The sequence below is a fragment of the Dryobates pubescens genome, chromosome 7 (genome assembly GCF_014839835.1).
Source record: "Dryobates pubescens isolate bDryPub1 chromosome 7, bDryPub1.pri, whole genome shotgun sequence".
NCBI classification, from domain to species: domain Eukaryota; kingdom Metazoa; phylum Chordata; class Aves; order Piciformes; family Picidae; genus Dryobates; species Dryobates pubescens.
In genome coordinates, this window is record NC_071618.1 from 38,927,398 (window position 1) to 38,999,486 (window position 72,089).

The window sequence follows — 72,089 nt, forward strand, 5'->3', positions numbered from 1 at the left end:
ACACCTTGAGTCCTGCGTCCAGTTCTGGGCCCCTCAGTTTAAGAAGGACATCGAGACACTTGAACGTGTCCAGAGAAGGGCAACGAGGCTGGTAAGTAGCCTCGAGCACAGCCCTGTGAGGAGAGGCTGAGGGAGCTGGGATTGTTTAGCCTGGAGATGAGGAGGCTCAGGGGTGATCTCATTGCTCTCTACAACTCCCTGAAGGGAGGTTGTAGCCAGGTGAGGGTTGGTCTCTTCTCTCAGGCAACCAGCACCAGAACACGAGGACACAGTCTCAAGCTGCACCAGGGGAATACATACATAGAATACATAGAATAAACCAGGTTGGAAGAGACCTTCAAGATCATCATGTCCAACCCATCAACCAATCCAACACCACCCAAACAACTAACCCACAGCACCAAGCACCCAATCAAGTCTCCTCCTAAAAACCTCCAGTGATGGCGACTCCACCACCTCCCCAGGCAGCCCATTCCAATGGGCAATCACTCTCTCTGTAGAGAACTTTTTTCTAACATCCAGCCTGAACCTCCCCTGGCGCAGCCTGAGACTGTGTCCTCTTGTTCTGGTACTGCTTGCCTGGGAGAAGAGACCAACATCCGTCTGTCTACAACCTCCCTTCAGGTAGTTGTAGAGAGAAGTTTAGGCTTGAGGTGAGGAGAAAGTTCTTCACAGAGAATAGAATAGAATAGAATAGAATAGAATAGAATAGAATAGAATAGAATAGAATAGAATAGAATAGAATAGAATAGAATAGAATAGACCAGGTTGGAAGAGACCTTCAAGATCATCAAGTCCAACCTATCATCCAACACCACCTAATCAACTAAACCATGGAACCAAGCATCCTGTCAAGCCTCGCCCTGAACACCCCCAGCAATGGCGACCCCACCACCTCCTCGGGCAACCCATTCCAGTGGGCAATCACTCTCTCTGTGTAAAATGTCCTCCTAACCCCCAGCCTAAACCTTCCCTGATGCAGCCTGAGACTGTGTCCTCTTGTTCTGGTACTGGGAGAAGAGACCAACCTCCGCCTCACTACAACCCGCCATTTGAATGTGCTGCCTGTGGAGGTGGTGGAGTCACCATCCCTGGAGGTGTTCAAGAGGGGATTGGACGTGGCCCTTGGCGCCATGGTCTAGTCATGAGGTCTGTGGTGAACAGGTCGGACTCGATGATCCTTGAGGTCTCTTCCAAGCTGGGTGACCCTGCGGTACGGCGCTGCTAAGCTAACCTTTTCACTGACTCCACCAAGGCAGCCGACTGTTTTTCCACTTGATTTATTTTCGTAATAAACCAATTAAAAATACAAAAGCCAAGGGCCCGCGGGTCGGGGGGCTCTGTCATTTAAAAATTTGTCTTTAAATACAAATTCACTCTGTAATATGAATACAATATAACATTAGACCTCTAAACATAATGATCTTATTTGCATCTATCAAAAATTTGTATGGAAACAAATTATAGCTGAGGAAAAAAAAAAAAAACAACTTCCCTGTGACATTGAATGTACATTATTTACAATAAAAAAAGAAGAAGAAGAAGAAGAACTCTTAGCAGTATTAATCTCCAAATGCCTGCATAAATTGTATGTATTTAATTTGCCCTCCCCCCTGCCCCTTACAAAATAATCTGAAGTAGAAAGCAAGGCTGTTAAGCTCCATAGGCGCAAAATGGCATGAAACCTCTGCATCTGTAGTGATGCTGTTAGCTTCTGTAATTAAATATATCTGGTGTTTTCATATAAAAGATAGAAATGGCCTTGTCCATTACTGGAATAAATGCTTTGTGTACTCTCAACAGGAGTGTATATTCAACTTTGCACGCACAAGAAGCTTGTGCTGCAAAAGAACGAATCAACGCAGGAGGACACCTGCAGATCGAAGCCCGAAAGGCGGCGCAATTGGCCGCTGTGAAACAGATACTTGATCAGCAAAATTCATACACATGGAATGAGAATGTCCCACTAAAAGTAACTGTAGAACTCAAGTGATACACGTCTGGATTAAACAGGAAAGGCTACGACGACGTTACGGCCGTGTAAATCGGCAACAGGCTGAACACGTACGACGTAAAGCGAGTTCGACACCTTGGCCAGCAGCCTCCGGAGAAAGCCTTCAGAGCGTCGACAGCATGTTCCCTCATGCCTGTTATTGCTGACACCAGGAGTAATAGATCATTTTATCTGTAGGATAACATTTAGCAATGAAGAGAAAAAAATCAAACCCCCACTCTATAAAGTATGAATTCTAACAATTAACTGCGGCAATTAAGTAGCTTTGCAACAACTTGCTTGGGCGTCGAATCGTATGTACAGAACTGAAAAGGTCCCATCACATTTATGAAAACAATCATCCACAGGGTCATCTTCTTTTGGTTTTGGGGTTTTTTGGTTTGGGTTTTTTTTTCCTTTTCAAATTTATTAATATGAACTGGGTTCCAAGGGCTCGTTTTCTTGCTTCACTTGCACGTTGGATGGGAAACCATTTGAATTGGACACCACCATCACAAACGGCTGCTGCTGGAATCTCTGCTCCGGCTGCTCCGTATCGTCTAAGTCGTCGCTGTCGTCTTCTTTGACCTCTCCCTGCACGCCAATTTGTTTCGTTTCTGGTGCTTTAATAACTGAAGTGATCACCGTGCCCGGTGGGTGAGCTACCACCTGGGAGCTGCTGGGCGAAAACGTTACCACAGGGGTTGTGGCACTGAAGGATGGAGATGAAGACGCGTTGACTGTTCCATTGCAAACTGTCTGCACGCTGCTGGTGAGCACCTGCTGAACTTGGGCTGGGCTCAGCACAATTGAGGAAGGAGGGGAGACTGGCTTCTGAGACTGTAGCATGACGTTCTCTTTAAGAACCGTCATGGGTTGTGAAGTAGGAATGGCTTGCAAGATGAATTTTTGGGGTGTTGTTGATGAGGCTGGATCTGTGCTGGCTATCACTGTAGTAAGAGGCACTGTCTGGAGTGTTACAGTATGCAGCTGCTGATTTCCAGGAGAAACAACCACTGGAACTTGAGTTGGAGTCTGTAAAGTCCTGTTAAGATTAGAGAAGATTACAGGGTCAGAACACTTCCACACTGAGTTTTGAACAATGATTACAGATTTACTTTTGAAAAATCCCTTGGCAACACAAACTTTTCATTTACCCAGAGGTAGCAGTTGATCTCCTAATAAAATGAGGACTAGGCCTGACCTGAATTCAGCAACACAGTTCCCTAACCATGGCCAGGACCTTCCCTGGTCCTAGCAAGACCGCTAGGACAAATAGTTCTCTGTTTGCTAGGCTTGTAAACTACTTCTGGTAAAGCAAATAAACAGAATTTATTCCCAAAACATCATTTCAGTTGGGAATGATTCCATCAGTTACAGGCTCACAGACCTGGGTACCACATTATCTTCTGTGTACATACAGATGAGAGAACAAAGAGGGTTAACAGCTGGAGTGCTGAAGTACACTGCTACAGTGGACAACGGTGACTTAGAGATGTGGCTGAAATGCATAGAGTCCAGTCATGCAAATAAACCCCCAAACAAAAGACTCAAACCACAACAGAATCCTGGTAAGGCAAATAATTTCCACAGGGGTGGGAAAGAGGAAGGGAAGGGCAACTGCTTTGACACCCTCCCACAGCTTGCTCCACCATGCCACACCATTCTTTCCTTCTGCATGTTCTGCAAAGTTTTCTCCAACCTTCCTGCTTCTCTTCAGTGTTTTCTCCTGACTGCCCTCCTTCTCTTTTACAGTCTTAAGCTCCCTTTTGTGTTTTCTTGAATGTACATGACACTGGCCAAAAAAACCCAACACCAACTGTCTTGTCTTCTTCCTAGCTTATTAATGCCCCTGCTGAAAATCACTGTAGAGGGAAAGCAATTTACTGTCAGCATTTGTACTTTCAAGCCCATGCACAACACTGCACGTTCTTCCTTCTGAAGACAGATCCTCAGCTATGCTGTAAGGGTTACCTATATTTATGTATCTACCTTGGAATGTCCTTCTGCCCACATAGTACTTACTTTTCACAGCTCTGTGAAATCCTGCTTGCCAGCATTTAGCTACTGATCATTCAGATCAGACTCAACATGTTCCAAATTTCAATTTAAAACCATGCCTTGGTTATCCCAGCTACAACAGAAAAGGCTTACCAAAGCAGGACTTACGTGATCCTGAGGCTATGGGGCAATGTGGATGCAGATGCTGCTGCTGGCAGTAGTCCAACTGCACAGGGAGCTGCATTTCCCTGTTTTAATGCAGCAGCAGACAAGCAAAGGAAAATTCGTAGAGGATTTCCCAGGTCTCTCTCAGCTGAGACCTCTGGGAAGGGCTTCTAGCTGAGCTCCACAAGATTGCTCTAGCAAGAGCAGCTCCAGTAACCCAGCTGGTATCAGGCTCAAAGCACAACAGTAGAGTAGAACATTATTAACCAGGCTGGAAAATGCCTTTGAGATCCTCAAGCCCAACCTATCACCCAACACCACCTAATCAACTAAAGCATTGCACCATGCACCCCATCCAGTCTCTTCCTAAACACCTCCAGGGATGGTGACTCCACCACCTCCCTGGGCAGCACATTCCAATGGCCAATCACTCTTTCTGGGAAGAATTTCTTCCTAACATCCAGCCTAAACTTCCCCTGGTGCAGCTTGAGACTGTGTCCTCTTGTTCTGATGCTGGTTGCCTGGGAGAAGAGACCAATTCCCACCTGTCTACAAGCTCCCTTCAGGTAGTTGTAGAGAGCAAGAAGGTCTCCCCTGAGCCTCCTCTTCTCCAGGCTCAGCAACCCCAGCTCCCTCAGCCTCTCCTCATAGGGTTTATGCTCCAAACCCCTCCCCAGCTTTGTTGCCCTTCTCTGGACACGTTCCAGCAAGTCAACATCTATATGCATATAGATACAAGCTCAACCCAGGGAAGTCTACAGAGATCAGCAATGGAAGTAGAAAAGATAAGAAGGAAAAGAAAGCTGACACTTGCCATGAGAAAAGATTAAAAATATTAGAGCAGATATCAGGCAAGCTTCTTAATCCATGAAGAAACCTTCTGGAGCTGGAAGGATTAAGATCAACCCAATAGTTGCAGTTTTGAAAGCAGCAGCTAAGGCTGCTACCCTGTGCTGGTATGCCATCCAAGTGTTACTTGGAAGCTACTTTCTGGTTCTTTAGCTGTTTGTTTTGGTTGGTTGGTTGGTTGGTTGTTGTTTGTTGTTGTTTTAAAGTGTCTAGCTACTCAGTGGCTGCAAAGGACAACCTCAGAAAGTGTGAACTAAATCTAATCAATGCAGAAGATACTCTGCAAAGCACTTTGAGCAACAGCTCTTGCAGAACCCAACCAGACCATCTGTCTCAGCACACTGTAATTAGCAGTTGCACATTGATGTCAAACCATTTTATTTCTCCTGAAAGCATGTCCCTTACCTGCACTGTGTCTAACAGTGTAATCCAGGGGCTCTACCTTCTCCATCAGTCAGGACACGTATATGATACACACATATCTACACATGTATGTATACACACACAGAGCTTGCTAACAGGGATGGCATGCAGCAGATGCCTGTACAAGCACAGATTTAAGTAGCACACAGCACCATAAATATATGTCCTTATTTATGTTAATGGTGGCCAAACAAGGTATTTGCCTTAGCTGGTAAGGCCACTGACAACTGTGTCTGCTTACAAACTAAAAACCTATCTGCTCAGTTAGCCTTGAACATCACTGAAGAAACCACTGTCTTGGTTAATAATGTTGCCTGGTTTACAATTAAAAACCCAACCGAAAAACCTCCACAAAACCCCACAAACAGCAAAACCTACATAAATGTACACACTACTTAAAGTGGTGTGTTTACACTGGGCTAGTATTGTTTTAGGTACTTTGAACTATGTATTTTTCTCTGCCTCTGAATTTCACTGCCCATTTGTTAACACTCCTCCTGCTCTGAGGTACAAATCTATTGGGCAAGTAACAGTTCTTGCTGAGGTTACAGAAAGAACATTGAGCAACAGTGCTGAAAAGGCAAATGCTGCCATAAAACAATCTGGTTACAATTGAGAAAAGAATGACAAGAATTCTGAAGTTCTTTTAGCTTGGCAGGAAATTATCATCTATTCCTTGATCCCTTTGGTACTGCTAAAAGCCTAGAAATTGTGCAGTATCACGTTAGCTCCTCAAGAGGTAACTAGTGCTAAAGCAAACAGTCAGTGGCAGGCAGGCAAATCAAGTTTATTCGTGGTGATTTATGTGAAACTTATGAAATGCAGAAAGGGAGAAGATACTGAAAAGACTATTTTTTGAAGCTGCAAGCCAAGGTAGACAAAGTAGTGCACAGCACAATGAGAAAAGGAAACAAAGCAACATTAAACAAAACAGAGAGAAAGGTAATGCAAACAAACTTCCTCTCCAACGTACACATTGTTCAGTCTACAGCTACACAGGAAACGATGGCCTTGAGATAAATGGGTGACTTTCCAGGGACTTTCACCATTTGAACAATTAACTGGTTACAAGCAATCCACTCAGTGAAGCCAGGAAGAGTGAGGGAGGTGAAGAGGTGGAATTTGCTTGTTAGAACCACTTCAGATGCCCGAGTCGAGGCAGCCTCTCACGTTACTATAGGAAGCAGCCCAGCACTGCAAACTGGTCCACAGCTCCACTCATGTATGTGATCCTGAATTGTCAATAATCCTGTCAATACTTCACCCTAACATTTTGCCTCACACTCACCAGCCCTTCTGGAGCACAAGCCATGCAGACACAATCTGCTAAGCAGTCTAGGGTGAGATGTCCGTGGCATGCACTTGATGCCTTCATACCCAGTCTGAACACAGTCTCCTCCAAAGGAGTGTGGAACTTGCCTGTTCTTGCCTAGCTCTTAGCATGGATAATCTCATGCATCATGAGGACAGACACAGAGCACTCAACTCTTCAGTCTGGTGTCTTACAGTCTTCTTTCCAGAATTTTTCAGAACTGCACACTCAGCTGAATTTAAACTCAGAAACTTTGCTACTAACTTTGCTGCTGCAGAAACCCCACCTCTTTCAACAGTGCCACAGACAACCTCCTGTGGATAGCTTCTTATTGTGCAGAAAGAAAATTCATCTGTCTAGGTGACACTGAAATCTCTTCCAGAAGCAGCCTTCTTCCTATCTATCACAGAACTTAAATCAGAAGTGGGCTTAAGAAAAGGTTATCTTAGCTGCAGGAAAATCACATCAAAATGTTTGGTTATACACAAAGACTTTGCTGTGATAGAAGTTGTCCCTGCTGTAAACATGTTCTGAGAAACACATCCTGTTGTAAGTTCAGTTTCTTGTAGAAGCCCACTGAGACTACATCAGCCTATTTCTGACCAACACCTCCATCAGGAAGGGCATTGTCCTCACTGCCCTGAAACTTGAAATGCAGTCAAGCCTTCACATAAGAGGTGACAGAGATAAGCTCTTTGAAATAATGATCTGCTCCCCCCCACTTCCTTTAGGGAAGGCTACAGCCAGTAGTGAGCCAGATCCAACAGCATCTGCTAGTCTCTGTGCTGTAGTGCTCCTACTGCAGGCCTTGCTTTGGAGCATGAAGACCTAATTTGTTGCCCTAACAGAAGACTACCATCTAACTACAAAGAGAAGCAAAGGATGTGCACCAGTGCTGGATGATCAAAGTAAGGCCTTCCAAACATTAACCAGAAGTTTCTGATTATCTAGAAGTCCTCAGCTGGCCTTGTATTCCTTTGCTCATGTTCTCCCATCAAGTCCCAGGAGACTGACACCTGTGACTGTTTATATTCACCATTCCTATAGGAACAGCAAGAATCTGGTGGGCTACAACATTAGCTGATGTTGGGCTGATTTAACTCTTATCTAAGGAAAAAGCCAAGAGCAGATGATCCATGCAACATCTCAGCAGGACAGTGCCAGACTGCCTCCATGTGTCTGTGTGGTTATGCAAGTTCAAGCAAAACCAATACAGACAGGATGCAAAGTACAACTACAGGACATCACAGTGACATTCACTGCACAACTTGCACAAGCTAACATTCCATACATGGAACAAGACAACAACAATTCATTTGAAATAGCAGCTGTAATCACCTTTTCAGAGTCTACAAACTCATGCCAGGCAAATCTGTCTATTTTTCAGCATCAGTGCAGTGAGACCACCAATACATCATGACTTTCAAAGGCTCCCTCTGCTTATTGGGACAATCCACTGTGTGGGCACATTATTGGCTTCATCACTACTCTTACACAGAATGCTCAGGCCCAGAAAAAACATTGTTCACCTTCAGCTACTTCATTCTCTTCTTGAATGAGAATCTTGCCACTGTGGTCCATGCTTGTGTCACCTTCAGGATGAATTAACTGCAACATTTAGTCCAACATGATGGCATTCAACAAGTCCAAGTGCTGGGTGCTGCGCTTTGGTCACAGTGACCCCATGCAGCACTACAGGCTGGGGTCAGAGTGGCTGGAGAGCAGCCAGGCAGAAAGGGACATGGAGGTGCTGGTTGACAGCTGGCTGAACATGAGCCAGCAGTGTGCCCTGGTGACTAAGAAGGCCAACGGCATCCTGGCCTGCATCAGAAATAGTGTGGCCACCAGGAGCAGGGAAGTCACTGTGCCCCTGGACTCAGCAGTGGTTAGGCCATACCTTGAGTCCTGTGTCCAGTTCTGGACCCCTCAATTGAAGAAGGACATTGAGACACTTGAACGTGTCCAGAGAAGGGCAACAAGGCTGGGGAGATGTCTTGCGCACAGCCCTGTGAGGAGAGGCTGAGGGAGCTGGGATTGTCTAGCCTGAAGGACGCTCAGGGGAGACCTACTTGCTGTCTACAACTACCTGAAGGGAGGTTGTAGCTTGGAGGGGGTTGGTCTCATGTCCCAGGCAACCAGCACCAGAACATGAAGACACAGTCTCCAGCTGCACCAGGGGAAGTTTAGGCTCAAAATCAGGAGAAAGTTCTTTCCAGAGAGAGTTTTTAGCCATTGGAATGTGCTGCCCAGGGAGGTGGTAGAGTCACCGTCCCCAGAGCTGTTCAAAAAGGGATTGGATGTGGCACTTGGTGCCATGGTTTAGTAGTCATGAGGTGTTGGGTGACAGCTTGGACTTGATGATCTTGGAAGTCTTTTCCAGCCTTGTTGATTCTATGATTCTTTGATTCTAAGAGGCATCTAACCTTGGTAAGAAACACACTTACTATCTCCTCTGCATACAGCAGTGCATCAAAAGCCAAGACCTTTCCACTTCAGAGTAAGGCACTACCCTCCACTCAAAATACACAAAACTCTGTATGAGGTTTGTGCAGCTATAAATGAAGCCACTGTCTCCTGTGAAGAACCAGCCCTTGCTGTTTGATGCACATTCCTTTGAGAAAGGCAGAAAGGCCCTGGGGAATGGCTCCCACACTCTCCCAGCAATGCTCTGACTTTACCAGTCAGTGCTGCCTCATGAAGGTGAGGGATGGTGACACGAGCCTTTCACAAGATTCATGAAGTGAGACTCTTTTGCCAACTTCCTCAGCAGACAATATGTGTGTTCAGAGTTCCCTGAAGGATATAGTTCAGTGTTAAGAAGCCAAGTGTTTTGACCCCTAATAATCCTGAATATTTTATGTATATAGTTTTTCTTCTCAGAATGCAAACAGCAGCAAACTGCTGCAGAGGGAAGATAATTTACTTCCATGAAGAAGAGAGAAAAAACCCTTATATGAATAAAATTCAGACACTCCATTGCACAAGGCAAATTTATGTGGGTCTAAGATGTTCACACTTTGAGACAGAGCCCCCAAATCCTGGGTTGTAGTTTCATTTTCACTCTTAACTGCTCACACACCTTAGTACATTCTTCCTTAACCAGCAACACTTCCACACCATTCAGCAATTATGTGCTGCACAGAACAGATGGGATGGGTCTCTTTTCTTTTCCCTGCATGCAAGACACTAAAGACATTGTAGAATAATGCTTTAAGTTGCAAACAATGGATTAGAACTGTCACAATACAGAAGTCTAAGGGTTTAAGGCTTTTGCCTCATCCTAACTTCACACATGTATCTACTACTTTTTTCCACTTAGTCATTTATTGCTCAAGGTCCAATTGTGAAATACTGTAATGCACTAATTGGATGTCATAATGTCATTGAGCAGCTTTCCAAACCTTAGACTGGACTTCCTGCCTGCTCACATTGCTAGGTTTATACTTCTTGTTACCATGGTTTTGATACCATCTATACTATTAATACTGGTTTCAGAATAGAATTAACCAGGTTGGAAGCGACCTTTGAGACCATTGAGTCCAACCTACCACCCAACACCATCTAATCAACTAAACCACGGCACCCCATCCAGTCTCCTCCTAAACACCTCCAGTGATGGGGACTCCACCACCTCCCTGGGCAGCCCATTCCAATGGCTGATATGTAATCCAGTCTAGGTCTAGCCTAGAGCTATACAGCCCTGCAAATTGCTGAACTTATGCCCCATTAATGTTCAATAGTACTATTCTACTGACTTAAATGATCCTGTAGAGCTTCAATTATGTCTGCACTTGCTCCCTTTCACTGTATTGACCTAGCCAGTTTTTACAAGCAATGAAATCCTTCACCAACCCTGAAATCATAAGACTGCATAATAGCTTCATTCCTAAGCTTTAAGAACTTACAGGACATCACTTGATTTTTAATTCCCTAAATCAATTCCAAAACTGGCTTGTAGGTTTTTTGGTTGTGTTGTTTGTTTGTGGGAGTTTGTTTATTTGTTGTTGTTTTGCAGTGTTTTTTGTTTGATTTGGGGGTTTTTTGGGGTTGTTTTCAAATTCTTTACCTTTCACATAAACTGATCAAATATAACCCCTCCCTCCCCTGTGCACACCCTGCACTAATTCTAGCTATTTAGAACAATAAGCAAAACACAATTTATTTTCAACTCATGCATTTTAGAATTGGAAGACAAATGAGAGTAGAGGTTGTCTACTTAAAAACAGTAACTCCTTCCAATCTATTTTACAGTGCCTCCCAATAGCTACAAAAAATACTTCAGCTTTCATGGCCCAAGGTATGGAGAGATAGGCAGAGTCCAAGGGCATGAGATTTAACACATCCAAGTGCCAGGCTCCACACATTGGCCACAGCAACCCCATGCAGTGCTACAGGCTGGGGTCAGAGTGGCTGGAGAGCAGCCAAACAGAAAGGGACCTGGGGACGCTGGTTGGTAGTAGGCTGAACATGAGCCAGCAGTGTGCCCAGGTGGACAACAAGGCCAATGGCATCCTGGCCTGCATCAGGAACAGCATGGCCAGCAGGAGCAGAGAAGTCATTGTGCCCCTGGACTCTGCACTGGTTAGGCCACACCTTGAGTCCTGTGTCCAGTTCTGGGCCCCTCAGTTTAGGAAAGATGTTGAGTTGCTGGAATGTGTCCAGAGAAGGGCAGCAAAGTTGGTCATGTCAAAGTATGCTACGGTAACTCCCAGTTCCTAGGGTCAGCCACATGGACACCAAGCTGGCAGATGAGCACATTTTTGAAGCACAAGAAAGAAACTAGTCCATCTAGCCATCACTTAGTGATTTATTTAGCATGGATTTAGCAAGGGCAGGTCCTGCCTGACCAACCTGATCTCCTTCTATGATCAGGTGACCCACCTGGTGGATGTGGGGCAGGCTGTGGATGTATTCTACCTGGACTTAAGCAAGGCCTTTAACACTGTCCCCTACAGCAAACTCCTGGCCAAGCTGTCAGCCCATGGCTTGGACAGGAACACACTGGTTTGGGTTAGGAACTGGCTGGAAGGCCGAGACCAGAGAGTGGTGGTGAATGGTGCCACATCCAGCTGGCAGCCAGTCACTAGTGGTGTGCCCCAGGGATCAGTACTGGGCCCCATGCTCTTTAACATCTTTATTGATGATCTGGATGAGGGCATCGAGTCCATCATCTGTAAATTTGCTGACGACACCAATCTGGGGGCAGGAGTTGATCTGCTGGAGGGTAGAGAGGCTCTGCAGAGGGACCTCAACAGGCTGGACAGATGGGCAGAGTCTAATGGCATGGCATTTAACAAGTCCAAGTGCCGGGTGCTGCACATTGGCCACAGCAACCCCATGCAGTGCTACAGGCTGGGGTCAGAGTGGCTGGAGAGCAGTCAGGCAGAGAGGGACTTGGGGGTACTGGTCGATGGTAGGCTGAACATGAGCCTGCAGTGTGCTCAGGCAGCCAAGAGGGCCAATGGCATCCTGGCCTGCATCAGGAACAGTGTGGCCAGCAGGAGCAGGGAAGTCATTGTACCCCTGTACATTGCGCTGGTTAGGCCACACCTTGAGTACTGTGTCCAGTTCTGGGCCCCTCAGTGTAGGAAGGATGTTGAGTTGCTGTAACATGTCCAGAGAAGGGCAACAAAGTTGGTGAGGGTTTTGGAACACAAGCCCTGTGAGGAGAGGCTGAGGGAGCTGGGGTTGCTTAGCCTGCAGAAGAGGAGGCTCAGGGGAGACCTTCTTGCTCTCTACAACTACCTGAAGGGAGGTTGTAGCCAGGAGGGGGTTGGTCTCTTCTCCCAGGCAACCAGCACCAGAACAAGAGGACACAAGAGGGTCTCAAGCTGCACCAGGGGAGGTTAAGGCTGCAGGTTAGGAGGAAGTTCTACACAGAGAGAGTGATTGCCCATTGGAATGGGCTGCCTGAGGAGGTGGTGGAGTCACCATCATTGGAGGTGTTTAGGAGAAGACTTGACAGGGTGCTTGGTTGCATGGTTTAGTTGATTAGGTGGTTTTGGATGATAGGTTGGATGCGATGATCTTGAAGGTCTCTTCCAACCTGGCTTATTCTATTCTATTCTATTCAACTGCTATTTATACATCTGCTTTCTGTACATTTTCTTACCTTATGTTCTGAACCGAGGGGTTTAAGCTTTCGTCTGGAACATTACTGGCTACAGCTGCATGTCCTTCTGGGAGGGGCTGCAAGGGCTGCATTACGTGAACTGTCCGATAAAGCTGAGTGGGATATACTGGCTGTGGAGACTGCATTGTCCTCAAAACTTCTGAAGTCAAGCCAGGCATTTGCTGCTGTACAACTTCTATGTGCTCCTTCAGCTTCGCAGGCTTGGCGTTTCCTGTTTTGAGCGCTGCGGTCGATCCTCCCTTTGCTCCCCCGTTCGCAGACGACCTAGATCTGCTCGACTGGTTTCTATTGGCCACAGGAGTCGAGAGCAGACTCGAATCTGATGATTCTGTGCTAGGGCTTGCTTCTTCATCATCTATGTAGATGAGATCTTTTGGCATTTCTTTAAATTGATACACTAGGCGCTGACCTTCTACTTTAGCCAGTATTCCTCTTTGGTAATAGTATCTGTTTAAAACACACGCACATCAAGTCACATAGGGTTTGTTACAAAGGAAACAGCCAAACACAAAGGTCACAACCCCCCCTCTAAACAAGGCCAGCAGTAACAAGCAAATAGCACTTTAAGTGCCTAGTTTCTTCAGTATAAAAAAGTGGCCAATTCAATAGCCTATTTTTCCCTCAGGCTTGAGGTGAGGAGAAAGTTCTTCACAGAAACAGTTACTGGCCACTGGAATGTGCTGCCCAGGGAGGTGGTGGAGTCACCGTCCCTGGAGGTGTTCAGAAAGGTACTGGACATGGCACTTGAAGCCACAGTTTCATTAGTCATGAAATGCGGGGTGACAGGTTGGACTTGATGATCTCTGAGGTCTTTGCCAACCTTAATGATTCTATGATTTTCAACCAGTACAAATGATTTCATTAATATACCTCAATTCATGACTGTCTTTTCAGAAAATAAATTAAAACATGGAGCATTTGGTCTCCTAATTGTTGCTGTCTGCGACTACCTGAAGGGAGGTTGTAGCCGGGGGGGGCTGGTCTCTTCTCCCAGGCAAGCAGCGCCATAACGGGAGGACACGGTCTCAAGCTGTGCCAGGGGAAGTTTAAGCTCAAGGTGAGGAGAAAGTCCTTCACTGAGAGAGTCGTTGGCCATTGGAATGTGCTGCCCAGGGAGGTGGTGGAGTCACCATCACTAGGAGTGTTTGAGAGGAGACTGGATGAGACACTTGGTGCCGTGGTTTGGTTGATTGGATGGTGTTGGGTGATGGGTTGGACTTGACGATCTCAAGGGTCTTTTCCAACCTGGTTGATTCTATTCTATTCTATTCTATTCTATTCTATTCTATTCTATTCTATTCTATTCTATTCTATTCTATTCTATTCTATTCTATTCTATTCTACTTTTGTCAGTGGCTGACAATGGAGATGCAGTTTTCCCAGTAGCACTGAAAATGTGTGAGCTGAGACCAAAGGTAAATGATTATGGGTTGATATTAGTAAGGGTTACTTTTAGTTAGCTTATTTATTTTGCTGAAATAACTTCTGCATTTCCCAAACTAACACCTTCCTCCTGTTGCATGGAGTGGGAAAGGCCATTTAATGCATGCAAACACTAAGGCAACAAAATCAGTCTATTATCAAAATGCACATACCTGAGAGCTCTACCCATTGTTTCATAATTCATGTCAGGTTTGTTTTTGTGCTTTCCCCACAACCTGGACACAGCCTTGGAATCCACCAGTTTGAAAATGCCCTTCTCTCTTTGAGTCCATTTGATGTATTTAGGGCAGGTAGCTTTGTCCTGGAGCAGGGCTAGTAAGAACTCCCAGAGATAAATGGTATTGCCTAAAATTAAAGTATATCAGGACACAGAGGGGAAAAAAAAACAAAGAAGAGAGAAACAAATATTAGTTGACTGTATTTTAATAATGATGTAAATAACCTAAACATTAATAAGCTGATATATTTACCAACACTCTACCATCCACAAGACTAGGAAATAGTGATGGAAAGGCATGAGATTCGTGTTAGTTAGAATCTGGGTGCCCAAACACCCTACCCACTGTTTTATAACTTAGAGAACCAGGTAATAATCAACCTACAGTCACTTTGTTCCAACCACCAATGTTAGACAGCATTAGTTACCTATGAACAGACTTCCCTTCTGCCTAATCCAGTAACAGAAGCAGTCACTGCTCTTTTATCTGGAACAGAAACGTTCAGATGTGTCCTCTGAAAGTGCTGGCAATGAAGTGCTGGCCTGCATTAGGAATAGTGTGGCCAGCAGGAGCAGGGAGGTCATTATGCCCCTGGACTCTGCATTGGTTAGGCCACACCTTGAGTCCTGTGTCCAGTTCTGGGCCCCTCAGTTTAAGAAGGACATTGAGACTCTTGAACGTGTCCAGAGAAGGACAACAAGGCTGGGGAGAGGCCTTGAGCACAAGCCCTGTGAGGAGAGGCTGAGGGAGCTGGGGTTGTTTAGCCTGGAGAAGAGGAGGCTCAGGGGAGACCTCATTGCCCTCTACAACTACCTGAAAGGTGGTTGCAGCCAGGAAGGGGTTGGTCTCTTCTCCCAGGCAACCAGCACCAGAACAAGAGGGCACAGTCCCAAGCTGCACCAGGGGAAGTTTAGGATCGAGGTGAGGAGAAAGTTCTTCACCGAGAGAGTCGTTCACCATTGGAATGGGCCACCCGGGGAGGTGGTGGAGTCACCATCCCCGGAGGTGTTCAAGAGGAGATTGGACATGGCACTTGGTGCCATGGTCTAGTCATGGGGTTTGTGGAGTCAGGTTGGACTTGATGATCCTCAAGGTCTCTTCCAGCCTTGGCGATACTGTGATACTGTGATAACTACTTTGCTGAATTAAGGTGAGTGTTCTAATCCTTTAAAAGGCTAGACAAATACTTGCTTCAAAAATCAGATCAATATGGGGCAATCAGTGGCACATGCAGAGGTGGGCAAGCCTTCAAGAATAAAGTTCAGGTTATTTTTTTCTCTAATCCAATGAGTGCTTGCACTTAATGGTAGACAACATCCAAATTTCATTGTACCATTGAGCGGGCAAAAGCACTTACACACGTGAATCTGTCACACCTGTTCAGTGTTTACTACGTATAAAGAAACATCATTAAACTCAAAGAGTGTGAACACTGAAATTTGCATATATTTTTTTTCCCTGAAAACCCATCTGAGGAGTCTAAACTCTTCTAACTAATGAGAGTCTTTTCCCTGCTTTTTTTAAAGGCTTTTGGTGTCTGATGTTCTTTTGGACACTTAAAGCTGCACAGAAGCTTCTTAGTGATAAGCTGTTAGCCTGAGAAAGGATGAGAAAACTTCTTATATGAAAGCATCATCTTCCACAAGCAGCTGCAGAAAACCACAAGCAAGGACAGCAGGCACAGGGTTTTTGAGCTTCACAAAAACTGATTCCCCGTGCATCAGGATCTCTTTTGTTAGCTTCAATTTAACCCAGCAGGTTTTTTCAACTTTAATTACCACCAGTCTGAACTCTTTTTTCAACAAGAGGAGGTGTCTTAGAGATTAAAACTCCTATACTACTGTATTATCCACTATGTCTTGCAAATATTCAGCAAAGCCATCAGTACTGGCAGTACAAAATGTTATCAGCAATTTCAGCAGGTGGAAACTAGATAGGTTGGACTCTATGATCTTGAAGGTCTGTTCCAACCTGGTCTATTCTATTCCATTCTATTCCATTCCATTCTATTCCATTCCATTCTATTCCATTCCATTCCATTCCATTCCATTCCATTCCATTCTAATTCTATTCTATTCTATTCTATTCTATTCTATTCTATTCTATTCTATTCTATTCTATTCCCTCCCATTCTATTCTATTCTGTTCCATTCCCTCCTATTCTATTCTATTCTATTCTATTCTATTCTATTCTATTCTATTCCATTCCCTCCCATTCTATTATATTCTGTTCCATTCCCTCCCATTCCATTCCATTCCATTCCATTCCATTCCATTCCATTCCATTCCATTCCATTCCATTCCATTCCATTCCCTCCTATTCCATTCTATTCTATTCTATTCTATTCTATTCTATTCTATTCTATTCTATTCTATTCTACTCTACTCTATTCTATTCTGTTCCACTCTATTCCATTCCATTCCGTTCCATTCCATTCCATTCCATCCCATCCCATCCCATCCCATCCCATCCCATTCTATTCCATTCCATTCCAGAGTGGAAAAAAAAACCCAAAATTAAGAGACCAAACCCAAAATTGCCTTTGTAATAAATGTCTACCAATTCACTTAAAACATTCAGCCTGCTTACTTTCAGACACCCTGAAGGCAAAGGTTAAAACTCCTCAGACAGCAGTGAGAGTTATTCCCAGCCACTCACCTTCCAATCTGTGAATGCTTCTGTTGTAATCTAGACTCAAAATGCATCAAGGCAATCTGAAAATTTGTCAGTGCTTAGCCACTGAAAATCACTGTGAAGAAAGGGCTGCCAGTGAAAATCAAGCCTGCCTGGCTCACAGGCAGAATCTCTGAACTTTCTCTGCATCACAGCAGAAGAAATACGTAGCAAACACTCTTTTCCCTGCGCATCACACCAGATAATTACATGGAGGGCTTGGTATTTTAGCATGCACGTTTCCCTTAGGGAATACTGAGAGACAGACAACCCTCCTGATGTTCTGTCTGCTTTCCTGCCGTGGCCAGTTTATAGCAATATCCCTTTTGCTTTAATTCTGTGCTCCTCAAAATGCAAACCAAATGCTTTGGCTGTAGCCTTTTGCGCAACAGGCAGCGGTTTCAGGCACCACGCTCCTCTTTTAATTCCTTCTGAATTAGCAATTTGGTAACAACAGAATGTGAAATACAGCATATCCATGCTATCATCAACACAAACCCCTCTGCCTTTTCATTCTGTGGCTAGCTGCTTTTAATCCTTTATATTATTTCAGTGGAGTGCTACTTGGATGTCCCTCTGACACTTTTGTTCCTAATTAAAAATCAGGTTTTCATTAAACAATAAATCATCGATGCATACTCAGAATTGCTGGCAAAATAGCCAATTGTTTGCTAACTAGTTTTTTTTCCAGTTGTTGCAGAAAATCCTCTAAAAAGAGGGGGAAAAAAACCCCAAACAATCAAAACCCCACACAAAACCAGAAATCAAACCAACCCAAATGATAACAATTTGTTAGCGTCGTGATTTGTTTGGGTTTCAGGAGTGTCTGATGTTCTTGGATGGATGTTAGGAAGAAATTCTTCATTGAAAGACTGATTGGCTATTGGAATGGGCTGCCCAGGGGGGTGGTGGAGTCACCATCACTGGAGGTGGTTAGGAAGAGACTGGATGGTGTGCTCAGTGCCATGGTTTAATTGATTAGACAGTGTTGGATGATAGGTTGGACTCGATGATCTCAAAGGTCTCTTCCAACCTGGTTAATTCTATTCTGTTATGCCACCACCTTCCACGTTTGGTTGGGCTTTTGCCCAGGGAAGTACTGCACTCATGCAAGCAGATCAGACCCTAGGCATGTGTGCAGGCTCTTGTGGTGACAAAGAGAAGGCTGATTTCCAGCTCCCTCTGAGCGCACCAGATCTCGGTGGGGCCTGGGACATCGGGTTCAAACACCAGCCTGGGCACGGGTGCAGATGCTGGACCCAACAGCACGGCAACTGAGCTGCTGACAAAACTGACAGGCTCTGTTGAACAGTTCAGGCAGGAGGAAATGATTTATTCTACCAGTTAATGTGGGATTTATTTTCTTTCTTTCCTCTTAAACACAGGAGGAATTAGAGAAATATCAAAACTCCAAGTTTTCTGCTCGTGTCTTCAAGCTGCGTTACGACTGCCCTCAAAACTCAGGGCTTGGTACTTCCTGCTGCCAACTGGCAGCTTTGATTAGCTCCCCATGCAGAATTAGACACACACAGATGGAAAATGTTTTCCAAGATCATCTGTCCAAATAACCACAGTCCAAGAAACACTAATACAATGCTCCCAAACACTTCACTACAAATGCAGCAGCCTCTGCAGGGGGGTTGAAGAGCTTCCAAGAAGCCATGCAATTAAAGTGACAAATATATTCTTCTCCCTCAGGGCTGGGGATTTCACCAAGAAGTCTCTCGTGCTCACTCTTAGCTTCCCTTAAGATGAGATATTAAGTGTCCCTGAGCAGCAGACCTGGTTAATGGAGCTAGTGAACTTTCTCAGTGGGTCACTCAAAACCAGTATTCAGTGACAACTCTCTGGCTTACCCTTCCCATCTTTGTTTTTCTTTTTCACAGATATGTTTGGCGTTGTAGTAGGGGACTCAGGACGCGACGGCTTCGGCTTCTTCCCTGAAATAAACCACCAGTAAGTCAACTGCAGCTTAAAAAAACAAAACAAAACAAAAAAGAACATGGACTAAAAAAGGGAAGAGATGTGTTTTCCCAATTCAGAGTTTTCAGTTTTCAGTAAGTTAGGAGCTAAGCTCTACACTGAACTACATCAGGACTGGACCCCCTGTGCTCTTAGTGTACTTCCATTCAGGTAGGATTCATGACCAAAGATGGGACAGAAAGTTTGGCCACCACTTTGGCCAGTAATCATAGTATCATAGGATCAGTCAGGGTTGGAAGGGACCACAAGGATCATCTAGTTCCAACCCCCCTGCCATGGGCAGGGACACCCCACACTAGATCAGCCTGGCCAGAGCCTCATCCAGCCTGCTCTTAAACACCTCCAGGGATGGGGCCTCAACCACCTCCCTGGACAACCCATTCCAGGGCTTCACCACTCTCATGGGGAAGAACTTCCTCCTCACCTCCAGCCTGAATCTCCCCACCTCCAGCTTCATTCCATTCCCCTAGTCCTATCACTACCTGATAGCCTGAGAAGTCCCTCCCCAGCATTCTTGGAGGCCCCCTTCAGATACTGGAAGGCCACAATGAGGTCACCTGGGAGCCTTCTTTTCTCCAGACTGAACAGCCCCAACTCCTTCAGTCTGTCCTCATAGGAGAGGTGCTCCAGCCCTTTGATCATCCTCATGGCCCTTCTCTGGACACCTTCCAGCACCTCCAGATCCCTCTTGGAATAGGGGCTCCAGAAATGGAGGCAGTACTCCAGGTGCGGTCTCCCCAGAGCTGAGCAGAGGGGGAGAATCACCTCCCTTGCCCTGCTGGCCACACTTCTCTTGCTGCAGCCCAGGATCTGATTGGCTTTCTGGGCTGCAAGTGCACAGTGAGAGCTCCTGTTGAGCTTCTCCTCCAGCAGCACCCCCAAGTCTCTCTCCTCAGGGCTGCTTTCCAGCCAGGCACTGCCCAGCCTGGATTTGTGCCTGGGATTGCCTCGACCCAGATGCAGGACCCTGCCCTTGGTCTTGTTGAACCTCCTGAGGTTGGCTTGTGCCCACCTCTCCAGCCTGTCAAGGTCCCTCTGGATGGCCTCCCTTCCCTCCAGCCTGTCTGCTGCACCACACAGCTTGGTGTCCTCAGCAAACTTGCTGAGGGTGCACTCAATGCCACTGTCCATGGCACCCACAAAGATGTTGACCAAGCCTGGTCCCAGGACTGATCCCTGAGGGACTGCACTTGTCCCTGGCCTCCACTGGGACATGGACCCACTGACAGCCACTCTTTGGGTGCAGCCATCAAGCCAGTTCTTTATCCATCTAGTGGTCCACCCATCAAACCCATGTTTGGAGACCAGGATGTGGTGTGGGTCAGTGTTGCCTTGATTTGAATGAAGATGAGAGGAAGTCCTTCAGCACTGTTGTGTTTTTTGGTTGGGTTTTTTTTTCTTTTTCTTTCTTTTTCTCATGTATCACCATATGTAAAGCTAACTACTGCAGTACATTTGTAGCAGCTTTGTTCCACTCACTGGTTGCATAATGTCTGGTTTCCCTAGAAATGTCTGGATGAAGTCAACTCTTGAATAAATCAGCCTCTCCTCCACATGAAGTATCTCAGGGTAACTAGCTAAGTGCTCTTCTCTGTAAGAGTTGTGTCATGGGAAGAATCTGCTGGGTGCTCATCTTGTTTCCCCTCCTGTACAGGTGTAAATGTAAGCCATTAAGGAGTGGGGTGTGTTATTCTGATGTCATTAATTATCTTGTGTCCAAATCAGATCAGGTTTTAAAAGCAAATGAAGTGGATGAGGGCTCAATTAGGTCATTGAGTGAGCTACTGCTGGTCAACTTCAGGAAATTCAAGTACCATAGAATTTATGCTCTTCAGATTAGAGATACCCTAGGCTACTAAATATGAAGACTACTACTACAGCAATTCTAGGCTCCCCTACTTCAGCCTAAACTACTTCAGGCCATTCTGTCTGGACAATTCTCTTTCAGAAACATCCAAAATGAGGATAAAAAATGTGAAACTTATTTACAGAGCAGTGTTGATGTTACTGGTCTCTACCTAGGCTAGAGATACTTAAAAGTGATGATTTAAGATGACACTGTGAGCTATTATCTGCAGGTGCTGACTGATACCATCAAAAACACAGTTAACAGACACACATACAGGATATGTCCCCTTTGGTTTAAGAGAAGGTAATGTCTGAAAGCATTAAGCATTAGCATGCTTCCTGCTTTGGTTCAACAGAGCATGAGTTTGTCACCTTTCAGAGCACATCACTAAATTCCTTTTTAGGAGAAAATCTTACAAAGAGGAAGGACAGAGAATCTGCATGAGGCTAAGCCTTATGCAGGGCTGCTGTAAGTTAATTTTCTATAGCTAACTGAATTTGCAATTGGTATTTCTACCTTCCTATTTCCATGGTTGCAGAAACACCTCAGGTTAGAAATTCATGCTAGAAATTCACGTGGTAATCGGACAGTGAGAAGCTTACTCTGATTACCCCATGCAGTGCTACAGGCTGGGGTCAGAGTGGCTGGAGAGCAGCCAGGCAGAGAGGGACTTGGGGGTACTGGTCGATGGCAGGCTGAACATGAGCCAGCAGTGTGCCCAGGCAGCCAAGAGGGCCAATGGCATCCTGGCCTGCATCAGGAGCAGTGTGGCCAGCAGGAGCAGGGAGGTCATTCTGCCCCTGGACACTGCACTGGTTAGGCCACACCTTGAGCACTATGTCCAGTTCTGGGCCCCTCAGTTTATAAAGGATGCTGACTTGCTGGAACGTGTTCAGAGAAGGGCAACAGAGTTGGTGAGGGGTTTGGAACACAAGCCCTGTGAGGAGAGACTGAGGGAGCTGGGGTTGCTTAGCCTGCAGAAGAGGAGGCTCAGGGGAGACCTTCTTGCTCTCTACAACTACCTGAAGGGAGGTTGTAGGCAGGTGGGGGTTGGTCTCTTCTGCCAGGCAACCAGCACCAGAACAAGAGGACACAGTCTCAAGCTGCACCAGGGGAGGTTTAGGCTGGATGTTAGGAAGAAGTTCTTCACAGAAAGAGTGATTGGCCATTGGAATGTGCTGCCCAGGGAGGTGGTGGAGTCACCATCACTGGAGGTGTTTAGGAGGAGACTTGATGGGGTGCCTGGTTGCATGGTTTAGTTGATTAGGTGGTGTTGGATGGTAGGTTGGACGCAATGATCTTGAAGTTCTTTTCCAACCTGGTCTATTCTATTCTATTCTATTCTATTCTATTCTATTCTAATTAAATATCTTATACCATACCAGAAAAACATCAATGCATTTTTCTTGCACTGTTTTCAGTGAGTTTTGTTTAAAACAATATCATATATGTAAAAATTACATTAAACAGTAGATATCTAATATAGAATATACCTAAATAAATGTGTGACCACCTACCAAGAGATACTTCCCACAGAAAAGAATTGGACTGAAGGTATTAGTACAGCAAACTTCCAAGTTTCTTTCTCTGACATCACTTTGTTTTTCTCATCTTTCTGATTTGTAGTTTGGCAGGTCAGTGCTCAGACATTCATCAGAACAGACATCATGCTGAATGTGGGTTTGGAGTTGAGCAGATGGGTGGATGCAGCTCTACTGCTGCAGCAGAAAGGCCCACAGGCAAAGGAAGTTAAATCACCCCATCACTTCCAGAGAACATTTTTTTGGATGAGTTCTACTTGGCAATGCCATTCTGGCTCAGTTAGCTGGCAGGGCTCTGCACAATGCAACCCTCTAAGTTTAACTGATGGCTTATGCATGCTGGAAGTCTATAAAATCACAGGGCAAGACGACCAGGGTCCTCTGTTATGCCACACAACTGGCCAAAGGAAGCAAAAGAGATTGCACTTTAAAAACAAACTCAACCAAAACACCCAAAGGAACCTCCCCTACACACTGCACATCATCCTAAAGTGTACTACAAGATAAGTAAGGTTTTGCAGCAGTTGTGCACCAATGCTTTACAAATCCCTGGATATTTTGAGTTAACACTTCAACATCACCCAGACACACTCCGCAGAGAGAGTGATTGCCCATTGGAATGGGCTGCCCAGGGAGGTGGTGGAGACACCATCACTGGAGGTGTTCAGGAGGAGACTTGATAGGGTGCTTGGTTCCATGGTTCAGTTGATTAGGTGGTGGATAATAGGTTGGATGTGATGATCTTGAAGGTCTGTTCCAACCTGGTTTACTCTATTCTATTCTATTCTACTCTATCCTATTCTATTCTATATTATATCTACTTCACAAGGTCTCAGCTTCATTGAAAGCTAGTAGTTAATGAAGCACTAAACTGATGCATCTTTTCTAGTATTTCTCCTCTCTCTGATCTAACTGCCAAAACCAAGCACACTTGCTAACTGGTTTTCTAACCTACAGCAAAGGAGGAGGAAGAAGTGGGAGTAAGCAGAAGCACAGTACAAAAGAGGGTGTGAAAGCATCGAGCCAAAGAGGCTCAGTATCTGGCAGACAATTGCTCCTTGTTTTGGCCCATTAAAAAGGAGAAAAAAACCTGAGCAAAACAACAAACACAAAATAAACCCCAACAGTTTGAAATCATCTTGCAGTTTGGTTATCTCACAACAGTGCACACAGCATGGTAATTTCCCCAGCAGCACTCTTGGGGCAGCTGCTGGTAAAGCCTTCCTCCACAGCAGTTTCAGTTCAGCTTTCTTACAGGAACTGGAGACTTCCCAACCCACATCAGTCCCTACCAGACCTCATGACACACACGGGACGCAGGAGGCCTCATCAAGATCTCCACAGGCCCATGTGCTCTCACTCACAGATAATGACTCCAAACATTTGGAAGCAACAGCAAAAATGCACTCTCATTTCAGCTGATGTACAGCTGGGTAGCAGGAGTCCTGTTCTGGAAAGGCTTTTATTTCACCAGGAAACCTGTCACAGTCCTAATGCTCTGATTCAGCCTTAGGATTAGCTCCAGCACCAGAACTCTTGTGGTTTATTTTTCTTGTTAAAAATATCTGTTGCAACCATGCCTCACATCTGACTGCACTGCATAACTTTGCCCCTGCAGACATCAGCTTTGTGACCTTGAATGGGGGCCACACTGAGGCAGGGTGGGAAAACAGAAGCAGAAGATCTGACTAACACCACAGCAACAAGTAACCATGTAAATGTTATCTGCCACAGATGGGACTTGATGATCTCTGAGGTCTTTTCCCAACCTTATTGATTCTGTGATTATAGCATAGAAAAACTGAAATAAAATGGTATTATTCTTATTTAAAAAAACCCACAAAAGATCCACCTCATTCTCATCCCATGTTCTGAACAGACCAAGCATCTTTAGTGGAAGCTAAGTAAGAGCTAATTAAAGTACTTGAGGACTCACAGTAACATAAGCTTTAAATATTTCAACTATGCTCTTAAGGAAGAAACTACAGATGGGAACAAGTACACATCCACACTATAGGATAGGATAGGATAGGATAGGATAGGATAGGATAGGATAGGATAGGATAGGATAGGATAGGATAGGATAGGATAGGATAGGGTAGGATAGACCAGGTTGGAAGAGACCTTCAAGATCATCGTGTCCAATCTATCATCCAACACCACCCAACCAACTAAACCATGGCACCAAGCACCCCATCAAGTCTCCTCCTAAACACCTCCAGTGATGGTGACTCCACCACCTCCTCAGGCAGCCCATTCCAACAGGCAATCACTCTCTCTGTGTAAAATTTCTGTGGGGCAAGCCATCATTGCTACCTCTACACCATTAGTATCGAAGCATCACTATCTGTGCTCACACTACCCAGTAAGAAAATGGTTTCTCTGTATTTCTAGCTCAGCCCACTCAGTCATTATCATTGTGCCCCTGTACTCAGCACTGGTTAGGCCACACCTTGAGTCCTGTGTCCAGTTCTGGACCCCTCAATTAAGGACATCGAGACACTTGAACATGTCCAGAGAAGGACAACGAGGCTGGGGAGAGGCCTCGAGCACAGCCCTGTGAGGAGAGGCTGAGGGAGCTGAGGTTGTTTAGCCTGGAGAAGAGGAGGCTCAGGGGAGACCTCATTGCTGTCTACAACTACCTGGAAGGGTGGTTGTAGCCAGGAGGGGGCTGGTCTCTTCTCCCAGGCAACCAGCACCAGAACAAGAGGACACAGTCTCAAGCTGTGCCAGGGGAAGTTTAGGTTCAAGGTGAGGAGAAAGTTCTTCCCAGAGAGAGTTGTTAGCCATTGGAATGTGCTGCCCAGGGAGGTGGTGGAGTCACCATCTCTGGAGGTGTTCAAGAGGGGATTGGACATGGCACTTGGTGGCATGAGGTGTTGGGTGACAGGTTGGACTTGATGATCTTTGAGGTCTTTCCCAGCCTCTATGATTTTGACCTGACACTCAGAAAGTTTCCAGACACCCCTGTCCCACAGGGGAGGCAAGCATGGCACCCACTGCTCTCCTACTCCAGCTGCATCTTACCTTTTTTCTTCTTTGGTTGCTCAAACTCTGGAGTCTCTGGTGATTCAGCATAAGGGTCTGAGGCTTGGTGAACTTCCACTACTTCAGGGATCCCATCAAGAGTGACTGACACGTGTGTAATAGGAGCCACTATATCATCATCTTCAGTTGTGCCAAACATAGTTGCTTAAGGTAAAGGGACAAGATGAATCATTTCATACAACCATGAGGACTTTTAAAAGCTATTGCTTTTACAGCAAAAATGAAGTATAGACTAGAATAATACTATGACACTTAAGGCCTTCATGGGAAAGAAGACTAGTTCAAAAGGGAATATATGTGCCAGGAACACTTTACACAAGCTGAGGCACTACTAAAATAGAACAATTCAGTGACAGAATCCACTCCCCCAAAAAGCACCAGTGCCTGGTGAGCCCACATTTTCATTTACAAATAAGGCAATCTGCAGATGTATGCTCTTCATCTTGGCAATGTCATCAGACCAGGTGTCTATCAACTAAAACCACTGCAACCTAAGCTACCTGATTCCATTCACTCCTTCCCCACGTCACTTTTTATTCTTCTCTTTACCTGTTCCACACTGGCATGGCAATGGCCAGACAAAGGATTTCTTCACTGCCTACACCACTTGGAATTTCTGACACCCAAACTAAATACATAAAGGCTACCTGGAAGCCAAATAATCTTAGCAATTCCATGCAGCTGTGCTGTGCTGCACTGCATCCCTCCCTTCTTTCACAAATGAACAAGGCAAATCCAGATTGGAGGTGTTCTCAGGAAAGAACTTACTGATTCTTTTTTCATCCAGCATAGGACCAGGGGAGTCCATGTTGAGAAGTGCTTCAGCAGCCTCAATTGTTTGCATTGTTTCATCTCCATTATGACAGGATGCTTCAACTAAAAGTAAGGGAGACAAATTGATTCTTAACCACCTACAAACTGAACTTACAGCTTCACATGAGATTTATTCCTATTTCATGTAGAGGGGAAAACAAAGGTGGTAAACAGGGTCTTGGACTAGATAAGTAGGAACCAGTTAGCTGAGCAAATGCACACTGCAGTAAGTTCATTTATTCAGTACACTGCATCTTTCAGATTGTGTAAAAAGAGAAATCCAACAAATCAACCCCAATACAAGCTCTATTTCTGTCTCATCTTTCTAAGCACTCTTTTTGCTGATCAAGTGCATGCAGTAAAACACAACACCCATGAGAAATAAGCAACAACACTACCACAAACAATATTCCAAACAGTATCCTTTTAAAACAGGCAAATATTGCTGATTCCTTCTTATTGTGGTCCAGCAGAAGTGAATTTAACAATTGAAAGATGCTCTATCATTTAATCTGCAGCACAGACAGGAAAATATTCTAGAACTTCTAATAGAGAGCATATGATCTAAAGGTGTAACTGAATACTAAACCATTCAAATCCATGGGGATTACAGGTAGGGCTATGGTGCAGGCTCCAAGAATACACTCCAGGAGCACAAAAAGCAATACAGATGGTAGAAATGGAATGGAATGGAATGGAATGGAATGGAATGGAATGGAATGGAATGGAATGGAATGGAATGGAATGGAATGGAATGGACCGGACCAGGAAAAGACCTTTGAGATCATCAAGTCCAACCCATCATCCATGCTATCTAATCAACTAAACCATGGCACCAAGCACCCCATCCAGTCTCTTCCTAAACACCTCCAGTGATGGTGACTCCACCACCTCCCTGGGCAGCACATTCCAATGGCCAATCACTCTGGGAAGAACTTCTTCCTAACATTCAGCCTAAACCTCCCCTGGCATAGCTTGAGACTGTGTCCTCTTGGTCTGGTGCTGGTTGCCTGGGAGAAGAGACCAACACCCACCTGCCTACAACCTCCCTTCAGGCAGCTGTGGACAGCAAGAAGGTCTCCCCTGAGCCTCCTCTTCTCCAGGTTACGCAACCCCAGCTCCCTCAGCCTCTCCCCACAGGGCTTGTGCTCCAAACCCCTCCCCAGCTTTGTTGCCCTTCTCTGGACATGTTCCATCAACTCAAAATCCTTCCTAAACTGAGGGGCCCAGAACTGGACACCGGACTCAAGGTGTGGCCTAACCAGTGCTGAGTACAGGGGCACAATGGCCATGGTCCTGCTGGCCATGCTATTCCTGATGCAGGCCAGGATACCATTGGCCCTCTTGGCCACCTGGGCACACTGCTGGCTCATCTTCAGCCTACTATCAATCAGTACCCCCAGGTCCCTTTCGGCCTGGCTGCTCTCCAGCCACTCTGACCCCATCCTGTAGCTCTGCATGGGGTTGTTGTGGTCAGCGTGTAGAACCCAGCACTTAGGTGTGTTAAATCTGACACCGTTGGACTCTGTCCATCTGTCCAGCCTGTCAAGTTCCCTCTTTAGAACTGTTCAATAGGTTCTTTTAAGAACTACTCTTCGCTGGATGGAAATGCACAGGCCAGGCTTCCCTATTCCTTATCCTATGAAGCTAACCTTGGGGAATTCACTTGCATCTGTCAAGGTGGTACAAAGGGCTGTAACACTGCTCCCTCCTTAGGACACCAATGAACTTCAGTTACCTTCTCAGTCTGGTAATGAGTCAGCTTCATGCCCTCTCTCCCTGTTTAGCTTTGAGGAATTCTGGGTGGGGCAGTCAGAAAAAAAGAGGAATCAAAAAAGAGACAGACTGACAGAGCAAGCACAAAAATGCACCAGTAAACATAATGCAATGACTTTGGAACACATCACCTTTGCATAAAAGCAAGAGGTTTATCCCTTAATTTCTAAAGTTCAGGGAGGAAAAAGAAAAAGCATCAAAATCAGAGAATCACAGAATCACCAAGGTTGGAAGAGACCTCAAAGATCATCAAGTCCAACCTGTCACCACAGACCTCCTGACTAAACCATGGCACCAAGTGCCACGTCCAATCCCCTCTTGAACACCTCCAGGGATGGTGACTCCACCACCTCCCTGGGCAGCACATTCCAATGGCAAATGACTCTGTGAAGAATTTTCTCCTCACATCCAGCCTAAACTTCCCCTGGTGCAGCTTGAGACTGTGTCCTCTTGTTCTGGTGCTGGTTGCCTGGGAGAAGAGACCAACCCCTTCCTGGCTACAACCACATTTCAGGTAGTTGTAGACAGCAAGAAGGTCTCCCCTGAGCCTCCTCTTCTCCAGGCTAAGCAACCCCAGCTCCCTCAGCCTCCCCTCACAGGGCTGTGCTCAAGGCCTCTCCCCAGCCTTGTTGCCCTTCTCTGGACACATTCAAGAGTCGCAATGTCCTTCTTAAACTGAGGGGCCCAGAACTGGACACAGAACTCAAGGTGTGGCCTAACCAATGCAGAGTCCAGGGGCACAATGACTTCCCTGCTCCTGCTGGCCACACTATTCCTAATGGAGGCCACGATGCCATTGGCCCTCTTGGCCACCTGGGCACACTGCTGGCTCATGTTAAGGCAGCTGTCAATCAGCACCCCCAGGTCCCTTTCTGCCTGGCTGCTCTCCAGCCACTCTGACCCCAGCCTGTAGCTCTGCATGGGGTTGTTGTGGCCAATGTGCAGAACCTGGCACTTGGATTTGCTGAATGCCATCCTGTTGGACTCTGCCCATCTGTCCAGTCAGTCAAGATCCTGCTGCAGAGCCCTTCTGCCCTCTAACAGATCAACATCTGCTCCCAATTTGGTTTCATCTGCAAATCTGCTGATGACTGACTCAATCCCCTCATCCAGATCATCAATGAAGATATTAAAGAGGAGGGGGCCCAGCACTGATCCTTAGGGTACCCCACCAGTGCCTGGCTGCCAGCTGGATGTGGCACCATTCACCACCACTCTCTGGGCTCAGCCCTCCAGCCAGTTCTTAACCCACAATACCACAATAGTAACAAAGCACCCAGTTCCCTAGCACTAAATAATCACACAATTAAAAACAACAACAAGAAGCAAAAATCTCCTTTTTAACTTCAGATGTTTACAGCTTCAGTATTTGTATCATTAGGAGATAGCAAAAACATGAGCCCTACCTCCTTCACCCAGCTGTGATTTACAGACAGCACATGGAGTTCAGGAGAAACCTCTTTACCTTCCAGGTTTTTTTCCTTAGTCTTAATTCTACCATACCCTGATCACCATAGGCTCAGGTTAAGACAGAATAAAGTCAATGGTTGTTGGGAAGGCCTTACCCACACAGCAACTCACCTTGCTGTCTATGGGACACCCTCCACCCCACACCTTGCACAGACATTCAGACAGTTAAGGATCTGCACCTTCTAGCCTGCAGCTCTAAACAGGCTCAAGAAATGAGAAATGCAGAGCTGAGGGGAAGGAGAGTGTGAAAAGTAAAGGGGAGGCAGAGAGCATAAGCCAGAGAGTGAGATGGAGCAGCAAACTGCTGACGCTTTTGTCACACAGTTCACAGTTCAGCTGAGGAGCATCTCAGCCCCAAGTCCCAAACAGCATCTCTAGGGTGTGCTTGGCCAGCTGAGGAGACTGAACCAAGCCTCAACCACATAGTCTGCAGGCACACCCACGCTTGGCCCTGCAGTGCTGACCTGACCACTTCTGGTTCCAAGTTTTATCTGGATGGGAACTTTCTATACCATCTGTTAGCGTAACAAAGACCACAATAAGGATGTCACCCTAAAAGCAGGCACACAGCACTGCCACAGCAGCTGCCATCAGTTCTCATGTTGTTTGGATGGACAGGAAGGTGACCTGCCGTGATCCAGCCCAGGTAAAGCCACTAAGCGGAGTGGGTTCAGACTGCCACATACAGCTGAAAAGCCAGAGTGGTACCCACTGTTCTCACAGTATCACTAAGGTTGGAAGAGACCTCAAAGATCATCAAGTCCAACCTGTCACCACAGACCTCATGACTAGACCATGGCACCAAGTGCCACATCCAATCCCCTCTTGAACACCTCCAGGGGCGGTGACTCCACCACCTCCCTGAGCAGCACATTCCAATGACGAATGACTCTCTCAGCGAACAACTTTCTCCTCACCTCAAACTTAAACTTCCCCTGGCACAGCTTTAGACTGTGTCCTCTTGTTCTGGTGCTGGTTGCCTGGGAGAAGAGACCAACCCCTTCCTGGCTAAAGCCACCTTTCAGGTAGTTGTAGAGAGCAATGAGGTCTCCCCTGAGCCTCCTCTTCTCCAGGCTAAACAATCCCAGCTCCCTCAGCCTCTCCTTGTAGGGCTGTGCTCAAGGCCTCTCCCCAGCCTTGTTGCCCTTCTCTGGACACATTCAAGTGTCTCGATGTCCATCTTAAAGTGAAGGGCTCAGAACTGGACACAGGACTCAAGATGTGGCCTAACCAATGCAGAGTCCAGGGACAGAATGACCTCCCTGCTCCTGCTGGCCACACTATTCCTAATGCAGGCCACGATGCCATTGGCCTTCTTGGCCACCTGGGCACACTGCTGGCTCATGTTTAGATGGCTGTCAATCAGCACCCCCAGGTCCCTTTCTGTTTGGCAGCTCTCCAGCCACTCTGACCCCAGCCTGTAGCTCTGCATGGGGTTGCCATGGCCAAAGTGCAGCACCCAGCACTTGGACTTGTTGAATGCCATCCTGTTGGACTCCACCCATCTGTCCAGTCGGTCAAGGTCCCTCTGCAGACCTCAGTGCTGTGGATGGAGAGGAAGGGAGCAGCTGCTGTTCGCTCTTGCCCTGGCAAGAGCTGTATGAGGAACAAACCCACCCTCTTGCTTTCAGGCATGAAGGTCATGGAATAGTCAACTCTTCACTCTGAATAGTGGCAGGTGAGTCAGAGGTTACCAGCATTACATTGCTGTCACACCATGTGGCTAGGAGTTGCCCATCCATACCCAAGACTAACAAAAGGCACTTACAATAGTCATAAAAAATAATGTAAACATGTAAATTAATATAACCTGATGCTCACAGAAAAACATAAGCAGAGCCAACTATCTATTAACAGATACAGAATGTCAAAAGTCAGTTTCTTAACCACATGAACACCCTCCCAGCTTCTTCTCAGAAGATGACTTCACAAGGTGGTTTGAGCCAAATTAGTATTTCCCTGCTGCTGAAAACCCAAGGGCTGTGGTTCTTCCTCCCATCTCTGCCTCTGGTCCATGATCTAAACTCCTGTCACATCACTCCAGCCAGGCTTCATGTTTTCTTGATCATGTAATGAGACAATTTAGCTCTATGAAATGGCTGAAAAGAAGTTTCTAGGGTGTTGCTGGGTGAGCAAGTTGAACTAGAAGAGCTAACACAAATGAAGTGTGGGGCACTGAAGAGAGGAAATGGAGCACCACAAGATGCTCATTCACAGCACATCACTTGAGATAGTGCTTGGAGATAACCAGCTCCAGTACTAAAGGGAAGCTGCTATTTCAGTTTTTCTCATAATGCTGCAGAAAGCTTTTCCAGTCACTGGCAGTTTGAGAGTCACACATTTAAGAAGAACCAGGAGGAAATACCCTATTTGTTACACTTTGGCAGAGTCCAAACTGAAAGAATGGTGGCTGGGGAGGGAATTTCTGAGGAGGATCAGATTTCAAATGCTACCTCACGTAGGTAGAAACCCTTTAAAAAGAGGATGTGAAGAGAAGGAAAAAGGAAGTGGGAAGAAGAAAACACAGGAGGAAGGGGGGGAAAAGGAAGGAAAAAGGGAGGAAGAAAAGAAAGGGGAGGGGGGGAAGGGAGGAAAAAAATGGGGGGAGGGAGGAAAAAAGGGGGGACAGGGAGGGAGGAAAAATGAGGGGACAGGGAGGGAGGAAGGAAAAAAGAGGGGACAGGGAGGGAGGAAAAAAGGGGAGACAGGGAGGGAGGAAAAAAAGGGGGACATGGAGGGAGGAAAAAAGGGGGGACAGGGAGGAAGGAAAAAAGGGGGGAGAGGGAGGGAGAAAAAAAGGGGGGACAGGGAGGAAGGAAAAAAGAGGGGACAGGGAGGGAGGAAGGAAAAAAGAGGGGACAGGGAGGGAGGAAAAAAGCGGGGACAGGGAGGGAGGAAAAAAAGGGGGACATGGAGGGAGGAAAGATGGGGGGACAGGGAGGAAGGAAAAAAGGGGGGAGAGGGAGGGAGAAAAAAAGGGGGGACAGGGAGGGAGAAAAAAAAGGGGGACATGGAGGGAGGAAAAAAGGGGGGTCAGGGAGGGAAGACTGTAAGAGGAGGGAAAAATCACACCCAAAAGGAAGTTCATTTTTACCCAGGGTACTCTGCAGGTCTGTTTATCTGAGTGAGCCCCCCAGGGAAGCTCCTGTACCTGTCAGCCAGTCACAGCCCAGTTCCTGCAAATGCAGCTTTGCTGTGGATCAGCACCGGCTGTTAGCACAAGGCTTGCCCAAACACGGCTTTCTGTGCTTCTCAGCCTGGTGGAGAATGGCACTATTCCTCATGCTGGAAGTTCCCCACCTCTTTGAAAGTCCTGCTTTCCCTACTACTGCCTAGTGTCTTTTCTGAAAACTTTAGGCCAGCTTGTGTGATTCCATCCCACCTGTTGCTCCTCCAGTGGCCAGCAGCTCCAGAGAGTGGATCATACAAGTGTTTGTCCAGGCCAAGATAAGGGCTGTGCAAGTCACAGCTGTGTTTAAATCCATCACTGGTTTTACTACAGATGAAACCAGGGACTGCAGAACCTCAAAATAACACCAGAAGAAAACTAAACTTGATGTCAGTGGGTCCATGTCCCACTGGAGGCCAGGGACAAGCACAGTCCCTCAGGGATCAGTCCGGGGACCAGGCTTGGTCAACATCTTTGTGGGTGCCATGGACAGTGGCATTGAGTGCACCCTCAGCAAGTTTGCTGAGGACACCAAGCTGTGAGGTGCAGCAGACAGGCTGGAGGGAAGGGAGGCCATCCAGAGGGACCCTGACAGGCTGGAGAGGTGGGCACAAGCCAACATCAGGAGGTTCAACAAGACCAAGGGCAGGGTCCTGCATCTGGGTCGAGGCAACCCCAGGCACAAATCCAGGCTGGGCAGTGCCTGGCTGGAAAGCAGCCCTGAGGAGAGAGACTTGGGGGTGCTGGTGGAGGAGAAGCTCAACAGGAGCTCTCAGTGTGCACTTGCAGCCCGGAAAGCCAATCAGATTCTGGGCTGCAGCAAGAGAAGTGTGGCCAGCAGGGCAAGGGAGGTGATTCTCCCCCTCTGCTCAGCTCTGGGGAGACACCACCTGGAGTACTGCCTCCAGTTCTGGAGCCCCTATTCCAAGAGGGATCTGGAGGTGCTGGAAGGTGTCCAGAGAAGGGCCACGAGGATGATCAGAGGGCTGGAGCCCTGGAATGGGTTGTCCAGGGAGGTGGTTGGGGCCCCATCCCTGGAGGTGTTTAAGAGCAGGCTGGATGAGGCTGTGGCCAGCCTGATCTAGTGTGGGATGTCCCTGTCCATGGCAGGGGGGTTGGAACTAGATGATCCTTGTGGTCCCTTCCAACCCTGACTGATACTATGATGATATTAAAAGTAGAAAGGGTTTCATTAGACAGAATAGCTGGCTGTTAAAGGTAAGCAATTGCTATTTAGTATTAACTCTGAGCTGACTGGTAACTGACACTGGAAACCTGAGTTTAAGAACACAGGTATACCAGGAGACCTACCTTTGTTTTCCTTTTTTAATTAAGACTTACCAATTTGTAAATAAATTTATCTCATTGAGGAAGCTATAAAAAACCCAACCTCCTCACTGTTTTCATCCAGGTGCTATGTGCAGCTGTGAGCCATTTCTGATACTGCACCTTTCTCTCAGATTAATAGTATAAAGCTCAGTTTCCACCTAACCACTTGGATTTCTCTGTAGCACTGAAGACACTGGGCTTTTGTGGGGCTGCAGTACCTAACATCTCTCTGCCTTCATTCTCCTTACTTGACCAGCTGGGATTGTGCCACAAACACTGCAGCTTCACCAAACGTTCGAGTCAAATGCTACTGAACTCTGCAACGCTGTAAAATAACTTCTGAACTGGTGACTAAGCACTGTTACTGAGCTAGGAAAGACACACTTCCATGCTCCCCATTCAGACTAGGGCACAAGGCATCCAAGTACAAATTTACTGTCCCTCCTCTCTCATCAACCCAGGAATAGAATAGAATCGAATTAACCAGGTTGGAAGAGACCTTTTTGATCATCGACACCAACCTATCACCCAACACCATCTAATCAACTAAACCATGGCACCAAGCACCCCATCCAGTCTCTTCCTAAACACCTCCAGTGATGGTGACTCCACCATCTCCCTGGGCAGCACATTCAAGGGCCAATAACTCTTCCTAACATCCAGCCTAAACCTCCCCTGGCACAGCTTGAGACGGTGTCCTCTTGTTCTGGTGCTGGTTGCCTGGGAGAAGAGACCAACCCCCACCTGGCTACAACCTCCCTTCAGGTAGTTGTAGAGAGCAAGAAGGTCTCCCCTGAGCCTCCTTTCCCCCAGGCTAAGCAACCCCAGCTCCCTCAGCCTCTCCTCACAGGGCTGTGTTCCAAACCCCTCCCCAGCTTTTTTGCCCTTCTCTGGACACATTCCAGCAGCTCAACATCTTTCCTAAACTGAGGGGCCCAGAACTGGACACAGTCCTCAAGGTGTGGCCTAACCAGTGCTGAGTCCAAGGGCAGAATGACCTCCCTGCTCCTGCTGGCTACACTATTCCTGATACTGGCCAAGATGCCATTGGCCCTCTTGGCCACCTGGGCACACTGCTGGTTCATGTTCAGCCTACTATCAACCAGTACCCCCAGGTCCCTCTCTGCCTGGCCGCTCTCCAGCCACTCTGACCCCAGCCTGTAGCTCTGCATGGGTTTGTTGTGGCCAATGTGCAGAACCCAGCACTTGGATGTGTTGAATCTCATGCCCTTGGACTCTGCCCATTTGTCCAGCCTGTCAATGTCTCAGAGCAACTGCTTCCCTGATCTCATGAAAATAGCATCAGAACAGGCAGCCCATGAAACAGCAGTTTTTCTAAATTAACTTCTCAGATGGTAAAGATTAAAAAAATCCAAACCAAACAAAAAAACATTTTCAGGAGGTCACACGATATAGTTAGAATCATAGAATCAGTCAGGGCTGGAAGGGACCACAAGGATCATCTAGTTCCAACTCCCCTGCCATGGACAGGGACACCCCACACTAGATCAGGCTGGCCACAACCTTGTCCAGCCTGGTCTTAAACACCTCCAGGGACAGGGCCTCAACCTCCTCCCTGGACAACCCATTCCAGGGCTTCACCACTCTCATGGGGAAGAACTTCCTCCTCACATCTAGCCTGAATCTCCCCACCTCCAGCTTCATTCCATTCCCCCTAGTCCTATCACTCCCTGAGATCCTGAGAAGTCCCTCCCCAGCCTTCTTGTAGGCCCCCTTCAGATACTGGAAGGCCACAATGAGGTCACCTGGGAGCCTTCTCTTCTCCAGACTGAACAGCCCCAACTCTTTCAGTCTGTCCTCATAGAAGTAACTCCCATAGGAGTTTTTCCTTCCTATGTGCCTTACAACCATAATTAGTCACATTAACAAGGTACCTAAGGTGTGGCAAACCTGTCAGCTTGGTCCAGAAATTGTTCTGCACAAAACATTATCCCCTGTGTTTTTCAGAGGGAAAAAAATGGACTCAGTATTCTCTTTAGAGATAAAACTTAATTCATGCTCCAATTTATTTTGTAATCACCTGTTACTACATGATGGTTAATCATTTTTAATCCTCTGATAGGGGCAACAAACTGACCATATAAATTGTTATTGTAGTTGTTCCAGGGAAAAGGACTTTGAAAGAGGAGGATGACAAGGCAAGTCTGCCTGTTCATTGTGGAAAAGATGACAGTAATGTAGCTAACAGGCTGGTTGTTAGCCACCTATCACCAGGGGTCCATGTGAAACAGATGCTGTTCCAGTTTTTGACAGGTTATAATTTAAACTACAGGTAAACAATTGCCAATGTGTGATAGTTGTGAAGGGCTGAAGCTAGATGATTGTGCTGGGTTACACCCATCCTGGGGGGGAAGGGCTGCGAGAGCCCTGCTTTCCCCAGGGGACACCAGAAACCTGACCCAGGTGAACAGAGATGGACTTGGTTTCCCCCTCCCAGGAGGAGGGGTCCCCTGGGTCAAAGGTGGTCTATTCCACTCCCCCTTCCTGTCCAGCAAACCTATAAAAAGGAAGACACTGGGACCCTTTATCTTTTTGTGCTTCTGCCCCATTTGTTTGAAAGGACCAACAGCTGCAGCTAGCCTCCTAATTCCACATGACCAGGCTAGGTCTTGCCCTACTGCATCCATGTTTCTCTAAAGGACTGAAATCCACGTACCTCAAGTGAAATAGAGGACCATCCAGGCTTGGGTTTGTATATTTTCCTATTTATCCTTATTCCTTACCCCTTGTAAACTCTGTTACTGCTCTCTCTCTCTCTCTCTATATATATAGTTAAAAAAGTTACTTCTCCTACTTCCAAACTGACTCCAGATGATTTTTTTGGTAGATTTCAATCTGGTCTCTTAGGGGATGGTGGGGGAGGAATTAGAATAAAATGGAATGGAATGGAATAGAATAGAATTAACCAGGTTGGAAAGGCCTTCAAGATTATCAAGTCCAACCTATCACCCAACACCATCTAATCAACTAAACCATTGCACCAAGCACCCCATCCAGTCTCCTCCTAAACACCTCCAGGGATGGTGACTCCACCACCTCCCTGGGCAGCACATTCCAATGACAAATGACTCTCTCAGTGAAGAACTTTCTCCTCACCTCCAGCCTAAACCTCCCCTGGCGCAGCTTGAGACTGTGTCCCCTTGTTCTGGTGCTGGTTGCCTGGGAGAAGAGACCAACCCCATCCTGGCTACAACCTCCCTTCAGGTAGTTATAGAGGGCAATGAGGTCACGGCTGAGTCTCCTCTTCTCCAGGCTAAACAACCCCAGCTCCCTCAGCCTCTCCTCACAGGGCTGTGCTCAAGGCCTCTCCCCAGCCTTGTTGCCCTTCTCTGGACACGTTCAAGTGTCTCAATGTCCTTCTTAAACTGAGGGGCCCAGAATTGGACACAGGACTCAAGGTGTGGCCTAACCAGTGCAGAGTCCAGGGGCACAATGACTTCCCTGCTCCTGCTGGCCACACTATTCCTAATGCAGGCCAGGATGCCATTGGCCTTCCTGGGCACCTGGGCACCCTGCTGGCTCATGTTTACGTGGCTGTCAATCAGCACCCCCAGGTCCCTCTCTGTTTGGCAGCTCTCCAGCCACTCTGACCCCAGCCTGTAGATCTGTATGGGGCTGCCATGGCCCCATGCCAGATGAAGCCTGCAGAGGAGAATCACATACTTAATATATCTTAATAAGAGTGAAGGACACTGTGCCTGTAGAGAAAACCAGATTGCTTGAACTGCAATGGATGATAGGAACAATACCACACTTGTCTGCCTCTAAAGTATCCCAGAGCCTTTGGACACCATCACTTACAAGGATTTCATATTTTCAGCCTCTGGCAGCAACTTGCAAACCCTTCTCATGTGACCAGCAACCAAAAAAAAAAAGCATTACAAGAGCTTTCACAAAAGTGGAGTTTCACAATTACTCATGCAAGCAAAAATTCACACACAATCCATGACACTGGATATAGATTCATAAAGAGGATCTGCTAGGAAAAAATTCACACAGCCACATTAAGTGGTGCTGAAGCAGCAGACCGAGGAAAGGCCAGTTGCAGTGTGAAGAATTAATATGAATAGCAAGTGAATAGTTGGCAGGAGGCCTCAAAATCATGTTTTAAGTATGTAAAACCTTCTTGAATCATCAGCTAACTTATTTGGATGGTCACAGTCTTTTCACAGATAATTTGCTAGTATAGAAAACAGAAAGCAAAAGTCATTTTTATCAGATAAAACCCAGCTACTGAGAACAGGTCATGGCAACTTACTCTGTGAACTGCTCCTTATGGCAGGGTTTTGTTGACTTGGTTTTTTGGTGATCAAAGACTAGAAAATTTTGTTTTGTTGAGTTGTTTTTTATGTTGTTTTGGTGATGTGGTGCTTCAGGCTGGGTGCCCCCCCTGCTGTGGCCACATAAGACAAACTTCCGGTGTCCCGAGGGTCCAAATGATGGGGACTCCACCACCTCCCTGGGCAGCACATTCCAATGGGCAATCACTCTGTGTAGAATTTCTTCCTAACATCCAGTCTGAACCTCCCCTGGTACAGCTTGAGACTGTGTCCTCTTGTTCTGGTGCTGGTTGCCTGGGAGAAGAAACCAGCTCCTGCCTGTCTACAACCTCCCTTCAGGTAGTTGTAGAGAGCAATAAGGTCTCCCCTGAGTCTCCTCTTCTCCAGGCTAAGCAACCCCAGCTCCCTCGGCCTCTCCTCACAGGGCTGTGCTCCAAACCCCTCACCAACTTTGTTGCCCTTCTCTGGACATGTTCCAGCAAGTCAACAACCTTGGTGACAGGTTGGACTTGATGATCTTTGAGGTCTCTTCCAACCTTGATGGTTCTGTGATTCCTAAACTGAGGGACCAGAACTGGACACAGTACTCAAGGTGTGGCCTAACCAGTGCACTGTACAAGGGCAGAATGACTTTCTTGCTCCTGCTGGCCACACTGTTCCTTTAAGGTCTCTTCCAACCTGGTCTATTCTGTTCTGTTCTGTTCTGTTCTGTTCTGTTCTACTCTACTCTATTCTATTCTATTCTGTTCTGTTCTGTTCTACTCTATTCTATTCTATTCTGTTCTATTCTATTCTATTCTATTCATCCCATAATGTCCTGCTCCCTACAAAATCCACCTGCAGGGCCCTGCACTTCCTCTTTCTTTCCTCACTGCTCCTATGGAGTTGGTCCCTGTCTGGTAATGGCAGGGGGGGAAGTCATCTCACAGTTTCCAGGAGGAGAATGGGGAAGGGCAGCCTCAGATCTGGCCAGCTGAGATTAGCCTAACAGTGGAGGAGGCAGGGAAGAAAGAGCCCTGGGGGTTTTGGGTGTACCCTCAGGTGGGGAGAGGGAAGTGTTGGGCTGTTTCTTGGGTATGCTTTGGGAATCTCTTTTGTCACTGTGCTTGTGGTTCTCTGCAAAATACTCACTGCTTTTCCGCGTAACTTTCCACCACTTCTGCAATCTGTTTGTCTGAGCCTCGTTTTTTCTGCCCGTGGCGGGAGGGAAGGAAGGATGGATCGGCCCTTCAACCCACCACAGGTGATAAAAGACTAGAAAATTTTGTTTTGTTGAGTTGGTTTTTTTTTGTTTTGCTTTTGGTGATAAAAGACTAGAAAACTTTCTTGGAAATCAGGTCAAAAGCATGATCGAAACCAGCAAGCTGTCTCCAGCCCTGGACACAGTCCAGCTGTGCAGCCTAATGGCTGAAAGATGACACAGATGCTCTCTGCTGTGAAGGATCTACCTCACCTTTCAGACTTGTTCTGCAAAAAATGCTGTAATTACATGCATTCAGTGAAGGGATGGTTTTTAAATGATGTGGCATGTCTTTAAGCTTTCCTCTTGAGAATGTTTGCTTTTTTCTTTGGGGCTACCTTTGCTAACACCATTCTCACAGAACGTCTGTATTTTAAGCCTTACTCAATATTAGAGGCAAAATTAGAATAGAATATAATAGAATATAATAGAATAGAATAGAATAGAATAGAATAGAATAGAATAGAATAGAATAGAACAGAATAGATTAGATTAGATTAGAATAGAATAGATTGGAATGGAATGGAATAGAAAATGGAATGGAATGGAATGGAATGGAATGGAATGGAATGGAATGGAATGGAATGGAATGGAATAGAATAGAATAGAATAGAATAGACCAGGTTGGTAAAGACCTTTGAGATCATCGAGTCCAACCTATCATCCAACACGATCTAATCAACTAAACCATGGCACCAAGCATCCCATCCACTCTCTTCCTAAACACCTCCAGTGATGGTGACTCCACACCTCCTTGGGCAGCCCACTCCAATGGCCAATCTCTCTTTCTGGGAAGAACTTCTTCCTAACATCCAGCCTAAACCTCCCCTGGTGCAGCTTGAGACTGTGTCCTCTTGTTCTGGTGCTGGTTGCCTGGGAGAAGAGACCAACCCCCACCTGGCTACAACCTCCCTTCAGGGAGTTGCAGACTGCAAGAAGGTCTCTCCTGAGCCTACTCCTCTCCAGGCTAAACAACCTCAGCTCCCTCAGCCTCTCCTCATAGGGCTGTGCTCCAGACCTCTCATCAGCTTTGTTGCCATTCTCTCGACACATTCCAGCAGCTCAACATCTTTCCTAAACTCAAGGACCCAAAACTGGACACAGGACTCAAGGTGTGGCCTAACCAGTGCTGAGTCCAGGGGCACAATGACCTCCCTGCTCCTGCTGGCCACACTCTTCCTGATGCAGGCCAGGATGCCATTGGCCTTCTTGGCCACCTGGGCACACTGCTGGCTCATGTTCAGCTTACTTCTGACAAGTACTCCCAGGTCCCTCTCTGCCTGGCTGCTCTCCAGCCACTCTGACCCCAGCCTGCAGCACTGCATGGAGTAGCTGTGGCCAACATGAATGCTAGGCTGAGCATACTTACAGCAGTAAGTCACGCTAACACGCACATTTTATGGCTTATTGCATACCCTCAGGAAGCTAAAGGCAGTGTGGCTGCTCAAGCTGTGCACTCCTGCTTTTTGGTATGTCTGTTTACTTAGGCATGCACCAACCATTAAATAAGAGCAAACAAATCCTACGAAGAGCATAGGAAAATCTGCCTGATACTCTGAGAGGGACTTTGCCTTAATCTCTGTTGATTGATGACACTCTTCAGCATTATCAGCTGTGCAGCTGGGACTGCAAGCCACCTGCTAACAGTATTAATGCCATTTTCTCTATTTTGTAGAGCATTAGGGGCATTCAATACCACTGTAATTTCGTTTCCTGTTGGTTTTTTTGTCATTAAGCTTTTTTCCACCATTAGCCACAGCCACCTTGGTGCAGAAAACACGGCACAGACATATTTCCATTGCCAACCTGTAAGGGTGATATCATCATCTTCTATGATTTGCTCTTCTGCAACGTCCAGAGAGCTCTCAGTGATCATGTCACTGGGTTCATCCACGCAGGTTAAGCCGGAGTAGTTATGCAGGATGTCTGCACTAGGAACATGCTCCACGATGACAGCAGGGAAAATAGATGGGTCACCAAGCTGGAGGGGGAGAAAAGGAACATTAAAATAATGGTAGTTAGACTAAACCCAATCTAGCCACTTACTGGTTTACACTGCAACTCATACTACATCATTTGCATATTAGACCATCGGGATGGGATGGGATGGGATGGGATGGGATGGGATGGGATGGGATGGGATGGGATGGGATGAGATAGGATAGGATAGGATAGGATAGGATAGGATAGGATAGGATAGGATAGGAATAGAATAGAATAGAATAGAATAGAATAGAATAGAATAGAATAGAATAGAATAGAATAGAATAGACCAGACCAGGTTGGAAGAGACCTTCGGGATCATCAAGTCCAACCTATCAACCAACACTATCTAATCAACTAAACCATGGCACCAAGCACCCCATCCAGTCTCTTCCTAAACACCTCCAGTGATGGTGACTCCACCACTTCCCTGGGCAGCACATTCCAATGGCCAGTCACTCTTCCTGTGAAGAACAACTTCCTAACATCCAGCCTAAGCCCTCCTCTGGTGCAGCTTGAGACTGTGTCCACTTGTTCTGCCAAAGAAGGCCAATGGCATGCTGGCCTGCATCAAGAATAGTGTGGCCAGCAAGAGCAGGGAAGTCTTTGTGCCCCTGGACTCTGCATTGGTTAGGCCACACCTTGAGTCCTGTGTCCAATTCTGGGCCCCTCAGTTTAAGAAGGACATTGAGACACTTGAACGTGTCCAGAGAAGGGCAACAAGGCTGGTGAGAGGCCTTGAGCACAGCCCTGTGAGGAGAGGCTGAGGGAGCTGGGGTTGTTTAGCCTGGAGGAGGCTCAGGGGAGACCTCATTGCCCTCTACAACTACCTGACGGGAGGTTGTAGCCAGGAGGGGGTTGGTCTCTTCTCCCAGGCAACCAGTACCAGAACAAGAGGACACAGTCTCAAGCTGCACCAGGGGAAGTTTAGGCTGGAGGTGAGGAGAAAGTTCTTCACTGAGAGAGTCATTCATCATTGGAATGTGCTGCCCAGGGAGGTGGTGGAGTCTCCATCCCTGGAGGTGTTCAAGATGGGATTGGACATGGCACTTGGTGCCATGGTCTAGTCATGAGGTTTGTGGTGACAGGTTGGACTTGATGATCTTTGAGGTCTCTTCCAACCTTGGTGATACTGTGATACTTTCCTTCCTATGCCTGCTTTCAGACATCACCCTTCTGTCTCAACAGTTATTTTGCGTCAGATACAGAGAAGTCAGCTGGGAAAACAGAACTCAAGCTGACCAGTAATAATAGCAAGATGCAAGCTCCCTGAAAAGGTAACAGGAAGAGGCTTTCAGAAAACATCCCTTACTACACACACAGCATTTTCCAAAGCAGGTCTTTTAAAATGTCATTTGCAGGAAGAAAGTCACAGCCTGTGACAGCAGAGCAGGCTGAAAGAAAGTGGAGCTCTAAGGTTCTCTCAGGGTAAAACATACACAACATTCTGAATGTGGCAGGTTTAAAAACATGACAACAAACCAAAACATTGCTAAGTTTCTGAGAAAAACAGTGTATGCAGATGTGGTCTCTGAGAAAAACAGTGTATGTAGATGTGGCCTCACCCTCTAGAAAGAGCACAGATATGCACAGACAAAGCTGCCTTTTTTTTTTCTGCCTTTCTTTTTTTTTTTCCTTTGACCACACAAGATAAAATCCCCAACCATGTGACTGTGAGCTTGCTTAGAGATTGCTCACATCTCACATCCTCTATGCACGCTGCCACCACAGGAAAATGTTACCAGGCCGATCGGCTCAACACAGGCAACAGCTCGTGTCCCTCCCAGGAAAGAGTGGAATGTAAGTGCTGCAAGTAGAAAGTGCAATTACAAGTTTTAAAAGGCAGTGGTTAGCACTTTAAATTTCTGTGTGCTTTGTAAAATGTCTCAGGAACAACTCTGGGGAAGGAAAAAGATAAGAATTAAGAAATCAGCCTAGTGTTTCTATGCGCTTCTATCACAGTATCACCAAGGTTGGAAGAGACCTCGAGGATCATCCAGTCCAACCTGTCACCACAGACCTCATGACTAGACCATGGCACCAAGTGCCACATCCAATCCCCTCTTGAACACCTCCAGGGGTGGTGACTCCACCACCTCCCTGGGCAGCACATTCCAATAGCAAATGACTCTCTCAGTGAAGAACTTTCTCCTCACCTTGAGCCTAAACCTCCCCTGGCACAGCTTGAGACTGTGTCCTCTTGTTCTGGTGCTGGTTGCATGGGAGAAGAGACCAACCCCTTCCTGGCTACAAATGCCTTTCAGGTAGAGGGCAATGAGGTCACCCCTGAGCTTCCTCTTATCCAGGCTAAACAATCCCAGCTCCCTCAGCCTCTCCCCATAGGGCTTGTGCTCAAGGCCTCTCCCCAGCCTTGTTGCCCTTCTCTGGACACGTTCAAGTGTCTCAATGTCCCTCCTAAACTGAAGGGCCCAGAACTGCACACAGGACTCAAGGTGTGGCCTAACCAGTGCTGAGTCCAGGAGCACAATGACTTCCCTCCTCCTGCTGGCCACACTATTCCTAATGCAGGCCAGGATGCCATTGGCCTTCTTGGCCACCTGGGCACACTGCTGGCTCACATTTGTGCAGCTGTCAATCAGCACCCCCAGGTCCCTTTCTGCCTGGCTGCTCTCCAGCCACTCTGACCCCAGCCTGTAGCTCTGCATGGGGTTGTTGTGGCCAAAGTGCAGAACCCGACACTTGGATTTGTTGAATGCCATCCTGTTGGACTCTGCCCATCTGCCCAGTCTGTCAAGGTCCCTCTGCAGAGCCTTTCTACCCTCTTAACTGACCAACCTCTGCTCCTAACTTGGTGTCATCTGCAAATTTGCTGATGACTGAATCAATCCCCTCATCCAGATCATCAATGAAAATATTAAAGAGGATGGGGCCCAGGACTGATCCCTGGGGCACACCACTAGTGCCTGGCTGCCAGCTGGATGTGCCACCATTCACCACCACTCTCTGGGCTTGGCCCTCCAGCCAGTTCCTAACCCAGCACAGAGTGTTGCTGTCCAAGCCATGCACAGTCTGTTAAACAAAACAACTCTACAAAACCAAAGGGCAAAAAAACCCTTAATCAAAACACCTAACCTAATCTACTCTAACAAACCTAAGCTTCAAGAGAGAGTAACATGGTAGGAGATCAATACAAATTAACAAATGATCAGCTGAAGCCCTCTTGTGCAATTACGTTGCCAGATGATGGGCATATTATGGAGTCAAGCAATGGGACATCTTCTACCCTGCACCTTTGTGGCCACCTCTATCCAAGGTTTCATCTTGCCAGGGCTGAGAAACTAGGAATCACTGGTGGCCAAGAGGCCCTCACTGTGACTCAGAAATAATCATGTTTACATTGTGCATCTTATCTGTTTACTGATCCTAACATCCCTGAGACTCTTTGCTACCAAGCAACAATAAACCAATAGATATGGTTAAATAAAAGCCACGTCAATAGAAAAGATAAAGCACTGAAAACAGTTAAGAAAAATAATATACAGGATGCATTAAAGAAAAAACAAAAGAAAACCAGGTTTTATTTTCAACAATATGTTCCATAAGCTAGAAAGAAAATGGTCTGTTACCACTTCATCAAGTAGAATAGAATAGAATTAACCAGGTCGGAAGAGACCTTTGAGATCATCGAGTCCAACCTATCATCCAACACTATCTAATCAACTAAACCATGGCACCAAGTGCCCCATCCAGTCTCTTCTGCAGTTGTAAACGTGGCTCCTGTGCTACAATAGGATGAATCATGCAGTAAAAATGCATATTCCCTCTCCACTCACTATAAAAATTTGGAGGCACTGGGGTATCTCTTTCTGCTGTATGCATGTGTCTCCTACAGGCAAATGGCCAGCTGCCTCCCCACCATGTCTTTGAAGCAAGGCATTCCATCCTCCCTGCTTCTATTGCTGCACCAGTTCAATAGCTGCAGCATCTTCAGGAACAGAGTTGACAGTGCTTAGGATAAGACTCACATTATCTTCTCCAGAGAAGGACATCCAGGCTGGGGAGAGGCCTCGAGCACAAGCCCTACGAGGAGAGGCTGAAGGAGCTGGGATTGTTTAGCCTGGAGGAGGCTCAGGGGAGGCCTTATTGCTCTCTACAACTATCTGAAGGGTGGTTGTAGCCAGGAAGGGGTTGGTCTCTTCTCTCAAGCAACCAGCACCAGAACAAGAGGACACAGTCTCAAGCTGTGCCAGGGGAAGTTTAGGCTGGAGGTGAGGAGAAAGTTCTTCACAGAGAGTTGTTAGCCATTGGAATGAGCTGCCCAGGGAGGTGGTGGAGTCACCACCCCTGGAGGTGGTCAAGAGGGGACTGGACGTGGCACTTGGTGCTATGGTTTAGTGGTCATGAGGTGTTGGGTGACAGGTTGGACTTGATGATCTTTGAGGTCTCTCCCAACCTTGGCGATATGGTGGTACTGTGATACTGTGAATAGTGTTGCTGTCACGCATTTCAGCAGCAGGTGGCTTCATCTGTAAGACCAGATGTGATCTGCTCTGAAAGGCTGAACTGTATTTGGACCATACCTAGAAACCAGTTATCATACACACACTCTGACAGTCACTGTGCCTCTAGAGGCAGAAAAACATCCACGGCAGGGGATTACTTGAACTTGGCACTGGACCTTCTAAGGAGCTTGCTGACATGCTGTGCTTCCAAAGGACAACAGATGAACATTTACACGTGGTAAAACACTTTAAATGTGGTTTCCTTTAAATTAGTAGCAGCTTGGAACCCAGTCAAAGTAAATATAAGTTCCTGTGACCTTTTATTTTGAAACCGTTGTTACACCTGCTTCCAACTCATACCTTATGGAGGTACAATGCATGGTTGTGAGAAAGCAAAGCTGGAACAACTCCAATGTGCATTCAGAGAGGAAACCACTCACACAACTGCACACAAATCTAATTTGAACTGCAGTTTTGCAGAGACCATCCTCAGTTTTTGTGCTGTACTCTCAATTGGTTAAGGTTTCACCGACAAGCATTTAATCCCATTTGAAATGCTACTACTAATGTATGCTGATGTATTGGCTGTTAAGAGGTAAAACCTCACTTCAGTACTTCTATAATGTTAGAATAGAATAGAATAGAATAGAATAGAATAGAATAGAATAGAATAGAATAGAATAGAATAGAATAGAATAGAATAGAATAGAATAGACCAGGTTGGAAGAGACCTTCAAGATCACTGCATCCAACCCATCAATCAATCCAACCCACCTAATCAACTAAACCATAGCACCAAGCACCCCATCAAGTCTCCTCCTGAACACCTCCAATGATGGTGACTCCACCACCCCCCTGGGCAGCCCATTCCAATGGCCAATCACTCTCTCTGTGTAGAACTTCTTCCTAACATCCAGCCTAAACCTCCCCTGGTGCAGCCTGAGACTGTGTCCTCTTGTTCTGGTGCTGGTTTCCTGGGAGAAGAGACCAACCTCTGCCTGTCTACAACCTCCCTTTAATCTCATTTACCCTCCATTTAATCCCATTTGAAATGCTACTACTAATGTATGCTGATGTATTGGCTGTTAAGAGGTAAAACCTCACTTCAGTACTTCTATAATGTTCTTGAGTTCATTGAGTATGCCCAAACCCCAACTGAGCATAAAGCTAAAGCTTCCTGTAGCTCTGCTGTTTGAAGACACAGGAAGAACGCTGTCCACATTTACAGCTGCAGAAGAGCCCATGTTTACTACAGGTCCCTTTGATGCTAGTGTGTAATGAGAACTAAGACACAGGAAAAGCATTATATTAAGGGCTAGAAGGTAGTGATTAAGACAAATTAAATTCCCTCTCTAACAGCAAAATCACAAAGCAGTCTTCTTCTAATAGAAGGGTGGATCTACACTCACTAATGAAAAGGAGGTGTGTGAAGTGTAACAGACCTTCTGAAAAATCATAAATTAAAGCATCAGCAGTGATTTTCAAGAAAGCAATGCACAAATCAAGGAATTGTCAGGGTTGGAAGGGACTTCAAGGATCACCCAGTTCCAACTCCCCTGCCGTGGGCAGGGGCACCTCACACTACATCAGGTTGCTCAGAGCCACAGGAGCCTGGCCTTAAAAGCCTCCAGGAATGGGGCTTCTATCACCTCCCTGGGCAACCTGTGCCAGTGTCTCACCACCCTCATGGGGAAGAACTTCTTCCTAACATCCAGTCTGAATCTACAAATTTCTAGTTTTGCTCCATTCCCCCTAGTCCTACCACTACCCAACATCCTGAAAAGTCCCTCACCACCTTTCTGTAGGCCTCCTTAAGACACTGGAAGGCCACAATGAGGTCTCCTCAGAGCCTTCTCTTCTCCAGACTGAGTAGCCCCAACTCTCTCAAGTCTGTTTCCATCGGTCAGGGTTGGAAGGGACCACAAGGATCATTTAGTTCCAACCCCCCTGCCATGGGCAGGGACACCCCACACTAGATCAGGCTGGCCAGAACCTCATCCAGCCTGCTCTTAAACACCTCCAGGGACGGGGCCTCAACCACCTCCCTGGACAACCCATTCCAGGGCTTCACCACTCTCATGGGGAAGAACTTCCTCCTCACCTCCAGTCTGAATCTCCCCACCTCCAGCTTCATTCCATTCCCCCTAGTCCTATCACTCCCTGCTATCCTGAGAAGTCCCTCCCCAGCCTTCTTGTAGGCCCCCTGGAAGGCCACAATGAGGTCACCTGGGAGCCTTCTTTTCTCCAGACTGAACAGCCCCAACGCTTTCAGTCTGTCCTCACAGGAGAGGTGCTCCAGCCCTCTGATCATCCTTGTGGCCCTTCTCTGGACATGTTCCAGCCCATTGGAATGGGCTGCCCGGGGAGGTGGTGGAGTCACCATCACTGGAGGTGTTCAATAGGAGACTTGATAGGGTGCTTGGTGCCATTGATTAGTCCATTAGGTGGTACTGGATAATAGGTTGGATGTGATGATCTTGAAGGTCTCTTCCAAGCTGGTCTGGTCTGGTCTATTCTATTCTATTCTATTCTATTCTATTCTATTCTATTCTATTCTATTCTATTCTATTCCATTCCATTCTATTCTATTCTATTCTATTCTATCTATACAGTTTTTTGTAATAGGGGCTTCAGAACTGGCTGCAGTGCTCAAGCTGGGTTCTCACCAGAGTGGAGTAGAAGGGAAGAATCACCTCCCTCAACCTGCTGGCTATGCTGCTTCTTGATGCAGCCAAGAATTGGATTGGCTTTCTGGGCTACAAGAGAAAGAATTGGTGTACTTTTCCTTTTGCCTGCTTCTGCTGCTTCATCTTTCTAATGAAAAATGTGAGTTAAAATGGGGCATTCTAGCTCTGCTAAAGCTTTGGCATGCATCTTCCATGCCTGCTGGACACAGAATTGAGCAACTACTGAAATCTTCTGAGGTCTCAGACACCAAAATCTTCACTGTACCTTACTACAGACTAGTCCTGTAGACCAACTTTTAACAGTTTGGAGGACTGCTAAGCTTCAGACACAGGATGAACTCCATGGAAAGTCCCACAAGCAGGTCCCTGAAAGCACTGGTCATGCTCCATGACCCCTTGCAAACTGAATCTTGCTTTCTTTCAGATGCCAAAGGCAACAACCTTCTTTCCTGCTCTCAGATTATTCTTGGGTGTTTGACATGTTTCTCCTCCTCCTCTCTGTGATTGTGCAGATCAGCTGTCACCAAGTGAGAAAAGATCAAACCACCATCCTGACTGTAGAAATGTAAAATAAGGAAGGGGGTTTCTTCTGCTCTGGGGGCCAATGGCACCCTGACCTGTATCAGGAATAGTGTGGCCAGCAGATGGAGGGTGGTCATTCTGCCCCTGCACTCAGCACTGGTCAGGACACACCTTTGGGTCCAGTTCTGGGCCCTCAGTTTAGGAAAGATGTTGAGTTCCTGGAACATGTCCAGAGAAGGGCAACAAAACTGGGGAGGGGTTTGGAGCACAAGTCCTGTAAGGAGAGGCTGAGGGAGCTGGGGTTGCTTAGCCTGGAGAAGAGGAGGCTCAGAGGAGACCTTCTTGCTGTCTACAACTCCCTGAAGGGAGGTTGTAGCCAGGTGGGGGTTGGTCTCTTCTCCCAGGCAACCAGCACCAGAACAAGAGGACACAGTCTCAAGCTGCACCAGGGGAGGTTTAGGCTGGATGTTAGGAAGAAGCTCTTCACAGGAAGAGTGATTGGCCATTGGAATGTGCTGCCCAGGGAGGTGTGGAGTCACCATCACTGAAAGTGTTTAGGAAGAGACTTGATGAGGCATTTAGTGCCATGGTTTAGTGGACTAGATGGTGTTGGGTGATAGGTTGGACTTGATGATCTCGAAGGTCTCTTCCAACCTGGTTAATTCTATTCTATAACTTCCTAGTATGGAACCTGTCTCTGTGACCACTTTTATTCAGTTTTCTTAAATCAAGAATGTCCTGGGGTCAAATACCACATTAACTGTAAGTTAAAGAAGGGATAAATTAAAAGACATTGAGACAAAAAGATGCAAACATAAAGAAAACCAGTTTTAGGCAGTGGCACTGAATCAGCCAAAGCCTTTTAGAGCTCCAGACCAGTTTTATGTGTGCAGTCTCCCTCAAGAAAAACAGAAGAGAAACAGGGGGAGGGGAGGGGAAGCAAAAAAAAGAGCAAACTGTCTATGTAACAAGGACCTCTGACAAATAGCAGCAGTCAGGTTATCAGTCCCTTAGTGGAAGCCACTTGTTGTCTTCTCAGAAATCACAAAGCTATTTGCATCTCATTTCTTCCTTGCCATGCATGCACAATGCAATAAACAAAACCTCCAAGGGAAAAAATAATCTTGTTTTCTGAACTACAAAGAATAAAGCTGATAAGGCAGAGCATTTCCCATTCACACAGAGCCATGTGATCAAGTCCCTCCCACAGGTGCCTGCTACTGGCTGAATGCTTACATTTGCAAATAGACTGCTCATAATTTAGAGTTGTTTAGCAAAGACATTTGAAAACAACAAAAAAGCAGCCATGAATTATGACTTCCCTGAAATACTGAGCAGAGCTGCCATCTAGACCCTGAATCTCTCCCAGCAGCTGTTCCATGTCTTGACAGCTCTTGGCACAACAGAGCTCCAGGCAAAGCTCTGACAAATAGAAAAACCCCAAAGTTCTTGCAATGCCAGATTTTGGGGGCACTGGAAATATAACTTTCCAAAAATCAGTAAGATGACATCCATGTACAAATATATTGCCTTCTGTACAGCAGGCAAGCTCAACATTTGCTGAGCTTTTGACCAACACTGAGCGGCCAGGCAGAGAGGGACCTGGGGGTGCTGGTCGATGGCAGGCTGAACATGAGCCTGCAGTGTGCCCAGGCAGCCAGGAGGGCCAATGGCATCCTGGCCTGCATCAGGAACAGTGTGGCCAGCAGGAGCAGGTAGGTCATTCTGCCCCTGGACACTGCACTGGTTAGGCCACACCTTGAGTCCTGTGTCCAGTTCTGGGCCCCTCAGTTTAGGAAAGATGTTGAGTTGCTGGAACATGTCCAGAGAAGGGCAACAAAGTTGGTGAGGGGTTTGGAACACAAGCCCTATGAGGAGAGACTGAGGGAGCTGGGGTTGCTTAGCCTGGAGAAGAGGAGGCTCAGGGGTGACCTCATTGCTCTCTACAACTACCTGAAGGGAGGTTGTAGACAGGCAGAGGTTGGTCTCTTCTCCCAGGCAACCAGCACCAGAACAAGAGGACACAGTCTCAAGCTGTGCCAGGTTTAGGCTGGAGGTTAGAAAGAAGTTCTACACAGAGAGAGTGATTGCCCATTGGAATGGGCTGCCCAGGGAGGTGGTGGAGTCACCATCATTGGAGGTGCTCAGGAAGAGACTTGATAGGGTGCTTGGTGCCATGGTTTAGTTGATTAGGTTGTGTTGGATGATAGATTGGACGCGATCATCTTGAAGGTCTCTTCCAACCTGGTCTATTCTATTCTATTCTATTCTATTCTACTGTACTCGCTTTGAGAGCTAACATTCCTGCCAAGTACCCAAATTGTGCTTTTCCATCCCTAAATACAACTCATCTGTCCAGAATTGAAAACCTTCAGGAGCAGCAACAGGTCCTACATTGCAACTGACAGAAGAACCAGGTATAAGCAATAAGCAGTCTTTTGGGGTTGATGTCTGAGCTCAACATCACTCCAGCTTGCTGGACCTTTCCCTATGCAGGGAACTGAGTATTTAAGATCCACTGCTGTGCTACCTGCCTCTTTGGTATCTGAGCTAAGTTAACCCAGTGACTTAAGATGAGCTTGCATCCAACTGTTTGCAGCAACAGATCCTCTGCTGTGCATTCTCTCTCTTTTGCATCTTTATTTAACCACCTTTAGGGTGTGCCACAGGGCACCTTCTTTCCTTAGGCTATATTGGGAGCAAGACTTATTTGGGCTATGAGACAAATGCCTAAGTTGAGTTTGCTCTGGAGCTGGAGAAAGTTCTGTTTAGGGAGATTTTAGAGCCCTGCTGAGTGCTTTGTAGTACTTTTAAAGTTTTTCAGGTGAGCCTCTGAAGAACATCAAAGAGGCAGAGCACATAGTTAAACTGAACAAACCCATACTTGCTCACACTATGCCTTCTAGAAACTGCAGTGAAATACTTCTCCTCATCTCAATTCTCCCCTCTCCTATTGGCTTGTAAAGTAAAGCCAGCAATGAACAACAAACAGAGGTAACAAATAAGGCTCATTTTCAACTGTGTTTGTGCAATTCCCGTATCTAAATCCCCAGGCTACCACAAGCTCTGGAAAAATACAGGGAAGGAAGTTGCATTACTAGTTCCACCCAAAACTGAGTTAGCACTTTAGACAGACAACACTCACTTCATTGAAATGATTGCATGACTGACAGCAGAAACAGGCCACTGACTCAGTCAGATATCAGGCCACAGAGAAACCCCAGAGAAAATATGATAAAGCCATAAGTATCTCTCAAAGTATCACAAAAAGAGCAACAGCTTGTCATGGTACTTCTCAGATTTTTCTAACAACTGTCTCTACACAATATCCAGACATCTAATTTCTTGTTGATAACTGTAAAACTCTACTATGAATCAACACCTATATAGGAGCTGCCTGATTTTTACAACAGGAATCCTTCACTTGATGCCTCAGGACTCACAGGATGTGGTTTAGATAATCAACAACTTAACTGAGAGCCTCCTCAGATAGAAACAAGATGTGTTTTCCCTGCAGTGTGAAAGAAATCAACTTCCATTTCTTTGATGCTTATTTCTGAATAGCTGGCATGCAGCCCAACAACATAGAAACCAATCTGTAAAAAGCAGTGAGCAGGTGCTCCTTCCAGTTATCTGTAGGGTGATCAGAATTTTATCCCAGCACACTAGGAAAGTTAGAATAGAATAGAATAGAATAGAATAGAACAGAACAGAACAGAACAGAACAGAATAGAATAGAATAGAATAGAATAGAATAGAATAGAATAGAATAGAATAGAATAGAACAGAATAGAATAGAATAGAATAGAATAGAATAGAATAGAATAGAATAGAATAGAATAGAACCAGAACAGGTTGGAAGAGACCTTCAAGATCATCGCATCCAACCTATCATCCAACACCACCTAACCAACTAAACCATGCAACCAGTATCACAGTATCACCGAGGTTGGAAGAAACTTCAAAGATCATCAAGTCCAACCTGTCACCACAGACCTCATGACTAAACCATGGCACCAAGTGCCACATCCAATCCCCTCTTGAACACCTTGACTCCACCACCTCCCTGGGCAGCACATTCCAATGGCTAACAACTCTCTTGGTGAAGAACTTTCTCCTCACCTTGAGCCTAAACTTCCCCTGGCGCAGCTTGAGACTGTGTCCTCTTGTTCTGGTGCTGGTTGCATGGGAGAAGAGACCAACCCCTTCCTGGCCACAACCACATTTCAGGTAGTTGTAGAGGGCAATGAGGTTACCCCTGAGACTCCTCTTCTCCAGGCTAAACAATCCCAGCTCCCTCAGCCTCTCCTCACAGGGCTGTGCTCAAGGCCTCTCCCCAGCCTTGTTGCCCTTCTCTGGACACGTTCAAGTGTCTTGATGTCCTTCCTAAACTGAGGGGCCCAGAACTGGACACAGGACTCAAGGTGTGGCCTAACCAGTGCAGAGTCCAGCGGCACAATGACTTCCCTGCTCCTGCTGGCCACACTATTCCTAATGCAGGCCAGGATGCCATTGGTTAAAACTACTGTTAAACACCAGAATGTAGGGAAGTCAGCATCACAGATGAATGGATTCTACTGGCATAAATGAGCGACAAGGGAAAAGCATTTTCCGAGGAGGACATCTCTGCAATATCGCAGAGAGAGCAGTTTGAATATTTCAACCAATTTCTGCTCTGCCCCTGCAAGCTACAGGAAGCAACTGGAAGCTTTTGAAACACCACAAAGTTCTGCTGCAACAATTGTGACCTCAATGCTTTTTTTGTGGTGTTTGACACCACTTTTTTCCCCCCTAATGCACTCTTAACATTCCCAGCGCTAGCTTGTAGGCAGACGGTTTCTTACGCTGGCCCATACCTGCTGCTCATCCTCCATGACGTTGCTGGCAAACTCAAACACAAGTTCATTCTGTTGCACAACTGCTGCCATAGTAACGCATTCCCAGGTCTCAGCTCCACATACGAAGGAAAATCTCTCAGATGGGAAAGAGCAGAGCGCCACCGGGGTCCAGCCGGGCAGGAAGGCAGGGTCACCAATCGAATCGAGTGTCAGCGCTCGTGTGGCTCAGATCATCGGCGCTCCCGAGCTCTCCTCTTCCCAAAGAGGAACGGGGAAATCCTTTCCTGAGCTGCTGTCCTCACCTTGCTGACCTTTGTTGCTGTGGAGGGAATAAAACAAAGAAGTTCTAATTAAGAAACGAATGCTTTAGTCGTGTGAAATTAGAATAGAAAATAGAATAGAGTAGAGTAGAGTAGAGTAGAATAGAATAGAATAGAATAGAATAGAATAGAATAGAATAGAATAGACCAGGTTGGAAGAGACCTTCAAGATCATCGCGTCCAACCCATCATCCAACACCACCCAACCAACTAAACCATGCAACCAAGCACCCTATCAAGTCTCCTCCTGAACACCTCCAGTGATGGTGACTCCACCACCTCCCTGGGCAGCACATTCCAATGGGCAATCACTCTCTCCGTGTAAAACTTCCTCCTAACCTCCAGCCTAAACCTCCCCTGGTGCAGCCTGAGACTGTGTCCTCTTGTTCTGGTGCTGGTTGCCTGGGAGAAGAGACCAACCCCCACCTGGCTACAACCTCCCTTCAGGTAGTTGTAGAGAGCAAGAAGGTCTCCCCTGAGCCTCCTCTTCTCCAGGCTAAGCAACCCCAGCTGCCTCAGCCTCTCCTCACAGGGCTTGTGCTCCAAGCCCCTCACCAACTTTGTTGCCGCCACAATTGTAGCAGCCACAATAAAGCTTTCTCTGAGCAATACAACAGAATAGAATAAACCAGGTTGGAAGAGACCTTCAATAACTGTTCTAACTAACTTTGAGGAAGTCCAACACCTTTGTGCCTCCTGAGTTACTACTTTTGCCAATTAATACACACACATTTCCATGCCCTGAAAAATAAAGCTGCATCAGCGAGCCAGCGTATCAGTTCAGTGTTTCACATGGAAGAGTTAAGACTAAGAAGTAGTTACAGAAGTTAACAAAAGTGAACAAAAAGAAAATCCACCTTTTCATGGGACACACATGCACAGCTTTCACACTCATTAGTAACCCTCATCTTTAAGGTATAATCAGAGTGAAAATACAAACCCCAGGCCGACCTACTCAGCCGTAAGATATCTCAAGCGTATCACCTTTCCTCTTCACACACAGCCCCAATCTAGCAAAATGGTTATTTTGCAAGAAAAATACCCTGGAGGTCTCGACTCCCACAGTGTCAAACAGGTGAAACCAGCAAATAAATTCTTTGTGCAATCCAGAGAGTCCCCCCTCCGAGCTCCTCCCCGAAGCAGCTCTCCAGCTTCTTGTTAAAAACGCACTGTAAATGTATCCTTATCTCTACCGCGGGCTCCCAAGCAGCCGGAAGGAAACGGCACCGACCACGTCACGGCAAATTAGAACAGGCAGAAAAACTGCAGAGCACAATAGCAAAGAAGAAAATAACAATAAAAAATCGTTCCCAGACTACAGAATGTAAAGAGCTTCACTGGAGGGATGCATGCCCGCAGATCCCACGACTTCCATTTACTCACCGGTGACACAGGTAAGCACGGTGAACAGAAGCTTACAGCGAGGTGTGCGGTAGGAGTTCGGAGGGAAAATGTCAGCACAGAATGCAGTATTTTTGTACAACTAAGGTGTCCAACACAGGGAAAAAAACCCACAACAAAATCAGGTGTCTAAAATCAGGAAGAGAAATGTAATGCCCAATGTCTTGATCAAAATCCTTCACACTGCCTAAGAGCTGCCGCGTCAGAAGAACAAGGGGTAGGGGGTCTAACATCGTACCCCTCCAGACTGAGAGCCCACAGGAAAGCCTCTAGGCAACTTCAGTGCCATTGGAAAGGATTAACTTCTGCCTTCGTACAGGAGGTTTACATTTGCCTTGTTTGTGCAGCAGGCTAAGATTTTAAAAAATGAAGGGCATCTTCCTCTCCCCAGTGCCAAGCAATTTAATTAGGGAGGATCATGTCACAGGCTCACACTCCCTCACTCTAGGAAATGGAGCAGCTGTTTTTCCCATATAGATTGTGGTATTCCCAAATTCCTAAGCGGTGACAGCAGAGCAGTCAAGCATTTAAGTCACTAGATCCTTCTAAGAAATCAGGAAACTCAAGATTATGCAAACAGGAGAACCTCCCCAACTTCCAAAGAGTGCTTTTATTAGCTATTAAAGGGCTCAGAAGAGTAGCCACAACCCTAACTATTTGTATTAATGAGAGCTACATGTAGGAACAGTGAAAGATGTGCTTTGGGAACCATGACTGCATGACTTGAATAGCTGACAAGACTTTCTCCATACTTCAGCAGGGCTACAGCACTGAAAGCATTACCTGCAATCACATCATCCTGGGTAACTTCCCTAAGTTTGGCTTTGCCTTTCAGAAGGTAAGAATGCTATAAAAAAGTTACACACACACACCAGCACAGAAGGACTAAGACCAACTCTTCCCATGCCAGACTCTTACGATTTTGCATGCCAGCCTGAAAATAAAAAGTATATAGTCATAAAATACAGAGTTTAATATTTCCTACTGCCAGTGGGTTAAGTGGGTCAATCTAGGTCAAGGGAGTCCTACCAGCATTTTCAGAAGAGAAGATAGGTATGGAAATTTATTTCATAGAATAGAATTAACCAGGTTGGAAAAGACCTTTGAGATCATCAAGTCTAACCTATAATCCAACACAATCTAATCAACTAAACCATGGCACCAAGCACCCCATCCAGTGTCTTCCTGAACACCTCCAGTGATGGTGACTCCACCACCTCCCTGGGCAGCCCATTCCAGTGGCCAATCACTCTTTCTATGAAGAACTTCTTCCTAACACCCAGCTTAAACCTCCCCTGGTGCAGCTTGAGACTGTGTCCTCTTGTTCTGATGCTGGTTGCCTGGCAGAAGAGACCAACCCCCACCTGGCTACAACCACCTTTCAGGTAGTTGTAGAGAGCAATAAGGTCTCCCCTGAGCCTCCTCTTCTCCAGGCTAAGCAACCCCTTCTCCCTCAGCCTCTCTTCATAGGGCTTGTGCTCAAGGCCTCTCCCCAGCCTCATTGCCCTTCTCTGGACACATTCCAGCAACCAGCATCTTTCCTAAACTGAGGGCCCAGACCTGGACACAGTACTCAAGGTGTGGCATAACCAGTGCAGTGTCAGGGGCAGAATGACCTCCCTGCTCCTGCTGGCCACACAGTTCTTGATGCAGGCCAGGACACTCTGCTGGCTCATGTTCAGCTTGCTGTCAATCAGTACCCTCAGGTCCCTCTCTGCCTGGCTGCTCTCCAGCCACTCTGACCCCAGCCTGTAGCACTGCATGGGGTTGTTGTGGCCGAAGTGCAGCACCTGGCACTTGGACTTGTTAAATGACATCATGTTGGATTCTGCCCATCTGTCCAGCTGGTCAAGGTCCCTCTGGAGAGCCCTTCTACCTTCTAACTGATGACATCTGCTCCCAACTTGGTGTCATCCGCAAATTTACTGATGATGGACTCAATCTCCTAATCCAGATCATCAATAAAGACACTAAACAGGATGGGGCCCAGCACTGATCCCTGGGGCACACCACTGGTGACTGGCGGCCAGCTGGATGTGGCACCATTCACCACCACTCTCTGGTCACGGCCCTCCAGCCTGTTCTTAACCCAAAGACACATCTAAAGATATATCTAACCTTATAAAAGTTAGGCACCTCAGTGTTATTTACAGGCAATTTTTAATTACTTCTTCACCAGTATGCAGCAAAAGCAAATGATCTATTGGGCAATAACAGCATGGCAAAATTATGCAGAAGCACTTTCCCTTACCTCCTATCACTCTCTCTGGCACACAGAACACCAGAGCAGCTTTTCACAAAGGCCAGCATAATACTCAACCCTCTATATTTCCCTCCACATTTAGTTTTCTTATACTGTGCTTTCATTATTCCAAGTACCACAGGATCCTGCTGTCTATAGGCAAACACAAGCATGACTATTGTTTTTGCTACATCACGTCACTTATCTCCCTGCCTGATTTTACATCCATCTGTGAGTAGCAAATCAGTTATGTGCAAACAGCGTGAAATGCATAAATTGCATGCACATGCACAACAAGCTTGCCTACATACAAACAGTCCCAGCAGAAAGGGAGTTCTGGGCCCCTCAGTTTAAGAAGGATATTGAGACACTTGAATGTGTCCAGACAAGGGCAATGAGGCTGGGGAGAGGCCTTGAGCACAGCCCTGTGAGGAGAGGCTGCGGGAGCTGGGGTTGCTTAGCCTGGAGAAGCTTATTTCTTGCTTAGCCTCCTCTCTGGGCTAAATAATCCCAGCTCCCTCAGCCTCTCCTCGTAGGGCTTGTGCTCAAGGCCTTTCCCCAGCCTTGTTGCCCTTCTCTGGACAGGAGCAGGAGCAGGGAGCAGGGAAGTCATTGTGCCCCTGTACTCTGCATTGGTTAGGCCACACCTTGAGTACTGTGTCCAGTTCTGGGCCCCTCAGTTTAGGAAGGACATCGAGACACTTGAACGTGTCCAGAGAAGGGCAACAAGGCTGGGGAGAGGCCTTGAGCACAAGCCCTATGAGGAGAGGCTGAGGGAGCTGGGATTGTTTAGCCTGGAGAAGGCTCAGGGGTGACCTCATTGCCCTCTACAACTACCTAAAAGGTGGTTGTAGACAGGAAGGGGTTGGTCTCTTCTCCCAGGCAACCAGCACCAGAACAAGGGGACACAGTCTCAAGCTGCACCAGGGGAGGTTTAGACTCAAGGTGAGGAAAAAGTTCTTCACTGAGCGAGTCGTTTGTCATTGGAATGTGCTGCCCAGGGAGGTGGTGGAGTCACCGTCCCTGGAGGTGTTCAAGGGGAGATTGGACGTGGCACTTGGTGCCATGGTCTAGTTGTGAGGTCTGTTGGGATAGGTTGGACTTGATGATCCTTGGGGTCTCTTCCAACCTTGGTTATACTGTGATACTGTGGACACCTCAATGTCCTTTTTAAACTGAGGGGCCCAGAACTGGACACAGGACTCAAGGTGTGGCCTAACCAATGCAGAGTCCAGGGGCACAATGACTTCCCTGCTCCTGCTGGCCACACTATTCCTGATGCAGGCCAGGAAGTTAATGTATGTTACTTGGCACAAAACCTTTCCAAAGGCTTAGTATTTCAACTCCTCACATAACTTAAAGGAGACAGGAAAACAACATAGTTAGGGGGTACTACCAACAAAGGAAAGAAAGAATATAAGGACCAGCCTGAAATCATCTGAAGGCATACACATTGCCTGGAGAAATCATGCAAAAAAAATAGCCTTTGTAATATAAGTCAACAGAATGACCTTTGCTGAGCTTTCATGAAGAACAAAGAGGTCTTGTTTCATGTCCAGAGAAGGGCAACAAAGTTAGTGAGGGGCTTGGAACACAAGCCCTGTGAAGAGAGGCTGAGGGAGCTGGGGTTGCTTAGCCTGGAGAAGAGGAGGCTCAGGGGTGACCGAATTGCTTTCCACAACTACCTTAAGGGAGGTTGTAGACAGGCAGAGGTTGGTCTCTTCGCCCAGGCAACCAGCACCAGAATAAGAGGACACAGTCTCAGGCTGTGCCAGGGGAGGTTTAGGCTGGAGGTTAGGAGAAAGTTTTACACAGAGAGAGTGACTGCCCATTGGAATGGGCTGCCTGGGGAGGTGGTGGGGTCACCATCACTGGAGGTGTTCAGGAGGAGATTTGATGGGGTGCTTGGTGCCATGGGTTAGTTGATTAGGTGGTGTTGGATGATAGATTAGACTTGATGATCTCACAGGTCTCTTCCAACCAGTCCTGTTCTGTTCTGTTCTATTCTATTCTATTCTATTTTCTATTCCCTTCCCTTCCCTTCCCTTCCCTTCCCTTCCCTTCCCTTCCCTTCCCTTCCCTTCCCTTCCCTTCCCTTCCCTTCCCTTCCCTTCCCTTCCCTTCCCTTCCCTTCCCTTCCCTTCCCTTCCATAATCAGTATCAATAAATTCCCGTTTTACAGACAAGCTGCAAACTAGCTTCTCTCACCACAGGCTCTCAGAACATACACAGCAAGGAGGACAAAGTATTCATCTATGAAAGATAAGCAAGCTTTTCATTTTCTTTGAAAGGAATTGACACACAGTTCAATCAACACAAGAGAGTATAAACACACCTCTCCTTCCCTAAATCTCAGATAAATTGGTCTCTTCAAAGAGCACAGAAAGCACAAACACAAGCAACAAGCTCCTATGTGCTGGCACCAAAACAACCACATGTTCCTATTTTTTTTTCCTGCTTTTTTTCTCCTGAGCAGCTCTTTCAGCCTGACTATTTAATGAGGCAAGGCTCCTTCCCAGACTATTAGCAGAAACTGCCCCAGCACTGTTTACAGACTCCTCCATCCCGGAAAACATTCCTCTTCTGATCCCCCATGTTCCCTGATAATTTTTAAGTCCCTTTTATTTAGTGCATTTATGCAACACAGCTGTTTTACACCAAGCCAGTAAACTCAGCAAATCACTGCTGGGAAAGCTGAAGAGAATTACACTGTGGTTGAGGCTTTTTTCCCCCCCCTGTGTATCCTCTCCCGTCAGCATACTCAACACATAAAGGTAGCCCCAAATCAGTGTAGGGTGTAGAGCACTGCAAAGAATTCATTTCTGCCCCAACAACAAAAGATCAGACTGCCACCAAACAGCCAGGTGTAAACAGCAAGCTGAAAGATACTGAGGTGAGGAACATTCTCCCCGGCTCTACTACTAAGGCTCTTGAGCTCTGAATTAAGTATTTGAACATCAGCTAAGATAAAGAGCAAACCTCCCTAATCTGATCAGGAAAGAGAAAGGCCATGCAGGGTTTTAGTCATCTCTCCAAAAAGTGTTTGCTCCTGCACAGCAGAGCAAATTCAGCAAGAAAACTTAGCTGCAGCTTTCCCTAAAGCAAAGGAGAAACAGCACTGCAGGGGGAAGCAAGGGTCTAAATCCTCCTCCCCGCTTCTCCATTCCCCTGAGAAGAAAATAACTGCATGCTGTGTTTCCATAGGTTAGGTATGTGGTGTAAAAAGAAGAGGTTAGGGAGGTGGGACATCACAACTCCAGCCTTCCTTCCACCTCAAACTCTATCAGACACTGGAACCTTCTTTGCTCTCTGCCACTTCTTGCCTCAATTAGAACTGCCGGGTGGATTCAAATACCACTTGGCAGCTGCCCAGACTGCAATTTTAGCACATCAGACACCTAAAACAGTGAGGGTAAGTATTCAGAAGTAGCTATGTGACCTAGCAGCCTTGGCTATCCACAGGGCTTTGAAACTTTTCTGATTGAATTTGGGTTACTGAAGCCTCAGCTCACAAATAAACTGCATTGCTTCAGCCACACTTAAATAAAAGCCACCTAATGCTGCTTCACTGCATAATAGCCACTCTGCATGCCTGCACAGATGCATGCATGCAGCTATCAGCTGCAGTTACATAAACATGCTTTATCCTCCTTTTTCTGTATGTGCACATACACCAAAACAAACGTAGGAAATGTGTGCCCTTCTACTGACTTGAGTTTCACTTTTGCTTTTTAAAAAGGCTGGTCTGGCTACCGAAGAAGCAAAAAGCCCCAAACCTCCCACATCCCTATACAGCCAGGGGATGTGCAGAAGCATTCCTTCTCTGCTTCCTGTTCAGTGACCTCCACCCATTTCTGCTCATTACCACCTCAGTGCTGCTGGAAGTACTGGAACACAAGCCCTGTGAGCAGAGGCTGAGGGAGCTGGGGTTGCTTAGCCTGGAGAAGAGGAGACTCAGGGGTGACCTTATTGCTCTCTACAACTACCTGAAGGGGGGTTGTAGACAGGCAGAAGTTGGCCTCTTCTCCCAGGCAACCAGCACCAGAACAAGAGGACACAGTCTCAGGCTGCACCAGGGGAGGTTTAGGCTGGAGGTTAGGAGGAAGTTTTACACAGAGAGAGTGATTGCCCATTGGAATGGGCTGCCCAGGGAGGTGGTGGGGTCACCATCACTGGAGGTGTTCAGGAGGAGACTTGATGGGGTGCTTGGTTGCATTGTTTAGTTGATTAGGTGGTGTTGGATGATAGGTTGGATGTGATGATCTTGAAGGTCTCTCCCAACATGGTCTATTCTGTTCTATTCCATTCCATTCCATTCCATTCCATTCCATTCCATTCCATTCCATTCCATTCCATTCCATTCCAAGTGTATTTAGCTTGATATTCCCCACATCCACTGGAGGCCAAACAAATGAGATGAACTGCACACCCCTAACAAGGACACTGTCCCACAAGGCAGTGCATAGGGAGCTTGCACAGTAAGACAGGCCTGTGAAAACTCATCAGTCTTTCTACTGGCCTGGGGAATTGAGCTGCACTAACATCTTGGTCTTGCAAAGATAACATCTCGCATAGTTACTGTCAAAAATGGGGAGAAGCATATGGGCAAGTCAGGCCTTCACCACTGACCACAAGCACATCATCACAGCGAGCTTCCTGCTGACTGACAGCACAACTGCCAGGCTTTCTAAACTTCTCCATAAAGGGCTATCTAAAGGTATGCCACCCTAACAGAACCCAGACTTTGTTATGAGCATGTGCAAAAGTTAGCAGTGTAACATGGATCCAAGGACATATTCACAGCAGAGACCTGCTTCTCCTCTTGAATAATGGCTACAGATGCATGCAGATCTTCAGCACATGCAGAGGCTGCATAGTTTACTGTATTTTCCCTGTGTAGGGAGAGGCCACTCAGTTTAGGAAGGATGTTGAGTTGCTGGAAGGTGTCCAGAGAAGGGCAACAAAGTTGGTGAGGGGTTTGGAACACAAGCCCTATGAGGAGAGACTGAGGGAGCTGGGGTTGCTTAGCCTGGAGAAGAGGAGACTCAGGGGTGACCTTATTACTCTCTACAACTACCTTAAGGGAGGTTGTAGACAGGCAGAGGTTGGTCTCTTCTCCCAGGCAGCCAGCACCAGAACAAGAGGACACAGTCTCAGGCTGCACCAGGGGAGGCTTAGGCTGGAGGTTAGGAAGAAGTTCTACACAGAGAGAGTGATTGGCCATTGGAATGTGCTGCCCAGGGAGGTGGTGGAGTCACCATCATTGGAGGTGTTCAGGAGGAGACTTGATGGGGTGCTTGGTGCCATGGTTGAGTTGTTTAGGTGGGTTGGATTTGTTGATGGGTTGGACACGATGATCTTGAAGGTCTCTTCCAACCTGGTTTATTCCAATCCATTTCTATTCCACTCTAATCCATAGTTGGCTGGTCCAAAACTCCCAGTAATCACTAACTTGCTCTGTCCTTTGATTCTGTGCCTGTAGTTAACTCAGCAGCACAGGTAAAGGAGGGGGGGAATCATGTGTTCTTATTTCCCAGTTGATAAAAGAAGAAAAAGAAGACATTCAATTAACTCAGGGAGCAGCTAGTTTTGAAAGGATAAAGGGAAAGCCATTTAAAATGCATCAGCCTAGATGCATTTGCTCAAACTTCTTGCTACAGACATGAGAGAAGTCCAAAGCTTAGGAAAAAACTAAGAAATGTTTTAAAAACAGCTCAATGTAATTAGACCAAATCAGCCTCATCACATAAGGCTCTCAAACAGAATGGAAAAGACTTGTCATAACACAAGGCAAACCCTTCCAGAAAAGCAGATTGAAGGCACACATGCTTACAGGCAGTACATTTTAATTTCCTTTGTAACTGCTCACTCCTGGCCCTTACATATTCTCCACCACAAAAAGGTGATTTTTTCAACACTCCAAAAAGGACTAAAAGGACTACAATTTTGATATGACCATGCAAGTGTCCATATAGCCTAGCTCATCAGGAAGCAAGTAACACTAATTATGGAGAGAAAGGCTAACAGAAAGCCTCTCATTACTTCCTCTCCTACAGCAGTTAGGATAAACTGTTTTCTCCAATAGTAAATTTGCAAAGGCAGGATTGGTTGTATGTGCTGTCATAAGGTAACAAAATGACCAGCATGAAGAAACACCATGAGTACTGAATGTATCTTAGCATTTCTCACATTGCACAAAAAACTCCAAAAGTTGGTTTAAAAAAAACCATCACAGTATCACCAAGGTTGGAAGAGACCTCAAAGATCATCGAGTCCAACCTGTCACCACAGACCTCACGACTAGGCCATGGCACCAAGTGCCACGTCCAATCCCCTCTTGAACACCTCCAGGGATGCTGACTCCACCACCTCCCTGGGCAGCACATTCCAATGCCTAACAACTCCCTCTGTGAAGAACTTTCTCCTCACCTCCAGCCTAAACTTCCCCTGGCACAGCTTGAGACTGTGTCCTCTTGTTCTGGTGCTGGTTGCCTGTGAGAAGAGACCAACCCCCTCCTGGCTAGAACCCCCCTTCAGGTAGTTGTAGACAGCAAGAAGGTCTGCCCTGAGCCTCCTCCTCTCCAGGCTGAACAACCCCAGCTCCCTCAGCCTCTCCTCACAGGGCTTTTGCTCAAGGCCTCTCCCCAGCCTTGTTGCCCTTCTCTGGACACGTTCAAGTGTCTCAATGTCCTTCTTAAACTGAGGGGCCCAGAACTGGACACAGGACTCAAGGTGTGGCCTAACCAATGCACAGTACAGGGGCACAATGACCTCCCTGCTCCTGCTGGCCACACTATTCCTGATGCAGGCCAGGATGCCATTGGCCTTCTTGGCCACCTGGGCACACTGCTGGCTCATGTTTAGGCAGCTGTCAATCAGCACCCCCAGGTCCCTCTCTGTTTGGCAGCTCTCCAGCCACTCCAACCTCAGCCTGTAGCTCTGCATGGGGTTGTTGTGGCCAAAGTGCAGCACCCAGCACTTGGATTTGTTGAATGCCATCATGTTGGACTCTGCCCATCTGATAGCAAGAAAAATGTCAAGTGATAAAATCCCAAATCTGGTTCAGAAATTCATGTCAACCAAATGTGACACAGAATAAACATTGTAAAAGGCACTCTCAAGAAGTTTCTGGCATTTAATAGCCCCTTTGAAGGAGTAAAAACTTAAAGATCCCCCAAGCCCCAAATATTGGGATTTCATTTTGTTAAATGATGGCGTTTGCATTTTATTATGTGTCCAGAGAAGGGCAACAAGGCTGGGGAGAGGCCTTGAGCACAAGCCCTATGAGGAGAGGCTGAGGGAGCTGGGGTTGTTTAGCCTGGAGAAGAGGAGGCTCAGGGGAGACCTTCTTGCTCTCTACAAGTACCTGAAGGGAGGTAGTAGCCAGGTGGGGGTCAGTCTCTTCTCCCAGGCAACCAGCACCAGAACAAGAGGACACAGTCTCAAGCTGTGCCAGGGGAGGTTTAGGCTCAAGGTGAGAAGAAAGTTCTTCCCAGAGAGAGTTGTTAGGCATTGGAATGTGCTGCCCCAGGAGGTGGTGGAGTCACTGTCCCTGGAGGTGTTCAAGAGGGGATTGAACATGGCACTTGGTGCCATGGTTTAGTAGTCATGAGGTCTGTGGTGACAGGTTGGACTTGATGATCTTTGAGGTCTTTTCCAAACTTATTGATTCTGTGATTCTATTAATACCATGATCCCATAATCAACTATAACAAGAGAGATGCAGGTAAGTTGAATCTTACTGATTAGAATAGAATAGAATAGAATAGAATAGACCAGGTTGGAAGAGACCTTCAAGATCATCGTGTCCAACCTATCATCCAACACTACCCAATCAACTAAACCATGCAACCAAGCATCCTGTCAAGCCTTGTCCTGAACACCCCCAGCGACGGCAACCCCACCACCTCCTCAGGCAGCCCATTCCAATGGGCAATCACTCTCTCTGTGTAAAACTTCCTCCTAACCCCCAGCCTAAACCTCCCCTGACGCAGCCTGAGACTGTGCCCTCTTGTTCCGGTACTGGTTGCCTGGGAGAAGAGACCAACCTCCGCCTCACTACAACCCCCCTTTAGGTAGTTGTAGAGAGCAAAAAGGTCACCCCTGAGTCTCCTCCTCTCCAGGCTAAGATCTCAGTACAGAGACAACTGAAGAGCTCAGCTTCAAGACTGGGTGCCAGGGGGAAGAACTGCTTGACCCAGAGAGGCTTTGCTCTTTTCATTAACACATACACACAGGAGAACGAAGCAGTGGCAGTGAGAAGAAGAAAGAGCTGGGGAAACTCAATATAATTGCTTTGGCTGGGTGCCAGTCTTCACAGATTAGCAGTAGCTGGGTTGTATTCAACACTGGAATAAGCCTGTCAACCATTCCCTAAAAACTACTTTGCCCACAATTTATTAACACAGTCACTATTTTTAAGTCACCTGCACATAAAAGTTAAGCAAACCAAAGAAAAAAAATCCTGCAGACTTTGCTTATAATATCTGGAATATAAATGCAGACAAAATACATACATCACAGGGGGAAACGGAGTTGGGGGGCTAGGGGGGGAAGGGAGGAAAGGCCAACAAAGATCAGGTTCAAGTCAAAAGTTTCTTATTCCAGGGACATTTTTCTTCCCAAGTGTCAGTAATTCTAGCTCAGAGAGTTAAACTCCCACAGGACTTTCTCAGCATTCTGCAGAAGGTGCTGTAGGACCAAGCTCAGCATAAATCCCCATTACACCTCCCGCAGCACTGATTTATTTTGTGGCTTTCCTTCTGCACTTGATGCCTTTTTAAACTGTTTCAACTGGACTGTCAAGTACAAGAAGCAAAATATTGAAGTTCCAAATTGCTGTCTGTTGTAGCCACAGAAATAACTCTTGTGATTTGCATTTCTCTGTTTTGAGTGTTTGAGCAGCTTCAAAAACCCCGAATCTAACTGATGTGCGCCAGCTGGAAAGGGGCACAAACTAATCCACACAGAACTTGCTGAAGCCTTCCCTTTCCCAAGCACAAGAAGACACAGACTTCAATTCTCAGTCTGATTCTTCATTTCTGTTGTCAATGTGCTATGTTAAAGGCTGCATTCACCAGCTCAGTCAGCTTGAGAAATGCAAAGGGTCTTACCTTTCCAGTGTCTTTAAAGAATCTGCATGAATATAGAGCAGATTAGGTAATGTTTCTGTTTGCCTCTCATTTGCTGTCAGCTGTCAGCAATATGAACACTCAAAAGCCTCTGGAGCAGGCTGGTATTAGTCAGCCAGACTTGAATTTCCAGTTCTTTTACATTGCTGTCTATTTTCCTTCATTAAGTTAGCCTGTCCTGCCCTGGTATCAGATTACACTAAGCCAACATTTATAGCACCTTGCAAAACAGACGAACATATCACATACCTAAGTCTGCCTATACCTGTTGCCCTCAATGATTAACCCTTGCTACCAAGGGGAAAAACATTTATTCTAGAATGCATCTCCTAAAAAATGTTTGCAGCAGAAGTGGCCTTTCTTTCTTACCTGACAGCTGAAGGACAGCATGGGATTTCATTTTATGAACTGGAGGACACAAGCAGCAGCTCCGAGATGTGCACAAGAACTAACTCGGAGACCCAGCTGCAGAGGGCTTTCTCCTACCCCCACTGAGAACCATGGCCTGGATGCATTTGCTGTTTAGTTTACCAGGACTCAGAAACCCTAAACAGCTAATTCTGCCTTTAAGATCATCTAATTATACTCATTCCTCACCTCCCCTCAGACCTTGCTGCTAGAGAGGGAAGCAGGCATGCGCTTTTTCAGCGCATGACCGGCGCAGTGCAAGCAGATGGCATTTCCAGCCTGCAGCTCTCCTAGCACTGCTGACTTCCCTCTGCTCAGCTAGGGCACAGTGCTGCCATGGGCTTGGCTCCTCTACTTTCTCCCTGATGGCTTTCAGCCCACCTTCCCTTTCTGGAGGGTGTGCTTCTAACTCTGTTTCCACAGTCCAGGATCTGCAGTCTAAGCAGCAGCAAGTGCAGCAGTGATTTCTTTTTGTGCATGATACGTGCCCATCCCTGTGAACATCAGCTGTGATAGTGATGCTTCAGAGGACTACAAAAGGCACTTTACATATTCTTGTATGATAGGTACCTCGGCTTTCCTACACAAACACAGAATCACCAAGATTGGAAAAGACCTCAAAGATCACTAAGTCCAACCTGTCACCACAGACCTGGCTAGCCTGGTCTAGTGTGAGGTGTCCCTGCCCATGGCAGGGGGATTGGAACTAGATGATCCTTGTGGTCCCTTCCAACCCTGACTGATACTACTATGAAATAAGTGTATCTCTGCTCCAAGACCTCATGACTAGACCATGGCACCAAGTGCCACATCCAATCCCCTCTTGAACACCTCCAGAGATGATGACTCCATCACCTCTCTGAGCAGCCCATTCCAATGGCCAATGACTCTCTCAGGGAAGAACTTTCTCTTCACCTCAAGCCTAAGCTTCCCCTGGCACATCACACATCTTGCAATTAAACAGTTTTACCAAATAGCTATGTACACAACTCATGCAGGATTTTCAGGCAGCCTGGTTCTTGGTACAAGTGGTCCCTTTCGCTAAAGCTGAGAAAATAAGGGAATTCTCACACGATTACACTCACACTAGCAAGAGAACTCTGAGAAGATGGGTGAAACACACAAGAAGAGTTTTATTTGCTTGCTTCTTTAACCAAAATCTTTACTTAAGCAACTTTTTAACCTATCAGACAGCAGGTCAAAACAAAGCAAAGCAAAAACCAAATGGCTAAGAAGGTTTGTGCTAAGAAACAGCCCATATCACAAAGGACTCCAACCAACATCTCTGAGCTGCTCTCGTGAAACATTAAATACATGTTTCAGTCTTGGAGATTCTAGCTCCAGATTTAGAAAAGCACTTAAGTTCATAGAATCAGTAAGGTTGGAAGAGACCTCAAGGATCATCAAGTCCAACGTGTCACCCAGGACCTCATGACTACTACGCCATGGCACCAAGTGCCACATCCCATCCCCTCTTGAACACCTCCAGGGATGGTGACTCCACCACCCCCCTGGGCAGCACATTCCAACAGCTAACTCTCTCTGTGAAGAACTTTCTCCTCACCTGAAGCCTAAACTTCCCCTGGTGCAGCTTGAGACTGTCCTCTTGTTCTGGTCAGCAAGAGCTGAGCAAAGGCCACCAGGTAGTATCAGCTAGAGTGAAGAACTGAGAAAGAAAGAAACATTGTTTATACAACTAACTTTATGTCAGTTATCAGACCAATGGGATTATTTAGACCTTATCATTCTTTTCCCTTGACATCCAATGGTGATTTATTTGCATTCTACCACTTTCTGCTCAAGATCTGTGGAAAATCAGCTAGGCATCAGCTATTTTCCTGGCAATATAATAGTGGGGGAAAACAGCATGGACAGCAAAATGCATTTACACTGCTGGTACAGAAGCCTACACGCTGCTTAGAACACAGACCCCCCCCACACTCACTCTAGACAATATTGAGAGCATCATCTGTATCACATATGCCCCAAGTTATATTTAAGTTTGCACTGTGGTTAACAATGACATGTGGTAAAATATTGATAAAAACATCAGATTTTCAGTCTTGCTTATTTAAAGCTTATCAGTTAAAACACATTTCTGCAAACCACGCCTGAAGCGCTCAACCTGTTTGTCGCAAAGATCCTCATTTAACTGCACCCATGAATACCAGAAATGCAGTACTCAGTCACCTATTTCCAGTGGTTATAAGCACACCAGGCAAGAGGTGACCTGTTGTCTCCACTCTGTAATCAGACACAGCACTGTGTCCATGCAGTATCCCAACACAAATCTTCATTACGCTTCCCCAAGGGTCCATTTTAGCATCATAGTATGAGTCAGGGTTGGAAGGGACCACAAGGATCATCCAGTTCCAACCCCCCTGCCATGGGCAGGGACACCCCACACTAGATCAGCCTGGCCAGAGCCTCATCCAGCCTGGGCTTAAACACTTCCAGGGATGGGGCCTCAACCACCTCCCTGGACAACCCATTCCAGGGCTTCACCACTCTCAGAACTTCCTCCTCACATCCAGCCTGAATCTCCACATCTCCAGCTTCATTCCATTTCCCCTAGTCCTAATACTCCCTGAGATCCTGAGAAGTCCCTCCTTCAGATACTGGAAGGCCACAATGAGGTCACCTGGGAGCCTTCTCTTCTCCAGACTGAACAGCCCCAACTCCCTCAGTCTGTCCTCATAGGAGAGGTGCTCCAGCCCTCTGATCATCCTCGTGGCCCTTCCCTAGACACCTTCCAGCACCTCCAGATCCCTCTTGGAATAGGGGCTCCAGAACTGGAGGCACTACTCCAGGTGGGGTCTCACCAGAGCTGAGTAGAGGGGGAGAATCACCTCCCTTGACCTGCTGGCCACACTTCTCAGCAGAAGGCTGTACCTGTACGTTTTCCTTCAGTACAAGAAGTCACAGCTTTGAGCTGGTACGTGCTTTCTGCATGGGTGATTTGTACCAGCGATCCTGGGCACAGCTCACCACGAAGAAAAGCAAGAAGCAACAAAACACTCCAGATATGCTCAGGCAAACACAATTAGTAGGCTCTCCTGCAGCATGCAAGAAAAGGGAGTGAAGTCATTCATCGGCCAGTTTGCTCTGGACTCAAGGAATACTTCCAAAACATTAGTTAAAACTGAACTTGAGATTGGAAACAACTCTAAGAAAGAACCAACGCAGAGACAAGGAGGGAGGAGGATGGCCTTGGTTAGGAAAGGTGAGCATAACATAGCCAGAGGGACTTGAAAAAACCAAAACAAAACACAAAGCAAAAGAAAACACAAACCACTGAACCCTAGGCTCTCGCAGCAACTTGTTTGGTACACAAAACCACCCTGTTACTAGACAGCCAACTGCTTATGGGCGTGGAGCACATGGCACAAAGAGCTCTATGTGCAGGTTATCCCAATAATCTTGTCTAATGCAGAGACACTGAATATACCCCCATTGTACCCAGAGAAGGGGACAGAATTCTCTTGTCTTTAAACCTTCCTATTACACCAAATCTTTGTCATTGTCTTTCCTTCAGCATTACCTTGCTTAAAAATACTGGTTTGGGCAGCAGAGAGTGGTGGTGAATAGTGCCACATCCAGCTGGCAGCCAGTCACCAGTGGTGTGCCCCAGGGATCAGTACTGGGCCCCATGCTCTTTAACATCTTTATTGATGATCTGGACGAGGGCATCGAGTCCATCATCAGTAAATTTGCTGATGACACCAAGCTGGGGGCAGGAGTTGATCTGCTGGAGGGCAGAGAGGCTCTGCAGAGGGACCTCGACAGGCTGGGCAGATGGGCAGAGTCCAAGGGCATGAGATTTAACACATCCAAGTGCCGGGTTCTGCACATTGGCCACAACAACCCCATGCAGAGCTACAGGCTGGGGTCAGAGTGGCTGGAAAGCAGCTAGGTAGAGAGGGACCTGGGGGTACTGGTCAATGGTAGGCTGAACATGAGCCTGCAGTGTGCCCAGGCAGCCAAGACGGCCAGTGGCATCTTGGCCTGCATCAGGAACAGTGTGGCCAGCAGGAGCAGGGAGGTCATTCTGCCCCTGTACACTGCACTGGTTAGGCCGCACCTCGAGTCCTGTGTCCAGTTCTGGGCCCCTCAGTTTAGGAAGGATGTTGAGTTGCTGGAATGTGCCCAGAGAAGGGCAATGAAGTTGGTGAAGGGTTTGGAGCACAAGCCCTACGAGGAGAGGCTGAGGGAGCTGGGGTTGCTTAGCCTGGAGAAGAGGAGGCTCAGGGGAGACTTCATTGCTGTCTACAACTACCTGAAGGGTGGTTGTAACCAGGAGGGGGTTGGTCTCTTCTCACAAGCAACCAGCACCTCCTTAAATTGAGGGGCCCAGAACTGGACAC

General features: G+C 46.7%; 1 protein-coding gene across 1 annotated transcript; it reads right to left on the bottom strand.

The window, feature by feature from the left end:
- Positions 1-2,108: 2,108 nt before the first annotated feature.
- Positions 2,109-54,424, bottom strand: ELF1 (E74 like ETS transcription factor 1). The gene is made up of 9 exons (XM_054163086.1): positions 54,242-54,424; positions 41,537-41,711; positions 26,401-26,508; positions 25,612-25,776; positions 19,068-19,151; positions 14,472-14,664; positions 12,856-13,323; positions 8,809-8,811; positions 2,109-3,038 (listed from the first exon to the last, which is right to left on the bottom strand). The coding sequence occupies exons 1-9, from the start codon at positions 54,311-54,313 to the stop codon at positions 2,423-2,425; spliced, it is 1,884 nt and encodes a 627-aa protein (XP_054019061.1). The 5' UTR covers positions 54,314-54,424; the 3' UTR covers positions 2,109-2,422.
- Between the last annotated feature and the right edge of the window lie 17,665 nt (positions 54,425-72,089).

Bases quoted from the DNA above. Each gene is read 5' to 3' on its own strand.
- ELF1 (XM_054163086.1), bottom strand. From the start codon at position 54,313: ATGGCAGCAGTTGTGCAACAGAATGAACTTGTGTTTGAGTTTGCCAGC. The intron at 26,509-41,536 runs GTTGGCAATGGA...CCTTACTTTTAG, and splicing joins TGATGATATCACCCTTACAG to TTGAAGCATCCTGTCATAAT. The intron at 19,152-25,611 runs GTAAGATGCAGC...GGTTTATTTCAG, and splicing joins GCAACCAAAGAAGAAAAAAG to GGAAGAAGCCGAAGCCGTCG.